The sequence below is a fragment of the Eptesicus fuscus genome, chromosome 6, assembly GCF_027574615.1.
Source record: "Eptesicus fuscus isolate TK198812 chromosome 6, DD_ASM_mEF_20220401, whole genome shotgun sequence".
NCBI lineage: Eukaryota > Metazoa > Chordata > Mammalia > Chiroptera > Vespertilionidae > Eptesicus > Eptesicus fuscus.
Window position 1 is genome coordinate 34,128,899 of NC_072478.1, and position 72,089 is coordinate 34,200,987.

The window sequence follows — 72,089 nt, forward strand, 5'->3', positions numbered from 1 at the left end:
CTAAGAACTGCACCTTTTTGGAAGGGCAGGGACAGAAGCAGAAACACGTGTTGAATAATCGGATGAGATTTGAGGCAATTTGTCTTTGCTGTGAGACTTTAGCCAACTCGCTGTGTACTACATGGTGAGGATTTCAAAAGTTAATAAAATGACAGTAGACCAGGACTCAAATCCTTGCATATTCACCTCTAATTCCCTATTTTAGACTGAAAAACGCCAGTTTAAAGGGGAGGGAAGCACCCATGAAAGAAAAATTAAAGTAACTTTCTGGCATAATTTAGGTGACTGGAGTAGTTTGGTTGTATTGTATTTAATGGGGAGGCTGGGCAGTGGTGACCAAAGCCCCAATGCCTTGTATTTCATAGATCTAAATTGAAGTCCAGTTCGTGCTACAAATTAATTGTGTTTTAGCAAGTCACTTGAACTTCCTCACAAGATAGGATCACCTCCTCCTCTGTGTATTGTATGTATTTATACCTAGGGCCTCTCATAGGTCTTTGGATGCTTTTCTTTTCTTGTTCAAGGTCACAGCGCCTTAGCGCGGCGCTCTCTGGGAGACTGCAGCGTCCGGACCTTACACTAGGCGTCTTCTCTGGGGTCACAATCACCGATTCCATCCCACACTTGCAATCTCTTCACGGCGAATGGGTGGAAATCGCCACAATTAATGACAGCCCGGCGCTCTGAAAAGCCCTTGGATGGGCTTACTACTCAAGTTGAGGGAGGGAGGTCAGGGACCTCTTCTCGTCGTCCCATCTTCCCCGGCCTTTTCAGATACGGAATATCTGAAGGGTGTGAGGGGTACAGCGGTGGCCATGCGGGCAAAGAAGAGCCATCTCCTAGTAGGAACACAAATCTTTGACTTGCGCTATGTTTCCGGAGACATTCTCTACGGACCCAGGCGGTGACCGACTTCCGGATCTGACTTCCTGTCTTCCGAGTTTCGAGCTCCGTCGCTTCCGCCCAGAGTTGCTCTAGGTCCGGCTGGGAGCAGCTACTTCCGCCAGGAGTCCCTAGCGGCTGGCACTTGGAAACTGGCCCTCAACAGCTTCCGCCTTCTCCTCTCGGCCCGCTCACCCAGGCCAGGTCCCCAGGTTGGGCGGCGGCTGCTGGGCCTGTCACGGGGACGTTCTCTCTGGCCTAGTCCTTGGTCCGCGGAGGACCGGGAGGTGCGGCAGAAACACCCCGGCAGCCAGCGACAGCGGCCGCAGGCCTCGCCGAGCCCACCCTGGCCTGGGGCGGGGCCCGGCCTTCCCGCCCCGGACCCCGCCCCTCCGGCCAGCCCTGCACCGGGTCATTCTCATCAGCCCTGCGGTGTTACCGCCTTCCACCTCCGGGACGTGGCAGTCCCCTGGCTCCGGCCGCTGGGGACCATGGAGTTTGCGGAGCTGATTAAGACCCCACGGGTGGACAATGTGGTGCTCCACCGACCATTCTATCCAGCCGTTGAGGGGACCTTGTGCCTAACTGGCCACCACCTGATCCTGTCCTCCCGGCAGGACAACACGGAGGAGTTGTGGCTCCTCCATTCAAACATCGATGCCATCGACAAGCGGTGAGTGCTCATCCCCCCGCCCCCCCCCCCCCCCCCATTCCGCTGGGAACCTGGGGTCCGTAGGTGTACCCCTGAGGATTGCGTGCCAACCAGCCAGCACAATAAGCCCTGTCTGGCCTAGATTGAGGATTTGAGTTTTAGAAAGCAGAAAACCATCCACATGAGATCCCTGGTTTCTCTCAAATCTGGATGGAATCCCCAGGGTTATCACATGGTTGTTATCCTGATATTATTTTTGGTAGATAACACTATTTCCGTGACTTTTCTTTTTAAATTTCTTCTCCTTGCACCATCATATTCTTTGAATAATAATTGTGCATCACAGTTCATGAAGTTGTGATTCAATGTGACTTAGGGAAAGTCATTATTTGCCACTTTTGAGGAAAACTCAACCCAGTATGTAGTGTCTAAATTCCACAAAACCTTACCCCACCCCCAAAAATGTTCAGTTGATTATGTACATTTCTCCTTATTTCTTACCTTTTGTGTCATCCATTTAATGTTTCCCACAATGGGAGATTATAATGTCTTTTATTTCTCTTTACTCAGTTCTGCTTTTGGAAAGACCAGAGTTGGCATTTAAGCAAAGGTATTAATTAACCTCTGTTTTTGTACTTTTGTCTTTCCAAAGTGGTGTCTCAGAGTCAAAAAGGTTACACTTCCATCTGCAATCAAATTTTCCATTTCCCCAATGGCTGTGTACTTACTCTAGTCAGGAGAAGATATATTGATTATCCAACTTAATACTAACACTGTATTATACTGACACTGAAGAAAATAGAGGGAGTGCCTTGCTCCTCCCAAGTTTCTTAAACATTTATTGAATGTCATATTGCAGATATTTTGTGAGGTATTAAGGACACTAACGTGAATAAAATATAGTTCTTTCAGGAGTTTATAGGCTATCATCCAATTGTTACCCATCTATCAGTATTCATTTTAACTGCCATCTCTTTCATAGATTGTTCTGTTAGTCCCACAACTAACTTTGAAATCCTATAGCTCTTTAATGATAGCTCTCTCATAAATTTTTGTTAAAATTTGTATTTGGATAGTTACATATATTAGTCCCTTAAAGCCAGGACTCACATTTTTCTTTCTGACTTACCTCTTTTAATGGTTGCTTTTCACTCTTTCATTTCATATTTACCTAGCATTTACTACATGCTGGGTCTGGTAGGGCTTAAGGTAGTATATAAGACATGGGCCTTTTAATCTGTTAGGCGATAAATGACAAGCTGTACACACATTTGTCTTTTTTCCTGGGGAGCAGCATGATGTAATAGAAAGAGCATGAGCTAGGTGGTCAGGTCAGAGGTTGTTTGTTGCTTTCAAGAAATATTCACTTCGATGTGTCTTCTATGTACTGAGCACTGTGAGGGCCTGCAGATGCAGTGGTGACTAAGACAGGTGAGGAGCTTATGTACTGTGGAAGAGATGGACATTCAGATAAATCAACAAATCAATATGTATAAAAACCTAAGCTACCGTTACAACCAGTTGACCAAATGACCAGTTGACAGGTCGTTATGATGCAGACGCTCAATGCAGGAGCTGCCCCCTGGTGGTCAGTGCGCTCCCACAGCCAACCTCCTGAGGCTGGCCAGCCTACCTCCCATGGTCCCTCCCCCTGGCTGGCCAGCCCCAATGAACCCCGATCGCCGGCCAGGCTGAGGGACCCCACCATGCATGAATTTGTGCACTGGGCTTCTAGTAAATATATAACAATGTCAGGCAATAAGTGCCAGGAAGGAAGATGGAGGGTAAAGAATGCCAGGAAGACAAATGGCATTTGAATGAATGGAGGAAGCTAGCAATGTGAATATTAGAGGAAAGAGCATTTCAAGCCAGGGAACAGTGGATACAAAGACCTGAGACAGGAACATGCTGGCATGAACTAGGAAAAACAAAGAGGCCAGTGTGACTGGAGGGTAGTGAGCAAGATGTAGAGGCTACTGGGACAGCAGAAACTATGGTTAGAGGGATAAGCAGGGCCTTACATACCATTGTGATGATTTTCATGGGAAGCCCTTGAAGAGTTGAAAGCAAGGAAGTAGCAGTTGATAGACTTTTTAGAAGATGATTCTGGCCTCCGGTGGAAAATGGACTCTAGAGAAGCAGGAGTGGAAGCAGCAGACCCAGTTAGGAGAATGTTGAGTAGTTCAGGTAAAAGGTGATGGTGACTGCCTTGCTGACATGGCTCAGTGGTTGAGCATCAACCTATGAATCAGGAGATCACGGTTCGATTCCCTCTCAGGGCATATGCCTGGGTTTCGGGCTCAATCCCCAGTGTGGGCTGTGCAGAAGGCAGCCGATCAATGATTCTCATCATTGATGTTTCTCTCCCTCTCTCTTCCTCTCTGAAATCAAGAAAAAAATTATGTAAAAATATATATTTTTTAAAGTTGATGGTGACTTAGAGTGGAAGTAGTGGAGAAGCAGACAGATTTGGGATGTATTTCCTAGGCTGAGCTGCCATGCCATGCTGATAATTGTAAATGGGGTGTGAGAGGGAGAGTAGTATTAAGGATGACTCTTTCAGTTTGTCTCTTGTTAGATAGGTGCCCTTGGACAAGCTACTTAACCTCTGTGAATCTCAGTTCTATCACATAAGAGAAAGACAACCCCTCTCATATCTAGTAGAAACTTATATTGAATAATGCTTTAAAGCTTATAAAATACTTTCCTGTACACTGCATACATGATTTTATTTGATCCTTTCAGAAGACAAGGCTGTACACAAGTTTTTCAATTGTACCTTTTTTCTTTTTTATGGACCTTAGATATAGACACTTGAGTTACTCCTACTCAGTTGATGACTCATCATTTCCATGATTGATTCATTATAAGGTTTTCTCAGTGTTTTGTTTTATTCTTCTTTAGTGCTAATTTTCACTAGAATTTCCCATGTCATCCTCAGTCCCTTTAGGTAACTATGTTAAGTGTTGTTGTTTGTCCTTGGATATATATATATCTCTATAAAGTATATAGCACTCTTGTGTGTGGGTGTGTGCACACATGCATGTGTGAGTTTAATTTACTGAAGTAAGATCATGTTGTAGATCTTCTATTTCTCAACATTTTAACTCAGTACTCTTTTTCAAGATCTCTTTATATTGCTGCGTATATCCATTTCACTGCTTCTGACTGAAGTATAGAATTCCAAAGAGTCTACAACATTTATCTAGCCCGTTAGGTAACCTCCAGTTCCCTGTTATCACAAACAACTCTGATAAACATACTCAGGTCCCATTATAGTCATGTGTCTGAGATTGTGCCTAGGATGGGAGGGAGCCAGAAAGTAGATGCATAATTCATTTCACAAAGTAATGCTAGACAGCTCTCCAAAATAACTATTCTACTTTGTTCTCTTACATTCTTAACCAATATTAGGTATTATTGTCTCCTAATTTTTGCCAGTCTAATGATTGTGAAGTATATCTCTTTGTTTTAATTTGTATTTCTCTAATTGCTGGTGAGTTTAAGTATTTCTTTATACATTTGTTAGCAATTCATTTAAAAAATGTTTTCCTTTATGTAAAGAGCTGGGTTTGTTGCCTTATGTTGATTTGTGCCAGTTCCTTGTATACTCTCTAGATATTAATTCTTCACTTTTTGATTTTGCAAATGTCTTCTAGTCTCTCACCTATTTGTTAACTTTCCTGTGGTGTCCTTTGTTGAACAGAAGTCCTTAATTTTAATGAAAATTTTGTCAATTCTTACTTTATGGTTTGTGTTTTTTAAGTCTTACTTAAGAACTACTTCCTTATCCCGTGTATATATAATATATACAGCTCTCACTGTGTCCCATAAGTTTTGTAATGTTGTGTTTTCATTTTCATTTGTCTCTAAGTATTTTCTAATTTCCCTTGTGACTTCTTCTTTGATCCATTGGTTGCTTAAAAGTGTGTTGTTTAATTTTCACAATATGGTGAATTTCTCAGCCTTCCATTTGTTATTGATTTCTAACTGTATCCTATTGTGGTCACAAAAGACACCAGGCAAACATTGTTTTATTATGCTTCACAGTTGGATTACAATTTACTGTACTGGTATTGCAGTACTTGCTTTATTATGGTTGTTTGGAACTGAACCCTCAGTATCTCCGAGATGTGCTTGTACCTTGTATGATGTCTGTCTTTTTTAACCTATTAAGACTTGATTAGAAGCCTAACATGTACTACATATCCTGAAAAATGTTCCATGTACACTTGAGAATAATATGTGTACTATTGTTGTTGGGTAGTAGTGTTGTTTAAATCCTCTATTTCCTTACTTATCTTCTGTGTGGTTGTTCTATACATTATTGTGAGTAGGATATTAGAGTTTCCAACTATTATTGTAGAACTCTCTTCTCCCTTCAACTCTGTCAGTTTTTGCTTTATATATTTTGATTGTCGTTAGGTGTATAATTGTTATATCTTCTTGCTGTGTTGAGCCTTTTATTAATATACTAGAGGCCCGATGCATGAAATTCGTGCAAGGGGCTCGGCCTTCACAGTCGCAGCAGCTTGCCTCGGCCCTTGCAGCCCCAGCTTCGTCCAGAAGGTCATCCGGAAGGACGTCTGGAAGGTCATTCGGCTGTCTGGTCTAATTAGCATATTACGCTTTTATTATTATAGATAATGTCCTTTGTTGTCTCTTTGAACCATTTTTTTAAAATATTTTTTTATTAATTTCAGGGAGGAAGGGAGAGGGAGAGAGAGAGATAGAAACATCAATGATGAGAGAGAATCATTGATCAGCTGCCTCCTGCACACCCCCTACTGGGGACTGAGCTGCAACCCTGGCATGTGCCCTGACCGGGAATTGAACCGTGACCTCCTGGTTCATAGGTGGATGCTCAACCACTGAACCACAGTGGCCGGGCTGAACCATTTTTCATTTAAAGTTTATTTTGTCTGATATTAGTATAGGTTGCTGTCTTTTGGTTACTATTTACATGTAATATCTTTTTCTATCCTTTCACTTTCAACCTGTTTGTCTTTGTATCTCAACTGAGTCTCTTGTAAGACAGCATATAGCTGGATCATGTGTGTTTAACCATTCTACAATCTCTGTATTTTAATTGTAGAGTTTAACCCATTTACATTTAAAGTACCTATAGCAAGTCCTTGAATAACATAATTGTGTTCAGTGTTGTTTTGTTATAACATTGATGAGATGCCATAGGAACTTAACTCTTGTTTATATCAATTAAGCTATGGTAAAATTGGTTTTGTTACACATTGTTTCACTTAAAGTCACAGAACCTATTGATGACATTGAGAACTTATTGTATTGATAAGGAGAGACTTTTGTTAATATGTTATTTGTTTTCTATATGCTTTATAGCTTTTTTGCCCCTCATTGCCTGAATTACTGTCTTGTATATAGTTGATTTTTTGTGGTGAAATGTTTAAATTCCTTTCTCATTTACCTTTGAGTATATTCTGTAGCTGTTGTCTTTGTGACTACACTGGGGATTACATTTAACATCCTAATGTTATAACATTCTAATATGAAATTATACCAGCTTAACTTCTGTAACATGCAAAACTCTACCCCTTTACAGCTCTGTCCTCACCCCCTTTTCATTGCTAATGTTACAGAATTACATCTTTATGTGTTGTGTGCCCCAAAACATAAACTAATAATTCATGTAATGCATTAGTCTCTTAAATTATGTAGAAAAGAAAAGTGCAGTTACAAACCACTGTTACAGTAATACTAGCTTTTAAAAAAAATGTATTTTTATTGACTTAAGAGAGAGGAAGGGAGAGTGAGAGAGAGATAGAAACATCAACGATGAGAGAGAATCACTGATTGGCTGCCTTCTGCATGCCCCCTACTGGGGATCAAGCCTGCAACCCAGGTATATCCTGACTGGGAATTGAACCTTGAACTCCTGGTTCCTGGGTTGATGCTCGATCACTGAGCCACACTGGCCAGGCCCCAAATAATCATTGTTAAATGATTTGGCCTAGTATAAATTACTTTATGTTTGAAATTTTTTTCAATATAGATTTTAAATAACTTGTGGCTCACATGTTTATGATGCAGGCTTGACTTTTCCTTAGATTAATTAGAGAGAAGGAAGTTGAATAGTTGAATATAGATGATGATTATAACTACATTCTCTTTTCACAGAAATAATCATATGCTTAAAGGTTAGAAACCTGTATGTTCTTAACCATAATTTATAATTTTTTACAGATTTGTGGGGCCACTGGGTACCATAATCATAAAGTGTAAAGATTTTCGAATAATTCAGTTGGATATTCCTGGAATGGAGGAATGTTTGAATATAGCCAGTTCCATTGAGGTAAGTATTTTGGAAGCAAAATGTGTTGAAACTAAATAGTTATCAAAAAAGCCTTCTGCCCTGACCGGTGTGGCTCAGTGGATAGAGCGTCGGCCTGCGGACTGAAGGGTCCCGGGTTCGATTCCCGGTCAAGGGCATGTACCTTGGTTGCGGGCACATCCCCAGTAGGGGGCGTGCAAGAGGCAGCTGATGGATGTTTCTCTCTCATCCATGTTTCTAACTCTCTATCCCTCTCTCTATCCCTCTCTCTTCCTCTCTGCAAAAAATCAATAAAATAAAATAAAAAAAAAATAAAAAAAAATAAAAATAAAAAAAGCCTTCTATTCTGACTCATTGTAGCTCTTATGTTTCTTCATTAAATATTTGGTCTTGTTCTATAACTCAAATATTGAAGACTGATAGGAAAAGCGTCACCCTGATTCATTGTTATAGGAATGTAATAGGATTTTAGGGTTACTTTTTCTTCCAGGTTCATCCATATTTAGCATATGACAATTTCCTTACCTTTTAAGGCTGAATAATATTCCATTGTATGTATATGTATATGTATATGTATATGTATATGTATATGTATATGGTGAGACTTTAAAAAAAGTTATTTCTTTTATAAAGGAAGTAATTATCACTAGTGATCATTATCTCTTGTTTGTTTTTAGTAAATCTGAATTTCCATATATCAGATTTGCTTAAGATAGGATGTGTTTGTTTTCTGTTTGTTTAAATAATATTGAATATCTATTCAGATTATAAATAATAGAAATTTTACTGGATAATTTGATATTTAAATTGAAGAGCTCACACTATACCCTTCCTCATTCTAACCAACTATATTGGTATACACTTAAATTTTAAATTGCCTTATTTTAAATCACTGCTACTAAGTTGTAGCAATTAACTTTATGTTTATAATATTTTCTTGATAACAATAGAGACATGCTGATTTTTGTTCTGTCTTTAAGTGACTAATCTGAGCTTTGTGTCCGAAACAAATGTTATTGCTTTAACATGTTAAGCGCCAAGTCAGTCAACGGTGACTGACACTATACTTTCCATTTGGACCTCATCAGTCCCCGGCCACCAGCATATCGGTGAAATCGGTTATTGTGGGCTAAACGGAAGGGAAGACAAAACTGGCTTGGTGCTTAACGTGTTAACTATTACAAGGGGGAAGAAAGGCTTTAAAATCTGTAACTAGGATTTCGTTTTTTTAAACGTGAAGAGAAGAATAAAGGAACAACTGTTGTGGTACTGCAAAACTTGGTATGCAACATTTTTCTGAGTTTGCTAAATTTTACTTAAGGAAATGAGAAGATGAGCCAAACTGTCTTACATATCTGTCATTTGGAAGTAACACAGTAATGTTGATTTGGCTGGATTCACTAACATGAGTAAGAAATGCCAATGACTTCTAGGCTGTTAAATTGAAATACAGTCCTGTTAGTTGGGCAGGAGAATGCTGCTGACCCACTGCAGTTAAGCATGTGGTTTTTGGGTGTGGTTTTGTTTTGTTTTGTTTTGTTTGTTGTTGTTTTTTCAGTTGTAGGGTTGGGTTTTCATTGACCTGTCTACAATTTTCTTATCTCTTTTCTAACTTGTAAGATAACTGATTGGTGGTTGTTACTGAAGTTGCCCATGGTGAAGCATAGTGAAGAAATAGGGCAAGGCTTATTATTCCTCTTTCTGATTGCATTTATTTAGCTAAGTAATGCTAACCAGTTTTTTAGTTAGCTGTAGATGTTACCGAATGCTCTATAGAAAATGACTGATTATATGGAAGTCATTATGACTGAAAAGAAGCCATAAATTATGAGCCATTCTCATAATTTGATATCAGAATGTGAATCCTCTTCTTTTTTTTTTTTTTTTTAACAGTTTAGTAAATACACATAGTGAACTTGGCCTTTAGCCTTTTACTGTCTTCCAATTCCCTCCCCCAAATACATTTTGACATAATTTGGGAGTAATAAGTGAAATTCTTATATAGCATAGTTGAGCTATTCTTTGTAATCAAGAGTCCATATACTCAAATATATTCTGTTGCCACAAATAGAATCCTATTGGAAGGATAACTGGCAAATGCTCAGTTTTCTAAATTATAGCAGGAAGTCTGATGAAGCTGTTTTCTGTTTACTTTCAACTGCCTTTGGGGGTTGAAATGTTTTTAGTTCTTTCACCATTAATATGTTTAAAGGAAAAGCCCTATCTCTAGTGACATAAAATATAATCACAAGTGCTTATTGCCTGCCAGAGTGGTGCTGACTTACTTGCATTTAAAATAATGGTTGTACCAGCCAGAATGGAAAACAATATGGAGGCTCCTCAAAGAATTAAAAATAGAACTATCTTCTGATCCAGCAGTTCCACTCCTGGGTATGTACCAAACAAAATCATTATCTTGGAGAGATACCTGTACTCCCGTGTTCATAGCAGCATCATTCATAATAGCCAAGGTCTGGAAACAACCTAAGTGTTGATGGATGAATGGATAAAGAAAAGAGAGAGAGAGAGAGAGAGAGAGAGAGAGAGAGAGAGAGAGAGAGAGAGAGAATAATGAGAGAGAAATTATTCAGCTTAAAAAAAGAAAGTAATCCTGCCATTTGCGACAGCATGGATGAAACTGGAGGGTATTATGCTGAGTGAAATAAGCCAGACAGAGAAAGACAAGTACTGGATTGTATCCCTTATATATGGGATCTTAAAAAGTAAAGCCAAAATCATAGAAATAGAGAATAGAAAGTGGTTTCAGCTATAAGATGAATAAAGCTTGTGGATCTAATGTATAACATGGTGACTATTTTTCAAAACACTATATTGTTTGAATGAAATTTGCTAAAAGAGTCAAACTTAAATGTTCTCAAAAACAACAGCAAAAGATGATGTGAGGTGATAGTGTGTCAACTCAATGGGAGGAGGAATCCCTTCACAATGTGTATGTATCATATAGTACACTTTAAATATTTTACAGTTTTATTTATCAATTGTATTTCAGTAAAGCTGAAATTTTTTCTAAATGTTGCAAAGAATATCTTAAAAATAAATAAATGAATAAATAAAATAATGTTTGAACTGACTAATAATAGCCCTGGCCTACATCAGATATGGATACTGGCTTTTCTGCTTCTGTTTGGTGTGACTGGCAGCCAAAGACATGTAGAAGTAGATAATAGATTAGTGAGCCATGCTTCTCCATATTTTCTGTTTTATGAGCTTTCGAGGAAGTCTTCATGATTTATGGACAGAAAAAAGAATAACTTTGGATGGGGATGTTTTTGTTAAACCGCTGAATGACTATTTTTTTAATAAGTCGTGTACCCATCCTTTTGTGTCTGGTCTTTCTATGACCTAGAAGGAGGTAGCTTCATTCTGAGAGTTTTGGGGTATTAGCATGATGTTGGGCCCTCTGTCCTCCAGGTGTATGTGTCTCCATAATTACTGCAGTTTGAATTATGTTTATTGATTTTGGTGCTTTTTTGTTCAGCCATAGAAATGCTTTCCATAATTACCCTCTCGAAGGATGAAACTGCCACTCAGTGGAGGATATTCTGTCGGTTCATTGCTCCTATCTAGTCAGGTTTTCTGGTGTTGCCACCCAGAATTCAAGTGCTGCAGATGATTATAGGCTCATTGCAGGACCTCAGAGTTATTGTCCTGGCTTGAAAATGGGTCAGTGTAGCATAAAGATATGCTGATACCTGACCAAATGGCATATCACTCTAGGTAGGGAGTGAACATTGATGAAGCATATGTGGAGTATATAATATGTGGACCATGTAATAGCTAAAATTATTTTAGAGTTTATTTTGTGCCAGGAACTGCTCTAGGCCCACACATTCTCTCTCTCTGAATGCCTGTAACAGCCTTATGAGGTAGGTACTGTTATTTCCCCAATTTTACAGCTGAGGAAAGTGAGGCATGGAGCAGTTACATAACTTAATTACTGTTGCACTGGAGTTTGGAATTTGAATCCAGCATTCTGACTCCAGTCTGACTCTTTGACTGCTAAGCTCTATCACCCTATTTTACAGTTACTAACCAATGCTGATTTTATTTTATTTTATTTTTTTAAGATATTTTTATTTCAGAGAGGAAGGGAGAGGGAGAGAGATAGAAACATCAATGATGAGAGAGAATCATTGATCGGCTGCTTCCTCCACATCCCCCACTGGGGATGGAGCCCACGACCTGACTGGAAATCGAACCATGACCTCCTGGTTCATAGATCCACGCTCAACCACTGAGCCATGCCAGCTGAGCACAGATGCTGATTTTAAATTATTTTAAAATGTTTATACAGTTGATAACTAGATTTTGAGCCAAGCTTTACTGACTACCAAAACCTGTTTGTTCTCTGATCCCCCAAAAATATTTAAACTGTTTTATTAGGCTTTATTAAATGATGTCAAAGAGTTATTTCATTTTTCTCCTAGAACAGGTATGCACATTTTAAAATTCTGTTCATTCAGCAAATGCTAATTGAGTGTATGTTATGTGCCAGATATCTTGTTAGATTCCAGAAGCACAGAAATTAGCTTCAATAAGCTATAATTGTATCTAGTGACAAATATAGTGTTAGATAAATATGCCCATCATTAGTAGATCATATTTGTTTAATACCAATTTGGCAGTCAGAAAGTGTTTCAAATTGTGGTATGTTCCTTTTTCCTTTCTTTATTTCTTTTTTACCCCCTAGGCATTATCTACCCTGGACTCCATCACTCTGATGTACCCTTTCTTTTACCGGCCCATGTTTGAAGTGATAGAAGATGGCTGGCATTCTTTCCTTCCTGAGCAAGAGTTTGAGCTCTACTCTTCAGCTGTGAGTAACTTTTGAGAGAACTATGGGTAATAGTTGAGAAATAACCCAACACCTTACTTTGCTTCCTTTTGATGAGTGATAAGGTACATTTGACTTACTCATGCCTTTTCTCATAACACTGAACTCAGCATCCTACCTTGTCCTAGTTTCTCCTTTTTAATTTCTTTAAAAATATGTTTTTATTGATTTTTTTTTTTTTTTAGAGAGAGGAAGGGAGAGAGAAAGAGAAACATCTGTGAGAGAGAAGCATCAATCGGCTGACTCCTGCATGCCCCCTACTGGGGATCGAGCCTACAATCTGGGCATGTGTCCTGACCAGGAATAGAACTTTTTGGTGCATGGGACAACACTCAACCAACTGAGCAACACCAGCCAGGGCTTTCTCCTTTTTTATTTTTTAAATATATTTATATTGATTTCAGATAGGAAGGGAGAAGAAGAGAGAGATAGAAACATCAATGATATGAGAGAATCATCGATTGGCTGCCTCCTGCATGCCCCACACTGGGGATCGAGCCCACAGCCCAAGCATGTGCCCTTGACCAGAATTGAAGCTGGGACCCTTCAGTCCACAGGCTGATGCTCTATCCATTGAGCCAAACCAGCAAGGGCTCTTCTTTTTTAAATAATAGAAAGGAACAAGGGATTTGAAGTAAGTAGTAACTCTAGTCTCACCTGTTCTGGTTCAGCATTATAAGAAGTATTACAGTCTTTCTGTTGCTATACTTTAAGAGTACCATTGACTTGTTAATGGTACCCAGAAAAGGATGAATGAGATAATGTGTTGGCCCTGATAGTCATGGATATACTTAATATATTTAACATGGAGAATAAAAGACAAAGGGAGAAACAACTGTCTATCACACATTTGATGAGATGTCATGTAAGATAGGGAACTTGTACTAAAATCATGGTAAAAACCAATAGAGGAAGTTATAGAGCAACAAATGTTGCTAAATATGAGGAAGAACTTTCTAGGAACTGGGGATACATAGCATTGCAGAAAGCTGACTAAAGAATGGAGCTCGTTTTCTCTGGAAGTATCTAAGTATTGATAGATATCCTTCTATTCAATTTCTCAGATGGCTTCTTCATTGTATGAAAGTTGATCTCTAAGGTCCTTTAAATTTTTTCAGATTATTTTGTGACACTGAGATACCAGCTCTGAAATATTATGTATTTTTCAGACCAGTGACTGGAGGTTAAGCTATGTTAATAAGGAATTTGCGGTCTGCCCCTCTTACCCACCAATTGTCATAGTGCCGAAATCCATTGATGATGAAGCTCTTCGGAAGGTGGCTACATTTCGACATGGAGGACGCTTCCCAGTACTCAGCTATTATCATAAAAAAAATGAAATGGTAAGTGTACAGTACTGCTGCTTAGTCTACTGAAAGACTTGGTTTGAGGATTTTTTTTCTTAGAAATGGTTCCCTTCTCCGTGTACCTGTCTACTGAAGTGGTTAGTCACTCCTGCTAGGACTTCCTTCATTTAAAATTCAAGGAATCGGGAGTAGAGTGTTTTCTGTGATCAGTATATGACTTTGAATTCTTTCTGTGATGCTGCTCAACCTTAGAAAAGCCCAGTTAGGTTTTTTTGTGTCTTTTGTTTTTTTTATTGATTAAGGTATTACATATGTGTCCTTATCCCCCCATTGCCCCCTCCACTCCCCCCAATCATGCCCTCCCCCTCACCTCCTGTTGTCTGCATCCATTGGTTATGCTTATATGCATGCATACAAGTCCTTTGGTTGATCTTTCCCCCTTATCCCTACCTTCCCTCTGAGGTTTGACCATCTGATCGATGCTTCTCTGTCTCTGGGTCTGTTTTTGTTCATCAGTTTATGTTGTTCATTATAATCCACAAATGAGTGAGCTCATGTGATATTTATCTTTCTCTGACTGACTTACTTCGCTTAGTATAATGCTCTCCAGCTCCATCCATGATGTTGCAAATGGTAGGAGTTCCTTCCTTTTTAAGGCAGCATAGTATTCCATTGTGTAGATGTACCACAGTTTTTTAATCTACTCATCTGCTGATGGGCACTTAGGCTGTTTCCAAATCTTAGCTATGGTAAATTGTGCTGCTATGAACATAGGGGTGCATATATCCTTTCTGACTGGTGTTTCTAGTTTCTTGGGATATATTCCTAGAAGTGGGATCACTGGGTCAAATGGAAGTTCCATTTTTAGTTTTTTGAGGAAACTCCATACTGTTCTCCACAGTGGCTGCACCAGTCTGCATTCCCACCAGCAGTGCACGAGGGTTCCTTTTATTCCGCATTCTCGCCAGCACTTGTCGTTTGTTGATTTGTTGATGATAGCCATTCTGACAGGTGTGAGATGGTACCGCATTGTCGTTTTGATTTGCATCTCGGATAATTAGTGACTTTGAGCATGTTTTCATATGTCTTGGCCTTCCTTCTGTCTTCTTTCAAAAAGTATCTATTTAGGTCCGTTGCGCATTTTTTGATTGGTTGTTTATCTTCCTTTAATTCAGTTGTATGAGTTCCCTTTAAATGTTGGATATTAAACCCTTATCGGAGATAACATTGGCAAATATGTTCTCCCATGCTGTGGGCTTTCTTGTTGTTTTGTTGAGGGTTTCTTTTGCTGTGCAGAAGCTTTTTATTTTGATGTAGTCCCATTTGTTTATTTTCTCTTTAGTTTCCATTGCCCTAGGAACTGTATAGGTGAAGATATTGCTTCGGCATATATCTGAGATTTTGCTGCCTGTGTATTCCTCTTAATATTTTTATAGTTTTCCGTCTTACGTTTAAGTCCTTTATCCATTTTGAGTTTATTTTTGTGTATGGTGTAAGTTGGTGGTCTAGTTACATTTTTTTTGCATGTATCTGACCAAATTTCCCAGCACCATTGATTGAAGAGACTGTCTTGACTCCATTGTATATTCTTGCCTCCTTTGTCAAATATTAATTGAGCATAGTGGTTTGGGTTGATTTCTGGGTTCTCTATTCTATTCCATTGGTCCTATTCCATTGGTCTATATGTCTGTTCTTGTGCCAGTACCAAGCAGTTTTGAGAACAGTGGTTTTATAATACAGCTTGATATCTGGTATTGAGATCCCTCTTACTTTGTTCTTTCTCAGGATTGCTGAAGCTATTCAGGGTCTTTTTTTATTCCAGATGAATTTTTGGAGAATTCGTTCTAGGTCTGTGAAATATGCTGTTGGTATTTTGATGGGGAGTGCATTGAATCTATAGATTGCTTTGGGTAGTATAGACATTTTAATGATGTCGATTCTACTAATCCATGAACACGGTATGTTCTTCCATCTGTTTATGTCTTCCTTTATCTCTTTTTTCAATGTCCTATAGTTTTTAGAGTAGAGGTCTTTTACCTCCTTAGTTAAGTTTAAAGATCAGAGCAGAAATAAATGACATAGAGACCAAAAAAAAAAAAAAATACAAAATATCAATGAAACCAAGAGCTGGTTCTTTGAAAGGATAAACAAGATTGATGAGCCTGTAGCCAGGCTCACCAAGAAACAAAGAGAGAGGACCCAAATAAACAAAATCAGAAATGAAAGAGGTGAAGTAACAACTGACCCCACAGATATACAAAGATTGTAAAAAAATACTACGAACAACTCTACTCCAACAAACTGGACAATCTCTACGAAATGGGCACATTCCTAGAAAAATACAAGCTTCCAAAACTCAATCAGGAAGAATCAAAAAATCTGAATAGGCCAATAAATACTGATGAAATTGAAACAGTCATCAAAAAGCTTCCAGCAAACAAAAACCCTAGACCAGATGGCTTCACAGGGGAGTTTTACCAAACATTCAAAGAACTAAAACCAGTCCTTCTCAGACTATTCCAAAAAATTCAAGAGGAAGGCAGATTCCAAGCTCTTTCTATGAGGCCAGCATTATCCTAACCCCAAAACCAGATAAAGACACCACAAAGAAAAAGAATTACAGGCCAATAACCCTGATGAACATAGATGCTAAAATCCTCAACAAAATTCTAGCAAACCGGATGCAGCATTACATTAGAAAGATCATACACCATGACCAAGTGGGATTTATTCCAGGGATGCAAGGCTGGTACAATATCCGCAAATCAATAAATGTGATATATCACATAAACAAATTGAGAGACAAAAATCACATAATCATATCAATTGATGCAGAAAAGGCATTTGACAAAATCCAACACTCTTTTCTGATAATAACTCTCAGCAGAGTGGGAATAGAAGGATCATATCTCAACATAATAAAAGCCTTATATGACAAACATACAGCCAACATCATACTCAATCGGCAAAAACTAAAACCATTTCCCTTACGAACAGGAACAAGACAGGGATGCCTGCTTTCACCACTCCTGTTCAACATAGTACTGGCAGTGCTAGCCACAGTGATCAGACAAGAAGAATAAATAAATGGCATCCAAATTGGAAAAGAAGAAGTAAAATTGTCATTATTCGAAGATGACATGATACTGTACATAGAAAATCCTAAAGACTCCATCAAAAAATTATTAGACTTAATAAATGAATTTGGCAATGTAGCAGGATACAAAATTAATGCCAAGAAATCTATGGTATTTTCATACACCAATAGTGAACTTACAGAAAAAGAGATTAAAACAACAATCCCATTTACCATTGCACACAAAAAATTAAGATACCTAGGAATAAACTTAACCCAGCTAAGTTTATCCTCAGGACTCAATACAAAGGGAACTAATAATGTCCATGTGCTATTTAAATTAATGTTCTCAGGCAGAAAAATAAATTTCTCTGATCCGAATAATGGTAAGATACTGGTAAATTGAGCAGAAGTTTTTATTTTCAAAAGGGAGAAGAGTGGCACATGTCATTAGTCACAATAAGTAAACATGGGCATCTGGAATTGAATAGGCAAGTGCTTGTGGTGTATTTGTTTCTTAGATATTTTCTAAATCTGTTTCTGTCCTCTACTTTCTCTCAGTCAATGAACAGCTTCATTTTGAGACCAATAGTAAATTAGTGGATAAATTATTACCACCTGTTTTCCTTTTCCCTGGTATTAAGTCAAACATGGATATTTAGAATAAAAAGATTTCTAAAAATCTGCTATTTTTGCATCAGGCTGTCTATTCTGCTTGCTTAATAGTATATCTGTTTTTACTAGGGTTCATTACAAAGTATTTTAATAATTGATGGTAAATACATTGAGTGTCCATTTACATAGTGAGTGCCATCTGAGAGTTAGCTATTGTCATCCAGTGGATGACCTTTCTTGATCATGTTAAATTTCAGGGTAGTTAAGATAACAATCTATACAAGGGGTGAAGTTGAAATAACTCTTAGCCATTCACCAGGTAGAGATCAGTGTAATAGTTAATGATTTCTTGAGAAAAGTTTCAAAAGCAAACCTTCAAAATACATAGTTCGTAGTATTTGGAGACAAGTGGTTAAGTCCTGGAATACTGAAAAGGATGGAAGAGGGCCACTGGAGGATAAATAATACCAGGCAGCTTTCAAGATATTGAAAATGATTCCCAAAACAAGAATAATAAGTAAAAATTTTTATTTTGCAATTGGTGCCTTTTTCTTTATAATTCTTGCCAACCCTAAGTTTAGGTAGTTGAAGCAAAAGTTTACTGGTGCATAGGTCATTATTATCTTCATTACAGGGCTAGATCAACTGGATAATTACTCACTGACTAAATGAATTATAATACCTCATCTTAAAAAGGAACTAAAATTTATTATGTGAAAGTATTTTGAGATAATGGGAGGAAAAATCATTTGAAAGTGCAAGGCTTATTTTTGTTTTACAGTTATTAACTTTGTCAATAAATAGAAATGTATCTTTGTTTTAGGATCAGATCCATCTCCAGTTGTTTTTGAAATACTCTTAATCTAGCTAATTTACTTCTGTTTTCAAAAACTTTAAATGCAGCTACTATTAAGTTTTTTGTGTTTGAGAGAGAAAAGGGGAGAGAGAAAGAGAGAGAAATAACATTGACTTCTTGTCTGCTTATTAATGCATTCATTGGTTGATTCTTGTATGTGCCCTGACTGGGGATGGAACCTGTGACCTTGTAGTGGGATGATGCTCTAACCAACTTAGCTACCCAGCTAGGGCTTAAGTTTTAAATTTTATTGTGATTCTAGGTAATTATGCGAAGTGGTCAGCCACTGACTGGCACAAATGGGAGACGGTGCAAAGAAGATGAGAAGCTGATAAATGCTACCCTCAGAGCAGGAAAGCGTGGCTACATCATTGATACTCGATCTCTAAATGTAGCTCAGCAAGCTCGAGCCAAAGGAGGCGGCTTTGAGCAAGAAGCTCATTATCCCCAGTGGAGGCGGATTCATAAGTCTATTGAGAGGTAAAAGATTCTGGAGACAATGATGGGCTCTATTTGAAGCTAATTAGAGTGGGTGAACCCTTAGCTGTTCAAAAATTACAAGTTTTCAAATGAATCTAAACATTAACCTAGAGTCCAAAATTGACTGGCTAGCCTGTCGTTGTGTTTGGTAAGATAAACAGAACACTTACCTTGGATGCTCACAGGTGAGTTTTAGTCAAATAGCACTGTTTCTGCAAGCCAGCTCTGAAATTTCATCCCCCACAAGGTCTGCTCCTCTTTTTATAGATCAGTGGTCACCAAACTTATCCAGATAGGCTATGGATAACTATTTTCCTAGTCAAAAGACTTTACACATTTAATTTCCCCCACACCCACCTATTTTCACACCCTGTTTCCTCCACCTCTCTTGTTTATGCTTGCAATTAGTGGTTTATAGGTACTTCTGGGTAGGTAGGTGGGAGTCGGAGCTGGCTTTGGGCACCCCTGCTGATAGTTCCGGGTAGACCCATTGGAGTAGGATTGCACATGTCAGTGGTGCTGTCTCTGACCTGGCTCTCTCCCCAATCAGATAATTCAACTCTTCAACTTGTGTTTAATCTACTCAGATGAGGATCAGTTACCTTGACAGGCACTTTAAGCATCTTTGCAATCATGTTGAAATATTAACTTTTCATTATTTAATCCTTAGGTTATTGTATAGCAAGGTAAATATTTTTATAGTATTTTGAGCTACTTTTGCTGTTGGATTAATTGAAGGCTGAGTTTTTGGTTTGGTTTCTTCCCTCATTGTTTTTGTTTTGTTTTGTTTTTCTTTTCCTTATATTTGAAAGGTATCACATTCTTCAGGAGAGCTTAGTCAAACTTGTGGAAGCTTGTAATGACCAAACTCATAACATGGACCGATGGCTCAGTAAATTGGAGTCTTCCAACTGGCTGACTCACATCAAAGAGATTCTGACAACTGCCTGTCTAGTGGCTCAGTGTATCGACAGGTAAAGTACATTTCAGTGCTCCAGAATGGGACATGCACTGCTAACTAGACTTTGCTTTTATCCAGATATATGTTTATATATTAGCATATGCCTCGGAGATATTGTGGGTTTGGTTCCAGACCACTGCAATAAAGCAAATACTATCTCAATAAAGCAAGTCACACAAATTTTTGATTTCCCAATGCATTTAAAAGTTACATTTATCTCTACTGTAGTCTTTTAAATGTGTAATAGTATTCTTTCCAAAAAAAAAAAAGTGTCTACCTTAATTAAAAAATACTTTATTCTAAAAAAACTAACCATCATCCGAGCCTTCAGTGAGTTGTAATCTTTATGCTGGTAGAGGTCTTACCTTCAATTTGTAAAAAATGCAATATCTGCAAAGTGCAATAAAGTGAAGTTTAATAAAGTTTGGGCCTATTCTATATCTTATGTTCAGATCATTTTATAAATTACTATATAAGATAGTCAATGGCATTCAGTTATCGATGAAGTATGTGCATAGAGTTTGTCATGTAATTGATAATTAATGTTTGTTGAATGAATTGTGAACCATGTACATATATTGTCTTTGATGACACAAGTTTTTTAAGTACCAAAGACCTAACTTTTTTCGATACAGTCCTTAAATTATTAATCTACCAATTTTCCTTTTCTGAAACTGTGAGAAAGGAAAGTTTTTCTATGTCTTCTCAGAGGGCCAAACTAGTCTTCTTACTTTTGAAATAACAATGAAAGGAAGCATATGATTTTGTTACACAGTAAAATAATCCTTTCTAATCTCAGGTATCTTATTACAAACTACTCGATGTGTGCAGTTATATCAGGATCTCAAGTTGAGAAAACCTGATGGTAGTGATGTGAAGTATATGAAGTGATTTTAGTTTATTCACTCAGTTGAAGGTTGCTAATCCTTGAGGCTTGAGGCAGAAGACTTGAACAGAGGCAGAAGGATGGTATAAGTTGTGGCAGAAGCTTAGCATGCCCTTTTTAAGAAGGGGATTCCCACTGAAACACTAGGTAGGTATAAGTATTGCCACCACATAGTTGGATGGCACTTTTCTTTGAGAATCTAATTTGTTTTATTGATGCTTCCAAATTAGGGAATGATGTATGTAATTTTTTATGGTTAGTGAGAAATTGATCATAGAATGGATTGCTTAAAATCACGTGTTAAGTTAGTGACAGAACCAAGAATGGGCTTGAAATCAGGATTCCCAGGCGGTCACTGTTCTTTTTAAAATATATATATTTTATTGATGTTTTTACAGAGAGGAAGGGAGAGGGATAGACAGTTAGAAACATCGATGAGAGAGAGACATGGATCAGCTGCCTCCTGCACACCCCCTACTGGGGATGTGCCCACAACCAAGGTACATGCCCTTGACTGAAATCGAACCTGGGACCCTTCAGTCCGAAGGCCGATGCTCTTTCCACTGAGCCAAACCAGTCAGGGCTGTTCTTTTATTTTAGACGAAGCTCATTTATCTAATAAAATATGGGAAATGAAAAATACAGAATGATGAAGTGCATATATTAAGGGTTTTGTTTCTTTTTAGCCTAAGTTTAAAAGATTTCCCCTTACATGATAAATACAGAGGCTCCTGTTTTCTTATGAAACGTGAATTATAATAGACACTTATCACCATTTGTCCAAGTTTTCAGCCATAATAGTGAGATGATGCAGGTCTAGGTGCAAAACAGTATTTGTTATCTCCACCTTCGTTTAGTTTGAGCTGCTGCCTTAAACAAACAGGAACCTCCACACTCCTAGGAAAGTTGAAGATTTTGGTTATTTTGCAATGTTTCGTTTCCCTTTTCTGGTATATATTAGCTTGTTACTTGTACCACCATAAAAATCTGCCCTTATATTTAATTACTAAAAATGTAAAAATTGACCTTAAGTTAAATAAATTAAATTCAGAATATACCACAGATAACAAAATATATATTCAGTATATATCAGAAGCCTTAAAATATTTGCTCATACCTTTTTCAGGCTACTCATTAGATTTCATACTACAAATGAGGTTGTTAGCCTAGCCATAAGTGAACATCAGGGAGTCTTATTTTCAAATTAAGAACTCAATTCAGCAAAAGGCAAAAAGCTAAGTGCATCATCTGCAGTGTAACAAAAATTGGCAATAACCTTAATATCCAACCATAGGATTAAATAAATTGTAGTTGATCACGTAATAGAATATTTAATAACCATTAATAAATACAATACTTCTAAAGATGGCATAGATACATGGGAAAATGTTTATAATAAAAGTGGAAATAATAACAAGTTACTTTTCCTTGCAGCTATACAAAGTATATATGTACATGGGAAGACAATTAACAGTAATAACCAAACATGAAACTTTTATGAGAAAGTGGTGAATTTCTTTTCTTTTTTGCCCAAAATTTTCTTCACTGTCATTTCAATATAAGACATGGAAGAAGGAGAGGAGAGATGTAGTTAATTTAGTTTTTGATGTTTCATCCCACTCTCTTTAGAATATTGAGGTCCCAGACACTTCCTAAGTTTCTTGGTATCATCACCACTTCCTTTCTCGATGGACAGTTTTATTTTTTTAATTTTTTTTTAAAATATATTTTATTGACTTTTTACAGAGAGGAAGGGAGAAGGATAGAGAGTTAGAAACATCGATCAGCTGCCTCCTGCACACCCCCCACTGGGGATGTGCCCGCAACCAAGGTACATGCCCTTGACCGGAATCGAACCTGGGACCCTTCAGTCCGCAGGCCGACGCTCTATCCACTGAGCCAAACCCGTCAGGGCTATTTTTTTAATTTTTTTAATGTTTCTTCCTGTTTCATGTTTCTCAAAGTACAGTTCAAGACTTGTTTCCATTACAATTGATGAAGGTGTCAGCTAGCTGTTAGTGAAAAGATAGAATCAAGGTCAGAGAGATACAGAAAAATAATTTTAAGTATGTTTCTAGGTTCGATGAGAAAAGCCTTTAATCAACTATTAAAGCAGAAAAGGTAAGTGCCTACTGTGTGTGTGAAAGACTGCTTTTGTTTTTGTAAAGGTAGAAATATTTTAGCTAAAAACATTCTGTAAAAATTTGTTATAGCTTGAAGGGATTCTTGCCATGTGAAATTTGAGACTCATACTAGAGTTTTACTTTTTTCCCCAGGGAACTCTCTTCAATATGCCTTATTTAGACTCTAACCCTATGGGACAGTGCGGAATACATAAGACTTTGTACTCAGTAAATGTTTATTATTAGCAGACTTGATTGACCATGTTGCGAGTATCCCATTTGTACTCTGAATTTTCCTACCAGGGAAGGAGCATCCATATTGATTCATGGAACAGAAGGAACTGATTCCACACTTCAGGTGACCTCCCTGGCCCAGATCATCTTGGAACCAAGAAGCAGGACCATCCGTGGTTTTGAGGCCTTGATAGAAAGAGAGTGGCTGCAGGTGAGAAAAGCTATTTTGTGTGCAGAGGAACAGCTAATAATTGATTTCGTGATCCTGGTTTGTGGGTGCAGATATAATGTATGACATTTTGATGTTTAGGTCCATTTTCTTTGTGTCTGTTTCCTGAACTAGACCAAAATAAAGTGACTTCTTTGAGGTCAGAGACCTTGCCCAGTTCATCTGTTTATCCTTAGTACAAAACACTGCTATCACATAAGGCTGTGGATGAAAACTGAAATAAAGGCCTCATAAGCTAGGCAGAAATCCTCCAAGGCAGAGGTTAATTTGTGACTGTACATACACTGTGTAACTTAGTAAACAATTGTAACTAAAAATAAATGTTTAAATATATCTTGGAAATGGAAGTATCTCTGGAGAAAATAATTTCTGGCCCTTCTAGTTACAATCTGGATTTATTATGTGTTAATGCTTTGGATAGATAGAAGGTGTTAACTGCCTTTTGTTTAGTACCTGAAAAGCTTATGTTCTTTGACTATGCTCCAAATTACACAGACAAAAAATTTATAAGTTTAACACTGGGGGGTGAGGGCATGTATGGGAGTGGGGTGGGGTAGGGGGGGCCAATGGTAAGATATGTACACATATAATACCTTAATAAAAAAATTAAAAAAAATATATAAGTTTATTCATTATTTTATTTGGCATTCCAAGGACAGTTTGGGTTCTTATGGTTAAGAATTTGGAAATTGTTTTAAACCAAGAAATCATAATCTAAATAGTAGTCACCAAAATTACATTATGTTTCCTTTAATAGGAGTTTCATTGCACCTGTGTGAAATAATATTAATAGAATGTGGAATCTCACTAGGGTCCGACTATCTTTTCCCTCTTTCCCTTATCATTTCCCCCCTTTTCTCGTAGGCTGGTCACCCGTTCCAACAGCGCTGTGCACAGTCGGCCTATTGTAATAGTAAGCAGAAGTGGGAGTCGCCTGTATTTCTTCTCTTCTTGGATTGTGTGTGGCAGATACTTCGTCAATTCCCTTGTTCTTTTGAATTTAATGAGAATTTCCTCATCATGCTCTTTGAGCATGCTTATGCCTCGCAATTTGGAACATTTCTGGGCAACAATGAAAGTGAAAGGTGGGTACATTGCTCACATGGGGGCCATTTCATTTTATGTTGTTTTGACCACTCCCTAAAAGATTTGTTTCTGCATTAATCTATATATAAAAAAGCCAGTGACCAGAACGCCATAATGACCAGAACAACCAATCGCTATGACGCCCACTGTGGCCAGTGAACCAGCCCAATCTGGGGGCGGGGCCAGCCGGCCAACCTCCTGCAGCCCCTCCCCCTGGCTGGCCCCACCCCAGATCAGCACCACCCCCCCCCCCCCAATCAGGGCCAGGGCCAGCTGGCCAACCACCCATGGCCCCTCCCCCAGGCTGCTGGCCCCCGATCGGCCCCCTCCACCCCATTTGTAGCCAGGCCTGTTGGCCCACTGCCCACAGCCCCTCCTTATGGCCGGCCCAGCCCCCAATTGGCCCCCCCACCCCAATCGGGGGTGGGGCCTGCTGGCCAATTGCCTGCGGTGCCTACCCCCAGCCGGCCCGGCCCTGATCAGGGTGGGCTGGTTGGCCAACCTCCCACTGTCTCCTCCTCCTGACAGGCCCGGCCCTGATCTGCTAACTGGGGCTAGGCCAGCCAGACCCCACCTGTGCACGAATTTGTGCACTGGGCCTCTAGTGTTATTTATAAGATGGTAGAGATTACATTTAGTATAAATTATGTGAAGTGTATACAGTATATTCTTATTGTGAGCCTATCCTATGACTTTGTTTCGTTAGATTAAAATCAGCCCATATACTGATTAAAAAGCTTTGAATATATTGGGTAACTATTTTAAATTATAATTTATTTACATAGAATTATAGTATTTTACATCTGCAAGAAGCCTTACCATATAACTGTTCCCTTCATCCGGTTTTATAGATTTAGAAGGGTAATGTGCAGATTAGTTAAATGACTCATCTGTCCAGGGACACCCAGCCAGCTGGTCAACAAAAGTCAGGCTAGAGTACAGGTCTTCCTACTCCTGCTGTAGCCTTTCTCTGTTAAAGCAGTGGATATAACTTTAACTCGGCATTTAAATAATATGTTTGACTATGGATTCTTTTTTGGTGTTGTACCTATTAATATCTCTCAGACCTACATTCAATATAGGGGTCACAAATAGATTTTATCTCACATTCTGATTCTCATTTAATAGAGGAGGATTCTTAAGCTGTGTGGGGTGGGCTCGGCCTGAAAAAGTTCAGTGATTGGCTAGTCGTAGGTTTGGGGGCAGGGGGCTGGTAGGAGCAGTGGTGCAATGATTCCTTATCCTCATCATGCCTGGTTCCTGGGAACGTGTCTTAGCAATTAAATGCTAGTACTACATGGGGTCTGTGATTATGTGGATTATTTTTTATTACTAGCATAATTGCTAAAATGTGCCCATTTATTTTTCATCCCTAATAATTTATTCCACAATATAGAGCATTACAGAATTTCAGGATTATTGTGAAGACTGCTCATTGTAAATGAATAGAGATTAAATCTATATTTATATCAAGATACATATTTATTTTTAATCTATTTAGATGTTTTGAGTTAAAATACAAAACCAGCTACAATGTTGTGTGTTACATGACCAGATTCTAGTTTTCCTTCTTCTGGTTTTATTGTTATTGAGAATTACAGTGTTGAATTTTCTGAAAGATATTTTTATTTTACAACATTTTATTCCGCTACTAAAAATCTTGCATTCCACCTTCTAACATACAGAAAAGAAGTTGTCCTATTAGGAGGAGCATTTGATAGTTATTATAAATTAACTGCTCTAATGGCAATTTTTTTTCTTTATCAGATGTAAGTTGAAACTACAGCAGAAAACGATGTCTCTGTGGTCTTGGGTCAATCAGCCCAGTGAACTGAGTAAATTCACCAATCCTCTCTTTGAAGCCAACAACCTTGTCATCTGGCCTTCGGTTGCTCCACAGAGTCTTCAGCTCTGGGAGGGTAAGCCATGCATCCTTTGCAAACTTTTTATCATTAGTCAAGGATGAGCTTTTAGCTGCCTATGAGGACATGCTATTGTTGATATTTGAAGATGGTAAGGTGGACCTCACTCTCAGACCTGTGTGTATTTTTTTCTCAATATTTTTTGAAGAACCTTCATACTGTATTCCATAACGGGTGTACCTTTTTAAAATCCCTCCAACAGTGCACAAGCGTTTCCATTTTTTCACATCCTTGCCAGGAGTTGTTACTTTCTTGTTGGGTTCCACACCCCACACCCTCACCCCCCGGTAGAATCCATCCTAATGGAAATGAGGGAAAGTACATTACTTTTTGTATAAGAAAAGTTGGTAGATAGTTGGGGCAGGAATAAATTGTAAGCTCCTAGGAGATGGTTTCTGTTTCCTTTATTAAGCAGTCATTAGGGTAGGCTCTTCCGTTAAATGTTACTGAAGGGGGAATGAGCTGGCCATTCTAGTTAGGCTTTATACTGTACACAGATGCCATCCACCAATGTATTGCTCATGTGGAACAATAATCCGTGCTTAATTTTCAAATCTATTCTAAAGGAGGTGTTTCACCTGCATTCATTTTTCAGACTCCTGAAACTTATCTTTTTAAATACCAAAGCCTGTTTTTTTTTTTAAAAAAAATAGCCCAAATTAAAGAAAGACTGAAATATACCATTTAACTTACTTTAAATCATTTTTTAAAGGTATATCTTTATTTATCTTTGTAGTAAAACAGCATCAGGCATATACACAAGGATGGCAGCTATTTGGTAAATTGAACTGAATTTCCATAAATGTCAATTATTCTACCGTGTTCTGATATGCTCTCAAGGACAATTCATGTGTGTGCAGCAGTTTGCCCTCTATATGTGTCAAAGGATCTCAGATTGCTTGGCTCTCTCGGCTGGAGATCAAGTCTGTTTCTGTCACTTCTCTGGACGTCCGCTCTCACATCTTGGTTCTTAGCACATCTGTCAATAGCTGCCTTCTTCTTCCTCAGTCTGTGCTTCTAATCTTATCTGTCAAGGTGTCCCCTCAACAGAATTGTGGGGGAATGGCCTCAGAATGTCTCGGGGTTCTCTAAGCCTGAGCATTAGTGCTTAGGGAATTTGAGGCTGCTCAGAACTTCTCTTTGCTTACTCTCTTTAATGCTGTAGGTAGTCACAGGTGCAGGATAAGTGATCTCTCTAATGGGAGATTTCAGCTGTACTTCTTGTTTAAGACTTCTGGGACAATTTACCTAAAGCCACTGTCATGCTTAATAACTGAAATGAGAGACTAGCTTACTTGGGAGAAAAGCCAAATTTGGGAGTTGGATGACCTAAACTACTTTTTACCAAATCTTATTGAGAATTTAGGAATTAAGTGATAGGAGGAAATCTTTGCTGTTATGTGAATGAATTCCTATCACTCTATTAAGAACAGAGTTCCCATATGTGTTTAGTGTCTACTCAGCTTAGAACTGGAAGAAATTCTGTGTTACATAAAATCTTCTCATGGTAGGTATATGGCGTGTATAATGAGACTGCTCTTCGGCCTTAAAATCTCTCTCTTCTGTTTATATTTACATTATAGTTAACCATTAAGTAATTCCTGTATTGAAGAACAGGATTTTAAAAATAGGCTCATATATATGGAAAAATCAACACAGGTCAGTCAATCTTTAAGCTAAGTTTCTACCTTTCTGATACAGAGTAGCATTTGGACATATATAGAAAGACTTTTGCCTGGCCAGTATGGCTCAGTGGTTGAGCATCAACCCATGAACCAGGAGATCACAGTTCAGTTTCTGATCAGGGCACATGCCCAGGTTGTGGGCTCGATCCCCAGTAGGGGGCATGCAGGAGGCAGGCAATCAGTGATTCTCTCTCATCATTGATGTTTGTATCTCTCTCCCTCTCCCTTCCTGAAATCAATAAAAACATTTTTTTATAAAAAGAAAGATGCTTTAGGGCCCATGGCAGTTTGGAGTTTGGTTTATGGAGTGTATTTTTAATGAACCATAAAACATTTGTAAACCTGCCAGCCACTGACATGTTGCCAACTTGGAAAGTTTTTGTTCCTCCTTACTTGGATATCTTTAAGCCATTAATTTGAGGTGATATAGTTAACATGGGTCTATGTAGAAGAGAGAAAATGTCTCCTTTTAGTCCACAATAAAATGATAATTTTTATTTGGGGAAAAAAGCAATTGCCTGCATAATTGAAAGACTGCCTATTTAGTAACAGAGGGAGGGAGGGAGAGAGAGAGAGAGATATGAAGCGTAGGCTTTTAAATAAGTTTCTGTGGTTCTGCTTTTACTGTAACTTACATTTCCAGCAAAAGTGATTTCACACATGTAGAAGGTCTCACAGGTCTGAATAAAGTTCTATAATTGTGGGGGGAACGATTTCTGTTATGAAACTGGAAAGTTTATGCCATTGTAAATTATCAGCTTGTTTTCCTGAATATATTAGAGAAAAGTACTTTGATCTATTTCATAATTTTGTGTGTGGGGGAGGGTGAAGAATTGAGCATGTACATAGAAATAGTGATTTCTTGAATACTCTATTCAGTTGTGTTCTTTTAGTAGCTTGAGATTCCTGTGTATTTTAGAATATAATAAAACATAGATGTGAACTGTGAAAAAATTAATACATGGAATTATATATTATCCACACCTTTAGTGTTAATCATTGTATGTATCTTTCTCCCTTCTGTTTTCCTTTCCTGGACTCAATAGGTATTTTCCTGCGTTGGAACAGATCCTCCAAGTATTTGGATGAAGCATATGAAGAAATGGTTAACATCATTGAATATAATAAGGAATTACAAGCAAAAGTAAATCTCCTTAGGAGGCAGTTGGCAGAACTGGAGACTAAGGATGGGATGCAGGAGAGTCCCTGAAAGATGTCCCCACACCTGTGTAAGAACCTTCCCACACCCGTGTCCCACCTCTCTCTCCTTTTGATCTTCAGCTCACTTTTACATAGTAGCCTTGAACTTAGGCTTTAGATGTGAGAACCCTCTAATCTAATGGATTTCTCAATACTTTATGAATGCAGTTTACTATAATTACACGTTTTATGTGGCCTCTTAGGCCTCTTTACTTTGGGAGCAGGAAGGAGGTGCTAGTTATTTTATGTGAACCAGGTGACCTATGTACTACCATTAGTGTTATGCACCATTTCATCATAAGCTCTCTGTGTCCACTTTCCAAACAGTGCTTCAGACCAGTCAAGGTTATGACTAATCTCTTTAGGGGATATGTTAGTTTAAAAGAAAGATCAGATACTTAAACACTTTGAAAATATAAATATTTTTCAAAACTGAAATGGTGGATAAACCAAGAATGTTATGTTTAACATGCCATTTCCAATACCTTTGCCATTCTCTTTAAAATAGTTTTGGACTAACAAAGATGAATTCAGTCTCACTCTGGTTTGTCAGGAGAGGAAATTCTGAATATTTATTCAAGGTAAATTATTTTTACAAGGGCAACAGGTATAGTCAGTCCTCTGCTATTTACCTTATGAAGTAAATTTAACAGTAGACAGTAAAAGTATGTGCAATATAGAAATAAAGTAGGAATTTGTTACTGATATGGTATTGTTACTGTTGAATTGGTTTTTCAGGTTTTTATCATACATATTAAATATGTATCAGATGCTGGATGTAACATTGAACCATCATTTTATAATAGATGTTAATTTGTTATAATTAAGCTACAAATATGGTTTCTTTAAACCAGAGATACACTGCCCTTGTCTGACATTCTCATTGCACTGGTTTATGTATATATGTGTATGTTTTATTGTGTTTTGTTTTATTTTTAAGTATTCTAAGTGTTTACGAATACTAAAATTACAACTTTCATGGTGGTTTGAGCCTTTTGAAAATTTATCTGGGCTCTGCTGATTTGTCCATTATGTGTTAGGCACATGTAATTTAAGTAGAGGTGAAAGTTTATGAACACGATGCAGCTATGTTTTAAACTTCAGATTGAAATGTTTCAATGTTATAGGAAAAGTGATGACTATTTATGCTGAGCTAGTTCATGCCTGAAACTCTAAAAGTTTGCAATTCAGTGCATTCTGTTTCTCTTTTGTGGAATTGCTCATTTTAACAAATATTGTCAATTCCAGTTATTCTTTAAAACGAGTGTTGAAAAATAATCATTAATACCATTTCTACCCCATCTATAATAACCATTTCAGTGTAAAACATACCAAATCTGAACCCTGCTTCAGAGCTATGTATTGAGCTAAAAATACAATTTTTAAAAATTGATTCTATCAGAATCTCTAGCCACATTCAGAAGCTTTAGAAAGTGGCAAATTCTTTGTATCTCCAGTTGCCCAAGTTTTATATTTTTTTCTGTCTCCTCAAACTTGCAGCAAAAGGCTGGACAACAATTCATAGTCAGAACTCTCTTTTGGTAAATGTGCCTGCCTTCTCCTATCAGCTCCGTTTTGTTCTCGACTTATTTTCTTGGCTATAGTTGTGTATCTCGGGCATTAAAGCCCTCACCAAAAGGCTAAGGCAAGGAACAAAGGAGGTGTACTATCCTGTTATATATACCTCTGTGTTGTGTGAAATGTCTATGTTTTTTAAAAGAGGAAAACACCCTAGCTTTTTTATGGCCCCTCAAAATTGCTTGCTGCTTTATTCAGGCAGCTGACTTTTTTGTTTTCTCCTAATTTTGTCTCAAGACTAAATAGGAAGAAGGTGCCCCTTTCTTCTCTGTTAATGGGAAACCTAGACATTTCTTTTTTTTAGTAATTTTTTAAAAGTGGGCCCCCACTAGTGATATTGATTAGCCATAGGGCTTCTATGGGTTTTAACTTTTAGATGGAGTTTTTATTAGGTTTGGTTATGGAGAAATTGTATGCCATTAATTTATACCCACCTTCCTGATGCACATTTTATGTGTGAGCCAGAGTACAATAGCATAGTGGTTTAATTTCTTTTTATTTCTTTTATTGAAATAGCAGTCTTAAGCTGTTTGGAAAAGTTTGCATTTTAGTATTAATTTATAATTAGAGACTAGAGGCCCAGTGCACAGATTAGTGCACAGGTGGAGTCCCTTGGCTGGACTATGGGGATCGGGCCAAAACTGGCTCTTCAACATCCCCCAAAGGGTCCTGGATTGCGAGAGGGCGGTTCTCAGGTGACACAACCCGGAATCAGGCTCCCTCCTCTCTGGTTTCAGGTGTGTCACCCAAGAACCACAGCTGCCAAGTCACCGCAGCTCGGCAGCTTCTGTGTTGAGCATCTGCCCTCTGGTGGTCATTGTGGTCATAGCTACCGGTTGGACGGTCGAACGTTCGGACAGTCACTTAGGCTTTTATATATGTAAGTTGTCCAAATCACAGTTCTGATTATAGCTTGTAAAAACAAACTTTGGTGTAAAAGAGTGCACTTTCAAAGGAGTCATCTAATTATGTGAATATTAAGGTTTTCCCAAACTGAAGAATTCTGTCAAAAACAAGTGCATTAAAAATATAGCAAAGAGCATTGTTAGTAATACTATTAAGTTACCCATCCATTGGATAAGAAGAATACCATATAATGGATATACTCTTGAGAAGATACTTGTTAAACATTAAGTTTGGACAATTGTCTTTGACAAATGTGGCTTTAAAATCTTTAATGAAGAGAATGATGGCAGAAATAGTGAGCAAGCAAATTGGCCCATAGGAGTCAATAAAAATCAAATGAGATAAGTGAATTCTTATATATTAGGCATCTTCCGTATTCATTTGCTGGTTTACATTTTGGGATGCAAAAATTACTCTCCACAAAGATCTTAAAAATACAAAGGATTGCTATCATTCCTGTCAGCATACAAAGATCTTTATATTTAAATTAATGATTTTTTTTTCTTTAAATCAGAAAAACATGGTTGATAATATAAAAATGCTGAAACTTTCCCTGGTTAGACTTTTTGGCAATTAATTGTTTGGTCAGAATTTTTCATTTTGATTTTATTTAATGGTAAGAAAACAAGCAGAAATTAAAATCTAAGAGGTTTAAACAACTTATAAATGTGTTTAATTTCTAAAAAGAATTAAGTCTTTGAAGCAAGATTTTAAGGTGATTTTTAGGAAAATTTTGGAAGACAGTAAACAGTTATTTCAGATCCCATTGGGGAATTTAAAAAACTTTTCTTTGAACTCTGAAAGCTGATTTAAGAGATGATGTGTCATTGCTTTTCATTTTCAAGGATGAAATTTGGTGAGATATAGCCTTTGATTCAGTTAGTACTTATATGAAATTTAAAAATCAGTATCATGGAAAAGATTTGACCAGTGATTGCCTCCTGAAGTAAAAACTAGGGACATTTTGCTATATTTTAAAAATCTGCTTAAAGATATGTCTTGTAGTTAATCTGGTTTCAGGATTAGCTATTTTAATTGTCAGTATTAGCTAGGTTATTAGGTTATCAGGTTCACTTATTATAAGATCTTAACCTGAGTCAAAAGTTTTGGTAATTTATCCATATCCAGATTTAATAAATGAAAAGTGTATGAGGGTGTTATGAGCACTCTTTATCAGAAAGTTATTTCTTGGACCAAAAATAAGCAGTTTTTTAATAGTTGATTCTCTGTTCTGGCAGCTATGAAATTTACGAGAATGAAATTGTTCAGTACATCTGATCCGGGTTTATGTTATACCTCAAGGCAATATAGATGAGTTCTTTATTATTCCTTAGCATGTCAGGTCTTCCCTCCCTCCCAGAGCTGATATCCTAAGTTATTACCAGATAGTGTTTTTATGTTAATTCACCATTGTAACAAAACAAAAAAATTGAAAGACTGATTTCACCATTATTATTTACTCTCAGATGGTATGAAATGCTAATTTTCTGACAATATCAGTTTTCTAAATTTTGTTTTACTGAATAAAACTACTTTTACCTTCACTCAGTCTTTATAATAGAGTGTCCACAGCATCTTCTTCCTTTAAACAAACAGCCCAGAAGAGACCCTCTGAAACTCTATGATTAGGTTGTAGAAAATCTGTACTTCTTATCTAAATTCCCTCTACAAAACCCAAGGTCTTATTTTTAAATGACACTGTGGAACTCTAGCTTGTGCTTAACTTAGTGAAACATTGTGGGGCTCACTGTAGACACTACTTTGTCCTGAAAAATAATTCCTGATGAGAACTTACTGACTTTTAGAGTCATCCTGGTTGATCATCTGTGAGTATACAGATAAACCACATTTGTCTGTCTGTCTGCCCAAAACATTTGTTTCACTTTTACAATGCACATATCTTTGGAGAGGTGGATGATTCTTCACAAACTCAACGTTCTATTGTTTAGAATCCTTATAGCTCTGTCACCATCTACACTAAAAATGTTGTATTTGCACAACTTAGTTATTAAAAAAGAATATGTATTTCTTCAATAGCGGGTATTTGAATGTACTCTTGATATATTTGAATGTGACTCTTCGAATTAACTGCACTATTATTCATGTCTCATACAATAAAATTGCACTGTATGGCAAATGTGTCTATAACGTATGCTTTGCTAAACCTCGGAGTGCTGAAATGTACAGGTTTCTGTATTATGAACCTGTCTATATAGTCATTGGGAAAAATATTGAACTTTCATAAGTCTGTGTAACACTTTAATATTATTTATAATGTTCCCTAGGTGGTAAGTTCACTATGTCCTACAACTGGAATCAATTATCTTGAGTTGGCTGGTTTGTCAAGCTTGGGTTTACTGAACCCAGAAACAGTCTTGTTGAACGTGGTACTGTTATCTTAGTGTGTGATTTCTGTGTGTGGTGTTCTGCCTCAGAGGACTGTTGCACAGATGCTACTGTTTAAATTTCTATAGACAATGGGAATAAAATTTGAATACAATCAAAAACTGGTAAATTAAGTCTATAGACTGACTTTAATTTTTTTCAAATATTTTGAAGGTTGTGGTAGTTTTCAATTAAAATTGCTATTTAAAAAAATTCAGACCCACCAAAAAAGTTGCAAAGCAGTACAGTGGTCTCCCATATACTGTTCATCTAATTTGAATAACTGTTAACATTTTTTCACCTTTGGGTTAATGTGTGTATTAGTATATGTGTGTGTGTGTTATTTTGCTGAAACATTTGAGGGCAAGCTGCAGACTTGATGACTTTTCCACCTAAGAACTTCACAGGTATTAGGAGTATGTATTTACATACTGTTTACTTGGTATGTATTTTTATGAATAAATAATTGAGGGAAAAGGAAAGCTACTCAGAGTAGATTGTCAACTATAAAATGTAGAATGACGAAATTAGAAAGTCACTATTTGGCAATCATCACAGTAATAATTGACTTAGGCAGTCACCATCAGTGGATGTTAAAACTAGTTGGATAAAGCTTGTGAGGAAAAGCATCTAGTCTCAAAGTATTTGTCCATAAAATACTTATTAATTACAAAGGGGAAAGAATAACTTTACAATGAAGGAATCTTGTAGATACCACCTTGTCCAAGCACAATTAGCACCACTAGTAATGGGACAAATCAATATGTGCCTTCTGATATGATTCACTGAGAACACAACATCACTTTTGTGGCATATTTGCAAAGACAAAAATAAATAAATAAAAGCACAATCTGAATCTAATTATGAAGACATATCAGGCAAACTTAAATTGAGGGACATTCTATAAAATACCTGGTCTGTATTCTTTAAAGAACTTATAAAGCTTATAGAAGGAAAACCTTTTTATAAATTTGAAATTATTTCAAACATTTTTTAAAAGCAAAAAGTGAACAGAAAACTGGTGGCATCATACAAAACTATTTAAAATGAGAAACTTCAGCTGATAAAAATTATCCCCTAATAAGTAAATGAAACATTAAAAAAAAAAAAAAGCAAACTGTAACACATTCCAAAAGGAATATTTGCCTTTCAACAAAATTGCAGCCAGCCTGTGGACCAAAGGATCCAGGTTCGAATCCAGTCAAGGGCAGGTACCTTGGTTGCAGGCTCCTCCCCGGCCCAAGCCCTGGTCAGGGTGTGTGCAGGAGGCAACCAATCGATGTGTTTCTCCACATCAATATTTCTCTCCCTCTCTTTTCCACTCCCTCTAAAAAAAAAATCAATGGAAAAATATCCTCAGGTGAGGATTAAAAACAAAAAAACACAACGTCCAGACATGATATGAAAAAAACACCTCAAATGAGAAATTACAAAACTCAGAACAGAAACAGGCTCAAAACACAATAAAATAGGAAGGTACTTGGGAAATGCACTCAGAAAAGAATTTGAAGAGTACAGAAAAAGCAAAGTCATCTTAAAGATGAATTATAAGGTACTCAAGGAAAGCTAAATTCAACTGAAAAATTAATAAAAACATGAAAGGCCAAGAGTGAAAATAATAAGCACAAAGGTCAGAGAGAAAGCGGTCAACATAGAGGACACACAAATAGGAGCCCATCTCTCTATATAAAACCCTAATATGCAAATAGGGCGAACGGCGGAACAACCAGTTGCTATGACGTGTGCTGACCACCAGCAGACGGGAGCGGAACATGGTAGGCGTCAGCAGCAGGTGGTAGAGTGCAGAACGTGACAGGCGTTGGCTGTGGCGGGATGGTGAAGCAGGTGAGCAGGGGCGCCAGTCGCTGTCATTGGGGTGAGCCTCTGGTGGTTACTGAAAATTCTTTGCTCCCCGAGCACCGTGGTCCCACCCGGCGGTCGCACTTGCTGCCTGCGCCAGTGCCAGCCCCGCTCACACCTGCTGCCGGCACCTGGCGCCCGGCCCTGACGGCCCCTCAGGGCTTCTCCACCTCCCTCTGTTTCTGAGGGGCGATCGGAGCTGGCAGCTGCCTCTCGCACCTGCTGCTGGAACCAGCCCCGCTCGCACCAGCAGCCGGTGCCAAACCCACTGCCAGTGCCCGGTGCAGGTTCCAATCACTCCGCCATCAACAGGTGCGAGTGGTGGCTGCCAGCCCCGGCTCCGATCGCCCCTGAGGGCTTCTTCACCTCCCCCAGCTGTCAGCAGGTGCAAGTGGGGCCGGTGCCATCAGTGTGTGGGAGCAGGGCTGCCGGCAGATGGGACCAGGGGCCCGGCTAGGGCACAGAGGATGGGCCGAGACCTGCTCCTGTGCCCACCACAGCCTCGCGGCCCACAGTTCCTTTCAAGGTTCATGAATCCGTGCACTGGGCCCCTAGTGTATGAATAATTGGAATCCCTGAAGAAGAAAAGCAAAATATGAAACAGCTAACAGTTAAACATATCATCTGAGAAAAGTTTCCAGAAATAAAATGTCTGAGTGGACTTGGATACAGATTAGTCAATTCCAAGACATATCTTGGACTTTAAATATGAAGAAAAAAATCCCAAAGCATCCTCTAGGCAAAAAGAGTCACTTAAAGTGAGGTTGTGCCTGGCCAGAGTGGCTCAATTGTCTAGCGTCATCCAGTGCACCAAAAGGTTGCCAGTTGGATTCCTGGTCAGGGCACATACCTGGGTTGCAGGTCGGATCCCTGTTTGGGATGCATGGGGGAAGGCCACCAGTCTCTCTCTCTCTCTCTCTCTCTCTCTCTCTCTCTCTCGCTCTCGCTCTCGCTCTCTCTCTCTCTCTTTTTTTTCTCTCTCTCCCGGGCCCCTCTTCCTCTCTAAGCATGTCCTCGGGTGAGGATAAAATAAAAAAGTGAGGTTGCTATTAGAATTCTCAACAACAAGATATAAAAGAAAGAGAACAGTATTTTTGAGAAATACAAAGAAAAATTGTTAGCCAAGGATTTTATATTCAGCCAATCTGTACTTTAAGAATCAAAGCTGTTGAAAAGGTTTTAAGCATACAAGAACTGGGTAATGCTACAGTCAAGAGTGCTTCCTGAGACATCTGTGAAAGGATGAGTTTCATCCAATTAGGAGATGACTGGAAAAACTATAGCTCAGGGCCTAAAATATATTGTAACTGCAGATCCAAGACTAAGACAAAGTAGAGACAAGGGTGGAAGAACATTATGTAAAAATTATGTATTTTGACAAAGTAGAAACAATGCATTTTTTTAATAAGACAAAAGAGGGAGAAAATAGAATAAGCTATTGACTGTCATTTAATAAAATTCAAAGATATCATTTAAATAAAACAAATTGTAGAACATTGACTTAAGACAAAGGTGCCTATAGTGACCTTCAAAAACAGTATTATAAAGTTATCTCCAGAAAAAATTCAAATCATTTTATACCCAAGAAAATAACTCCAAAGGAATAGCATAAAGAAGTATAGTAAATATAATATAACACACATGGTAAATGTAACAAAACAATGTGATAATTAAAACCAAACATCAGAAATATAAATGTTAATGGGCTTGATTCATTTATTTAAAGAAAAGATCTTCAAATTGGCTTATAAAGCAAAACCCAACTCTATGCTGTATATGAAAATTTTTAAAAAGTCACTCAGAAAAGTTAAAAAAATAAAAAGAATGATGTACCAGTACCAGTCAGGGTTCAATATATTACAAAGCTACAGTAATCAAAACAGTGTGGTACTCACATAAACACAGACATAAAACCAATGGAACAGATTAGAGAGCCCAGAAATAAACCCCCATGTATGTGGTAACAGCCTGGGGTGGGGAGTGAAGGGGTAGAAGGGGTTAATGGAGGGGGAAAGGGGACACATGTAATATTTTCAACAATAAAGATTTAATTAAATAATAAATTACAAAAAAACAACACAAAACTATCTCTGGTTGCACCTGTCTTTATATGTCAATGTATGTCTACCTGCAGAGGATATTATTAGAATTGGTTTGTAAAGAGCTCTCTTTAATTGGCTTAAAGAATTTAAGTGATTATATTAAAATTTTTTCAAATAATAGGAACTAACCCAAATGCTTTCAGGATGACATCAGCTAAGAAAATACTTTATATTAAAGCTGGTTTGAGTTTTGGTTGATTAAATAGGTGTGGATTTAGAATTATAAGCATTAAGTATAACACTTTTATTCTACCTGGGTTTTTTAGTCAAAGAAGATCATGTTATCTCTGTTGCAAAATTTGTGAACAAGAAAAATAACTTGATGTGATAAAATGTTCATAAATAACCTAAATATAATTATTGAAAACAAGTAAATTAAATAGATGTAAATAGAATAACAGTGGGTTTTTTAGGTAAAACTTATTAGCAATAATTATGTGATATGTGTACTTAAATATAGCTCCCAAAAAATAAAATATAATTTTAAAAAAAACACAAAATAAATAGTTTCCCAAAAAATTTTGGTAACTTAAAACCTTAAGAGTTTTGCCATGTTAAGTAGTGAGTCAAGTTAAATTTGTTGAATATATAGATAATTGAATATATACAAATAAGATAAAATATGGTTAATGTAAGAAACAGTCAAACCTGTAAAGAATTTTTGTGAGTTTATTTGGGCCAAACTGGCAACAATTGCCGGCAGCAGTATCTCGACAGATTGAGATAATGCTCTGGAAAATGGGAGTTTTTCACCTTGTTTTATACATATAATCAAAGAGGAGACTGTAAGTGGGTTACCTGAAATCCATTGGTGATAGATTAGGGAGGTGGGAGAAAGCAAAGTGGGGAGGGAACCTCAAGCTTCTTTTACAAGGGTGGGTACGGGATAGTTAGCAGTCGACAATTAACAGGATAACAATTACAATGCAGGAATTTGTGGTCTGCCCTGATGCAAAGGTGGTGCCCTGAGGGGTCTGGAAAAAGGGAAGTTATCCTGACATTCCAAAGGTAGGTTATCATAGATGCAAAACAATAGACTCAGGTAAGGTCAAAGTTGATCTTTGTCTTGGAAGATACCCACCTAGGACATGACTACCCACAACAGACTGCTTTTTAATTTTAAAAATTTTAATTTCAGACTATCCTTGTGGTTACTTTAGGTCTCTGAATTTGCAAGGCTGCCACACAGGCCTTCCCTGAGTTTGTCAAGTTAGCATGTGGCCCCTTTTCATCCACAATACTGAGACATTAATTGTTAATTTCAGAGAAGGAGAGAGAGAGAGAAATAGCAGTGATGACAGAGAACCATTGATTGGTTGCTTCCTGCACAACCGACCCCCACTGGGATTGAGCCCCAAATAGGCCATGTGCTCTGACTTGGAATCGAACCTGTGACCTCCTGATTCATAAGTCGATGTTCAACCTCTGAGCCACACCGGCCATATGTTTTGTTAGAGAGTGGGAATTTTTGAGAATGCTTCCTCCTAGTCTACTTGGCCATAAATCCCAGCTGCAACTAACAAAATAGCCTTACAGGATAAATTATTGTCAGTTTTCTTGAGAACAGGATGCCAGTAAACCTTACAAGATAGATCACTGTCAACTTTCCTGATAATGAGATGCAGTTACTTACTCCACCAGGCGCCAGGACCCTGTAAATTACATGCTGACATTACTTAAGAAAAACTGCTTTGTTTTAAATTGTTTGCTCTGCAAAAGCAGGATGTAGTGAATGGGTTTAAATACGGTCGGACACAAAGAGTTGGGGCTGCTCTCTGGGCTCGCTGCGTGGAGAGAGAGCAGTCAGCCGGCCGGTTATTAAAGGCTCCCTAAATTTTAATTTGGTCTGGACTCCAGTGGTCGTTTACTCGCATTCACTCCACAACAGTTTTGAGCTTTGAATGAGAAGGCTAAAAAGGGCTAATTCCAATTTAACCCTGATATTTGGAGGCTAGTGATCTGAATCCATGCCAGCAAGCTCAGTGTACATTCTTGATAACCTATAATTAAGTCACTGCCTCCTTTCCAGATACTGGTCTTGCAGAACCTGTTACTGTGAGCAGTGCACTCCCCCGGAGGGAGGGTTATTAACAATGGTGCCAGGCCAGACCATCAGATATGTCCTGGAGACCCCCAACACCTGGGGGCCTTCTTGCAAGGCCTGTGAAAAGGACCGGAAGCATAATCCATATTTGTGGGACAAAGACCACAGGGAGATATAAAGGAAAGCCCCATGCATGTTCCTTCACTCAGATTTGGAAGGCTGTTCCCTGAGTCCGCCGGTGTATTAAACAGTGTCCCTCCTCTTCTTTGAAGAATCCTTGGTTTTCTTTGGTCTTCTGCAACAGTTGAGGAAGCATATATTTCTAAAAATTATGAAATAAATTTTCCAGTAAAAAAATCAACAAAAAACACCTATGTTTCTAGAAGTTAGGAAAGTATTCATACATTTTTTACTCTAAAGAATGGTAATTGCTTACTCTTTAGTTGTCATTAGAAATTTAGGTTTCTAAGGGTTAAGAATTCTAATTAATGCCCAATTCAAATGTCTCTCTCACATGAAAGTTTCTCTCTCAATCTCTCCCCCTCCCTTTCACTCTCTTTAAAAATCAATGGAAAAATATCCTTGGCTGAGAATTAACAAAACAAAACAAACAAAAAAGGTACAAGGTATGGAAATGTATTTTTGAGGGAATTAAAAGAAAATAGTTTCTCATAAAACAGTTGCTGAGCAGGGCTAATGAGGACAGGACATTGTAGACATCACTAGTTCACAGTGTCACTAGAAGTCATAGCTGACTCAGTAGCACACACTTTCTTTAACCTACGACACACTGTTCTTGCACCCACGACACTGTTCTTTAACACACACTGTTCTTTTACTTACGACACACTTCCTTCCTTCCTTCTGTTATTTATTTATATTAATACTAGAGGCTGAGTGCACAACATTCGTACACTTGTGGGTGGGGATCCCTCAGCCCGGCCTATGCCCTTTTGCAGTCTGGGACCCCTCCAGGGATATCTTCCTGCCAGCCATGAGCCAGGCTTCTGGCTGAGCCGCGGCATTCCCCCTGTGGGAGCATACTGACCTGTGTTGAGCATCTGCCCCCTGGTGGTCAGTGCACGTCATAGCAACCCAGTCATTTTGCCATTTGGTCGATTTGCATATTAGGGTTTTATTATATAAGATGGCCTGGAGGATACTTATTTTATTTATTATTTGGGTGTGTAATCTGAGAGCCTGTGGGAACCCTAATCAGATACACTAGATGATCAAGGTCAATTTGCCATATGCATGTGTGCAGGCAGGGACGTAACCTATTTATGTTAATGTAGCATGAGCATCAGGAATTGGCACAATGTCTCTTTTGTTTGAGCATGTATATAAGTTGCCACTGACCAGCCAGGTGGATGGGGTCACTTTGAAGAACTACTTTAATGGTTCCTATAGTAGCAATGGCTACTTGGTCTACAATAAAGTCTCTCCCATAAATGTCTATGACTTCTCGTGTCTTCTCCATCTAATACCTGGTGTCCGAAGACCTGTGCTCCCACAGTTGGTGTAGTCGAACAGGATCAAGGACCAGTGCTCCCACAGAGCCAAAATCTCAATCCTGACAATGCAGGGAAAGTCTGAATATTATCACTAACCAGACACCCACTTTGCTGACTTAAGCCAAAAGGATATGAGGAAGGGACACACTGGTTGGCAAGGCTGGAGAACCAGCCTGGAAAGGGGCAGGAACCCAAGGCAGTGGCCAAGGGCAGGACTGACTCTGGAGGGCCTCTGCTGGTAGGGACAGCACATGCTGTCTTTAGGTTCTCTGTCATTCCAATCAGGATTCAAGTCTGGAGGAAGTATCTGCCCTTGGCTGGGCGAGGCAGAAGGCTAATGGTATTCATGCCAGAGTATATCCATGGGGAAGAGAAGAAATAGATGCTAGGTAGCTAGAAACCACCCACCTTTCAGTCCCCTGGAAATCAACCCTCCTCCTTGCCCTGTCCTCAGGAATCAATGTTGAAGCCCAGTTTCTCCCTTTCCCCCACCCCAATCAACCAGACCAGGAGCAATATCAGTGGGTTGTTCCACTTGCAAAATCCCTGCCTGCAACCTCACTCGGAGTAAGTTCAGTGTCATCTCCGACCCCACCACAAAGTTTGAAGAAAACAAAAAGTACTCTCTATGATATGATGTGTATTAGAAAGGGCAGGGACCCAGTACCTGGGTCAGCATTCTGGTCCCCTTGGCCTTGACCAAATATCTTCATGGCTCTGGCTGGGGTGCCTGTTCCACTGTGAAGTGGGTCTAAGTGGCCTTAATAATCTCTCTATGAGGTTACATGATGTCAAAACAAGCAAAAGGAAAATCGTTTGGGCAAAAAATGAAAAAGGTTCGCAAGTCAAATTTATAGAAAAGATTCCTTTATTAACTTTTGGTCGAGAATATGTTTGTATATTTTCAGAAAACAACTCGGAGACCATGTGGATTCCTGCAACAGAGAGGAATTGACAGGAGTGCTCCAGCCATGAAGAAAGAAGAGAAACAGTCCAGAGATGGAAGACGCTGATGATGCCTTGCCATACTAGCAGTCAGCAGGTGTGCATCACTGCAGGTTGCTCAGGACCAAACCAGAGAGGGTCGGACCCTGCATTACCACCATTTGTCCACCATCCAGAACTGAAATATCATTGCTGACATGTACACATAAGGAACTGTTTGACATAGAAATTGGGACTCAAAAGAACTGTTGGCTCAGAAGGAAACTCACTATAGACTGATTCATTTGCCTCTCAGCATAACCATTATTGCTTGTCTCATTTTTGGTTCTTATAAGTGTATTTCTAGTATCACATGAGCTCACTCATCTAGGGGAAATGATAACATAGACTGATGAACAAGAACACATCGATCAGACTGTCAGACCTCAGAGGGAAGGTAGGGGAGGGTGGGGATAAGGGAGATCAACCAAAGGACTTGTGTGCTTGCATATGAGCCTAACCAGTGATCACGGACAACAGGGGGGTCGGGGCATGTGTGGGAAGGGGTTTGGGATGGGAATGGGGGGGGATGAGGACAAATATGTGATACCTTAATCAATAAAGTAATTTAAAAAAACCAATCTGTATGAGGCTACAAGTCTGTAATTAAGATTTCAAAAAAATATATATCCTATACTTCTACTCCCTCCCGTCCCACCCCCTCAATGAGATTCTGATTGATTAGTTCTGAGTGCAGCCTGGGCATTGTGCGGTTCAAAGACTCCCTGGTGACACTAAAATGAAGCGAGGTCTGAGAACCAGTGCCTTAGCTCAGGCTTCTCAAACTTCAGAGCTATCCGCATCACCGGTAGGTCTTGTTCAAACACGGCGCTGGGCCTTGCCCCCGGGAGATTCTGACTCCGTCTGGGGTGGGGCCTCATATTGGCATTTCTAACAAGCTCCCAGGTGATGCAGGTCCCTGGCTTTGGAGGTCAATTTGACAGCTGTTTCTCCTACGTGGGAAACTAAGGTGAAGTGACTCGCTCAAGGTCTCTCCATGCCCTGTCTCCTCACTCCCGTCTCAGGCTTTCCCCTCAATTTTTCCAGCTTTCTCTTCTGCGTCGCATTCTTTCCCGTCCACTGCGGAGCCACCAAAGCCATCCTGAGCGGGTTGGGGTAGGTGTGTGTGTGTGGGGGGGGGAGGGAGGGGCCGCAGAGGGGCCGGTTTTCGTTTAGGGGAAGCTGCCCCACCCTGACGGTGCCCACCGGAGATGGGCAGGCTGGCAGCACCGCTGCGGGAGTCGCTGCGCGCGGTCCCCGAATTCTCCACCAGGTGGGTCCCAGACAGAAGTCGGCGTGAGGCGTGCGCGCGCGGCCAGGAGTCCGTGGGGACCCGCAGGGAGAGGGTTGCTGTCTCCACCCGCGCGCTCCCCCTTCCCCAAGCCCCACCCACAGGTGACCTGGCGCCGACAAAGGGTGACACCAATCCGCGGGTGGGGGGAGGAGGGGGGCCGGGTTTGGGCGCCGCGAGGATAAAGGTGCCGCGCGCCTGGCTCCGGCTAGGGTTTCTGCTCGCTGCGCTTCGGCTCCTCGCCACGTGCTGGCTCCGCGGCGCCGCAAGTCTGGGCTACTTCGTCCGAAGGTCAGTGGGGAGGCGGCCGGTGGTCCCCCTGGTGGCCATCCTGGGGAGCGAAGGCCGACGTCGCGAGGGTCCCCTAGCCCGGCTGTCCGGATCGGTGTAACTATGCGCTCCCGGGGGTGAGCGCGGGTCCCCAGTCGTCGCCGCGGAGCTGGGAGGGAGGTCAGCGCTCGGGTTGGGGGGAGCGCCCGGGCTCTGCAGGGGTCTGAAGGGCGCGACACCCTGTCCCTTCCACTTTGGGGAAGGGCGCCCCTTGTCCCCGTCCCCCCCCGATCCCCTCTTCAGGGATTAGGGGCGGGGGCGCGGCTGTTCTCTTATAAAATCGGTTTATCGGTCATCTCCCCGGAGGGTGGGATCCCACCTTTCCACCGGGAACCTGAACCTGGCTGAAACCGGCCCGAGACCGGCGTGGGGCTCTAGTCTCCGAGGCTTCTGGGGTGCCTCTCCCGGGCAGGTGTGCCAGACCTCCTTCGGAGACTCTCAGTTCCCCCTTAGCGCTCGGGATTCTTTCGGATCACCCTTTGGGAAGAGCTGCTAAATTCTTTCCACAGTCTAATTGGGTGGTCCTATCATTGCCCCTTTTCCAAGGATGGAGAAACTTGAGGTTTGGCATGGTAGTGGACACAGGTTCACACAAGCAAGGGAGTGCGCGCCTGACCTTGAGCCCTCCAGGCAGATCCCCCCCGGAAGCCGGGAGGAAGATGCCCCCTGCGCAACCTACAGAGTGTTTCCTCTTTGTCCTCCTAAGTACCTGATCACATATCTTCTGTGGAGGAGAAGGGAGGGCGTGGCGGAAGGAGGGTTTGAAACTCAATGAAACTGGTTTCCTCCCCTCCTCTCTTGGTAATTAGTGTCTTGCGGATTTAGGGCGGGCCACTTCATCCTGTGAAATGGAGTAAGGATCCCAGCTTCAGGGTTCCTGTGAAAGTTAGGTGAGAGTTCAGGAAGGCAGGTGCTTTTCAACTCCCAGCAGTTACGAGGTGCCTGATTTTGCCTTGGGTTTTCACTATTAAGAAAACACGTGTTATTTAATGAACCGGAAGAGTGAAAGCTGAGACTGCCTTGCAAATGTGTTTGATAAGCATGATTGGTCCTTAAAACAGAATAAGATGTGGGAGAACCCAGGGGATGTGAAGGTGAGCCTGGTCAGCAGTGTCCTTTATTTTTATTGATTTCAGACAGGAAAGGAGAGGGATAGAGAGAGAGATAGAAACATCCCTCATGAGAGAGAATAAAATCCATCAGCTTCCTCCTGCAGTCCCCCTACTGGGGATTGAGCCTGAAACCTGGGCATGTGTCCTGACCAGGAACAAACCTTGACCTCCTGGTTCATAGGTCCATGCTCAACCACTGAGCCACGCCAGCAGGCATCAGTGTCCTTTATTTATTTTTTTAAAATATGTTTTATTGATTTTTTTACAGAGAGGAAGGGAGAGGGAGAGTCAGAAACATCGATGAGAGATAAACATCTATCAGCTGCCTCCTGCACACCCCCTGCTGGGGATGTGCCTGCAATCAAGGTACATGCCCTTGACTGGAATCGAACCTGGGACCTTTCACTTCACAGGCCAATGCTCTATCCACTAAGCCAAACCGGTTAGGGCAGCAGTGTCGTTTAGAAGTGGGAGAGGGCGCTGGTGCCCGGAAGTTGTCATCATCCAATGGCTGTCCTTTTGTGAAATCCGTTTCATTGACTGCGGAGCAGGAACCTCACTTTCGGGGACAAGGAATGGAGTTTGGAGCGGCTGACCATTCCTGGAGACCCCTGAGACTGGGAGAAAAGATAAAGTTAGCTGTTGCCAGTGTGACTCAGGTTGCAGGTTCGATTCCTGGTCAGGGCATATACCTAGGTTGTGGGTTCGATCCCTGGTCGGGGCCTGTACAGGAGGCAACCGATTGAAGTTCATCTCTCCTGTCGATGTTTCTCTTTCTCTCTCTAAATTAATCAATTCACATATCCTCAGGTGAAGTAAAAAAAAAAAAAAAGCAGAAGAGTATTTTTGCCTTACAAATGGAAAAATTTGTAGTTATGGCTGGATTGGCCATTTTGTATCAGAGCCAAACCAATCATCAAAGAATAGCTTTTTAGTGCATGCGTGGCAGCAAACACAAGTAAAGGCCAAAGTAGTCAGTGCAGAATAACTTTTTAATTTCATGGTTTATTCTGGAATAAACTGAGTTGAGTTGGCACTTCTGGTGCAGAAGCAGTGCTGGTTAAAACTACTGGTGCCTTAGCACAAATCAAGGCTGTGGCATCCAACTATACCAGTAGACATGGCGTTCTCTATGTGCTTTCAATTAAAAAAAAAATTGCCAGTTTCCCTTAAGAATGCCCTTTGGGAAACATTAAAAGTGATGAATTGCATTAAATCTTGACCCTTGAGGACATATCTTTTTAGTATGCCATGTGGTGAAATGGATGCACTTGTTCCATATGGCCTACAATGGCTGTCTTTTTTATTTTTATTTTTTATTTATTTATTTATTTTAATATATTTTATTGATTTTTTTACAGAGAGGAAGGGAGAGGGATAGAGAGTTAGAAACATCGATGAGAGAGAAACATCGATCAGCTGCCTCCTGCACACCCCCCACTGGGGATGTGCCCGCAACCAAGGTACATGCCCTTGACCGGAATCGAACCTGACAATGGCTGTCTTGAGGTAAAGCATTTATGATTGGGTTGTGAACTGAACTGGCCACTTCAAAACAATTGTTAGATGACGCCACCCAACCTCCACCCGGAAGTGCTCGGAGGAGCTCCCGGGGACCGGCCTCTGGATCCTGGGCTTGGAGCATTGGGTGCTGCTGCTCCACACTGAGTCGCTGCCGCTGCCGAGACCATGGTGTTCTCCTTCAGCAGCAGCAGGTCATTGTCTTGGAATACAGCGTAAAGCAAAAGTCCATGTTGCCCCAATGCTCAAGTGCAGTCACATCTCCTGTTACTTCCAGCATTTGCTGACTGCAAAGGAAGGGCGCACCTGAACTCTGCTCTGCAGCCTCCGGTACTTGTTACTGCTTTTAGCATTCTCCAGGCTTTTAACCTAGTTTAATTGTGCATGGGGGGGGGGGGGGGGTCTATTAAAACTATATACTTATGTCATCTTCCTCTCTTTCTCTTCAAGTAATGTAACACCAACACCATGTGCTATCGTTGGGAGCTTTTAGATGGGAGCACTTTACAGGGGTAGAGGGCAGTATGAAATTCATTGTGATTGGGAGGGGCTGTGGTGGGGAGGGCCTCGGTCCTTTGGCTGAACGATAAATGCTGCTCATGGAATGACCTTTCTCTGGTGTTATTTACAACTTATTTCCACGAGGCGATGACAGAAGCCCTACCTCTTTAGTAAAATTGACTTGTCTCAGAGTGGGAGGTGGGAGGCCAGGGTAGAAACAGGTTTGGACAGAGGGTTTAGGATGGCCCATGAGAACTTGGACGTTCCTCTTTCTCCGTGATGAACTGGAGCTATAACATGGAGCCTTCATAAAAATGGGATAGTGTGAGGACAGAACTAGTGATGGGTGTAAACTTAGCTTTAATCTGGATTGATTAAGTTTAATAGTGTTAAGTGGCACAACCTTGTAAAAGTGATGCTTTTTGTATTTATCTCTTATGGGCCTCTGGCTGGACTTTGGCTTTGGTGGGGATCAAGGCCAGTTTGTTTATAAATTGAATTAATTCTGATGCTTGAGCCCTGCCTGTCCGTTTGAGCCATAGAGGTCAGTATGCTGTCTATTTGGCATCCCACTAACAATTAAGAGTAGGCTACAGGGGAGATTGTCAATATTTTGTGTGGCAAGAAAAGCCACATTTTGTCTTTGCACTGTGGATGCTGAAATCTTCCTGTGTAACATAGCTACATCTAGATAAATGTGAGTGTTCTCTCTTATTAAAATTATTTTCAATGTCTATAAAAATGCATTCTTCTATAGAATATTTATGACCCACATTGACCCTTGTCTGTAAGATACATATTTTAAATAATATTTGGAAAAAAGCAAATAGTTTTTTTTAAATTCCATGTTGTAATTATAATTTTTAAAAGAATTAAGCATTTCACAGCCAGCCAAGTAATTTGTTTATTTACCCTGAAGTAATACTTATTTTGAGTTGTAGCCCCAGAGTTCAGGTTTCTCCATTGTAGACTCAGTAACTTATTATGTAACAGGACTACTCATTCAAACCACCTGCTTTCCAGTGTGATTCTGAATAGAAGATATATTTTTATTGAAGTGTGTAAGAGAACCCCTGCAGAAAGAAACAAAAGAACAAAGCCTGCAGGCCAGGAGGCATACAAATCCACGTTTTAACCACACCCAGAACCGTATGTGCAGCAATCTTACTCTTGTTCTAGCTCAGCAGCAGTGACCTCCAACAGATCTATCTGTAATAGCACCTTGGGATTGTGGCTAAAACCAGAAGACTTCACTGTTTCTATTTATCTCAAGTTGGGGTATGGGTTGAACTGGAAAATTCCCTGAGGCATAAGTTGGCCAAATTTTGAGACAGAGTATGGGAGACTATTCCAGAAATTAATTGTGTGTGTGTTTGTCCAATGATATTCAGCCTGGAGTTCTATGATTGAAAAATTAATAATAAAGAATATTTTTAAACATTTTTATTGATTTGAGAGAGAGAGAGAGAGAGAGAAATGTCGGTTTATTGTTCCAGTTATTTATGCACTCATTGGTTGATTCTTGTATGTGCCCTGACTGGGGATTGAACCTGCAACCTTGTCTATTGGGATGATGTTCTAACCAACTGAGCGACTTGGCCAAGGCTGGACACTTTTTTTTCTCCAATAGAGAACCATATTTTGCTTCAAAGAATGACAGACAAACTATGGTTATTCATATCTGGAGAACTGGAATACATTTTCTAAAACAACAACAACATGTGAGTCTGTGACTTCAAGGAAAAAACTAATAGTATTTGTTGCCAATTAACTTGTATCTACCACCGTGAGCCTGAGACCTTCTCAGTACTTAGGGATAGCCAGTAGGACTTTGATACTATATAGTGAAGTATGTTAACATTTGGAAGCTCTGCATAAATCCCTGAACCAATATTTTCCAAAAGACCAATGCAGGAAATTACAAAACCATGCAGGGGTAACAAATCAATTCAAAGCATTAAATAGACCAGTGAGTTTTAATATAATGGGGTCTGAAAATTTCATCGATATGGCTTCAGTTCTTCATGGCAACTAATCTTTAAGAAACTACCATGTGTTGAGTTTTGGATATTAAAAACTAGTATCTGGAATGGTCTGAAAAGGCTTTTTAAATAACAAACACTTTTCCCACTATTTTGCTGTGTGATTATGTATTTTCTTCATATATTTCAATCAAAACAACAAACAGATCAAGTCCAAAGACAGATCTTAATATGTTATTTGGAATTAAATTAATTAAGATGTTAAACATTTCTCACCCAGCTGGAGTGGCTCAGTGGTTGAGTGTCGACCTATGAACCAGGAGGTCACGGTTCGATTCCTGGTCAGGGCACATGCTCAGGTTGCAGGCTTGATCCCCAGTGTGGGCTGTGTAGCAGGCAGCCAATTGATGATTCTCTCTCATCATTGATGTTTCTATCTCTCCCTCTCCTTTCCTCTCTGAAATCAATAAAACTATATTAAAAAAACACATTTCTCAGTTTTGCTTTCTTATACAGCAAAATATTCTTATATATAAGCCACATAAACAAAAGCTCTTTATAGCCCAAGATTTTTAAGAGTATAAAGGAGTCCTAAGACCAGGAAACTTGAGAACTGCTGCCTTATACATATTAACTTGAACTTGGCAGTAGCAATATAATCTGGACTTAGAAAAGCTATATGCTGTAGGTGGTTAGAAATGCTTTGTTTTGCTTCTGTTTTTAAAGTCCATGCATTGTTAAAGCAACCCCATAAGAGGGACAGTAGTGCCACTTGGTGGTTAATAATTGGGTCCAGGAGGGGTGGTGGCTGCCATGGGTAAATTCGATAGTGCAATAAAGCACTCCACACCTGTGAGCATCAAATGTTAGCTATTAACAGTAGCAAAATAGGATGAATTAACTCAATTATGAATTGTCCACATTATTAAACTAAAAAGCTTTATATTCAATTAGAAATTTGTACCTCCTTCATGCTTTCAAACCCTTACAGAAGGGAAAGAAGAGATGAATAGAGTTGTACCTATTTCGTATCTTCAGGGTTTGCCTTTCCCTGACTGCAGTCTCCTCAACCTTTAAAAACAAACAAAAAACAAACCTTTTAAATTGTCGCCATTTATTTTGTTTTTGGAATTGAGAACTCTCTTTGAGTTTCAACTGTTCTGGTAGATCTAATTTCTTGGCTTCCTCGTGATCCCCTTGAACTTGCTAAAATAGGTGACTTTGAGAATCAAAGTTCTTACCTGGGCTCAGGTGTCAAGACTGGCTGCAAAACGATCTCCCAAAGGTCTCCTGAGGGATGCTTGAAGAGAAGCTTGGGCCTTTTCTGTAACAGGGCACACCCTGGATGCCTCCCTTCCAATCCTGACCCTGAGCATGGAGCCAGAGATGTGTCAGTGAGGGTTCTCTCCTGCTTGTTTGGGAAAGCTAGCTGGGACCAAGGGCCTTGGGAACTTTGTAGGACTCTATCTGATACTGGGGAACTGGCGGGCCAAGCCACTGATCTGACAGAAGTCCCCGCGCTTCCACCCACCTTATTTCTTTCTTTGTCCTAAAGAACTAAACCTTTTATGGCTCATAAAAGGGTGTTAAAGCATATGTTTTCAGAAGATTGGTTCTCCCCCCCCCCCCCCCCTATAATTTGGACTTTAAGGATTACAAGAAAGCTGCTACCTCTGGCATTTTAATTTAGAATTACTGTTATCTACTCAAGACACTGAGTTGAGTGTGGCAGTAGGCTAAATTCAGATCCTAAACTGGAAATGTCTTCAACTGTGGTTACCTTTTCTCCTTTCATGGTGTATAATAAACAATGGTTGAAATCTGGGTTGTCTCTTTTGAGGGGTAGGGCACCAGAATCGGCTCTGAAGGTTCATCTGCAGGTTCTGCTGGAAGCCTTACAACTGAGGGAAGTAGAGGCCACGGGGCTGTGTGCAAAGTGCAATAGGCCTGACACTAGAGGGTGGGAAGTTTGCAAGTTGTGGGGCTCTGATTTACTCTTGTGACATGCTTACCTGGTTGCTGGGGATGGGATGGGGAAAACGGAAGCCCTGCGTGCATTGTCCAGTCTTAATCCATGTGTGATTGGACCATCTTTTTTTTTTCTTTTTTAATATATATATATTTATTGATTTTAGAAAGGAAGGGAGAGGGAAAGAGATAGAAACATCAATGATGAGAGAGAATCATTGACCCCCTTCTTCCTACATGCTCCCTACTGGGGATTGGGCCTGAAACCCAGGCATGTGCCCTGACCGGGAATTGAACTGTGACCTCCTGGTTCATAGGTCAATGCTCAACCACTGAGCCACTCCAGCAGGGCTAATTGGACCATCTTGACCTCTTGAGGCTAGAACTGATTACATGGTCAGTCAGTGCAAAAGTTGAAGAAGAGGAGGAGCCAGACTGAAATAAAATATGCATGGTCTGGGAAGAAAGTAGAAAATGATTTTTCTAAATGGTTTTTTTCTAAAGTGATGGCATTGAAATGGAAATTAGTCACAGCTTACTGAATATTGCTGGGAGCCATTTTACCCTAACCATCTGGCTTTTCTAGTCTGGTTCATTCAAGATAACATCGGAGTGTTACAGAGCACTATGTTATTGTTATTTTTTAAAGTATATTTTTATTGATTTCAGAGAGGAAGGGAGAAGAAGAGAGAGCTAGAAGCATGAATGATGAGAGAATCATTGATTGGCTGCCTCCTGCATGTCCCAGCTTGTGCCTCGACCAAGAATCAAACCTTGACCTCCTGGTTCATAGGTCGACGCTCCACCACTGAGCCGTGCTGTTTAGGCGGCCCTGTGTTATTTCACCTGGGACCTATTTGTCTCTGTGATGGTGCACAGACAGGTTGATAACAGTTGTAAGTGTTAAAGCCTTCTCTAGGATCCCTTGACTTAGTGTTTCTGGTGTGTATGACCCTGTATATAGTAAGGTCCGCGGTGACATGAGAGCCCAGTTGATGCCAGCATTGTACACTTCCAATTCTAAATCTCCGTCCAGCTTTTGTTTGCCTGCACTTTGCATGAGGAGTGGTTTATCCCCTTTTCACAGGGCTCTGCTCCCAGTGGGCTCTTGACTGGCACACTCAGCAGTCTCTTTAGTTCAATTCATGAATCCAAAACACGGCTTTGCTAGTGAGCTGACAATCTTTTTAAAAAAATTCTTTGTTTTTGAAAGTGTTATATATGCCTCCTTTCCCCCCCGCATCGACCTCTCCCTGCCCGCTCCCTAGTGAGCTGACAATCTTAATGTTAATTCTGGTTAAGGAGTTTGTATTATGAGGGTTTGGGACATATAGGTTCCATAATGAACTCTGCTCCTTTTTTCTTGCAGGGTATTTGAGAAAATGCCGGTCCTTAGGATGCTGCAGAGAGTTGTGGGCCAGATGCTGCAGAGCCCCGCCTGTGGCTATAGAGCAACTGCCCTCTCCGGCCGGGTCCTGGGCACCTCCCCTTGGCAAATTCCAGCAGATGCCAACTTCCACTCTGCTTCTCTATCTGAAACAGACCGGCCACGGGTCCTAATTACAGGTTGAGTTTGTGGCTTGATTATTTTATCTTCTGTGCAGCTTCTGCGTGGTTGTGTATTTGTTTTTGGAATGTTTGACGTGCTATCAGCTAACATTTATTAATCACAGACTACCTCTTCCGCTTTTGACTTCCTCCAGACTATTGCAAATCTCTAATCTTTATTTCATCACTGTTGCCAGCTCTTGTTTTCCCTGCCATAATTTTTGTTGTTAATCCTCACCCAAGGATGTTCTTACCCATTGATTTTCAAAGAGAATGGAAGGGAAGAAGGGATAGGGGAGAAGAGAGAGAGGGAGAGAGAGAGAGAAACATCCATGTGAGAGAGGCACATCGATTGGTTGCCTCTTGCACATGCCCTAACTGGGGCCAGGGATTGAACCTGCAACCCAGGTATGTGCCCTTGACCTGGAATCAAACCCTTCAGTGCATGGGCTGACACTCTAACCATTGAGCTTCACCAGTCAGGGCTCCCTGCTATAATTTTTAATTATCTGAGGGAGGAACTAGGTAGCTGGGGGCCCAAAAGCTGTTGTGGATCTCAGTTCTACTGCCTTATTAGGTGTCTTGGGAGCAAAGGCTCATGGTAGTGTGCAGGATGACAGCATGGATTCTGAAATCAGGAGCATCTTTTCTTGTCGAAATTCCTCAATCTAAACTCGGTGTCATTCATCCCAAGCGGTTACTACATGTTTGTGTGTTGGAGACAGAGAGGGTGAGTTAGGGCCTTCCTGGAGGAGCTCACTCCCATCATCTCATGTTACCATCCATCTCATTGTCACCAGACTTGCTCCCTGATCCTCCTTATCCCTTGTACACCCAGTGCCTGATTTTGTACTTGCCTCACTGCAGACTTCACTCCCACATACTTCCAGCCCATCCAAGCCCAGCTCTGATTTAATTTACATGTTTTATTTCCTTCTTGCCAGGTTTTCTTCCCTTGGCTTTTAGTCATGACTCTTCTCCTGCTGTGAATGGGTTTCAAGTGTTGTGGGTTCCCCTCTGCACTTTCCTCTTTGATTCTCTCAGCTTGTTGTCTGCTGTTTTACTCCCTCCTACGTTCACTAATGAAGCATCTTCCAGGGCCCATGTGAGCATCAGTGGGCCTGGTTTCAGTCCCATGTTAACCTGTGCTTACAAGAAATCCCACTTTCTGTATCTTCCTGCCTCATTCATTTCTCCCAAATGAAATTTATGGTATGTTCCTTCAAATGTGCTCCCAGCCCCACCAACTCTCCCATTTCTATCAGTGACATTTTTAATGCCATTTTATTGATTTTAATACCTTTTTGTTGATTCAGTTATCTGCCCCTTTTTTCAGATAACTTCTTGGTTTGTCCCCCTCTTTCTCCTTTCACATCCCACTCCAGTTATGATGGAGGATGGGGTCCTGGGAAATCCCACCAGAGGCTGAGACAAACTATATATTTGTCTGAGTCGTTAGGCACTTGTAGTAGACAAGCTTCAGAGCGACCGAATAACGAAGGCAAAGCTGGGAACAAACTTCTGGCCCCAGGAGCTAGGAGGTTGTCTGGCTTTCTTGTGATTTTTCTCTTCTTACACCCGTTCTTCCCTCCAGCGACTTTGTGCTGGAGAGAGGTTTGTCTCTGGAACTAATCTTAGCTGTATCAATTTCTGTCTTCACTTGGAGGAGGTAATTCAATTCTATCAGGCCAACCTGGGACTTTATCTAATTAGATAAGATTATAACTATAGCCTTATTCCATTATTCCATTCTGGGAATAATTGCTTTGGTTAGATTTGGATTAAAGTTTTACTTTTCCCCCCCTTTTCTCTAGGGGGTCTTGGCCAGCTTGGAGTGGGGCTTGCTAGCTTGTTAAGGTAAGAGCCCTAAAAGCTGAAATTTGAAATCTGAGTTCTTCAGTATAGGACATTTGTCTTTGGTAGCATTTAACCATTTAATCTTTCCCCTCCCTTCCTATTTTTAAGATGCCATATCTAAAGTGGCTGTTTAGAATATATTTCCTTTGGCCTCTTAATATCATAGACCCTGTGGCAGGTCTTTGGCTCGACATCTCCCACACTGGTCCTTTGCACCCTCTCTTTTCTCACTTAGACAGAGTAAGACACCTAACTCCAAATGAATCACTTGATTTTTAGATGTTTAGGGGCAGAGGGAAGTATGACAAGGAATAGTGTGGGATTTAGAGGGAGTGGGATGAAAAAATAAGAGCAAGAAGAGAAGAATGGGGAGGGTTGAGGTAAAAACTTATGGGTACAGGGAAGAAATTGATGGCAAATATAGGGATGCTAAGTAGGAAGAGAAGATGGGGCTGTGAAAAGGGAGAGGGAGGCCTGAGTGTGGTCAGAACTGAGGGTGTGTGTGTTTGGGAAGAAGAGGGAGAAAAGGCATGGGGAAAAAAAGGGGGATTCAGAGGCTGACCGCAAGTTACAGTTCTTATTTGAAAGACTGTTTCCATAGAACCAATTATATCCTAGCTGTACCAACTCATGTGTATTGATTTTCCCTTTAGGAAACAATTTGGGAAGGACAATGTGATTTTGTCTGACATAAGAAAACCCTCCGACCAGGTGTTCCATAGTGGTGAGAGATCATTGCTTTTGTTTTTATCTTTACTTTCCAAAGTGCACTTAGAGAAGCAGCTCATGGAATCTGTGTGCCACAGCTCTTAACCAGGCATGTGCATTAAAGAAGGAGAAGTATTGAGGCACAGATGTGTCCTTGGTAGTTCTGTAAAATGTCTATAGTCATGCTGCTGCTCATTCAAGTGTGACAAGAATATGAGAGTGCTGAATGTAAAGTAAAGTTTTTGAATAACATCTTTGGCTATCATGTGGAATAGTATCTTTGGAATAAAAACATTGATTACTGTCTTTTTAATATATATGTTTATTGATTTTAGAGAGGAAGGGAGAGGGAGAAAGAGAAATATCAATGATGAGAGAGAATCATTGATCAGCTGCCTCCTGCACGCCCTCTACTGGGGATGGAGTGCGCAACCCGGGCATGTGCCCTGACGGGGAATCTAAATGCAACCTCCTGGTTCATAGGTCGATGTTCAACCACTGAGCCACACCGGCTGGGCAATTCCTGTCTTTATGAGTTTTTAGTTAACTTATTGGCTCAGAGAGCTAGCAAACAAAACTCAAATCTTATAATAAGGAACTTTAAAAATTTGGAGAAATTAATCCTCATATTTCAACATAGACTTGCTCTTAAACTACTGTGTACACACACACACACAAATCTCAAACTCCTCTAACTCCACTAAATCAGAAATGTTTTTATAATGTCTTCTAGTTCTTTCTGGTTCAATACCATCCTTTTGCTGTTTATGGTGGGGAAGAACGGTAATTTGCTATAATGGGAAAATTGGCATTGAATAAAATCAGCTTTACCTCCAAATTAACCGGGTACTATAAATTCATGATTTGTGGTTCTTCTATACTAGTGGTTTTCAACCTTTTACATCTCATTGTACACATTAACTAATTACTAAAATTCTGTGACACTCCAAAATATATATTTTTGCCTATCTGACAAAAAGAATAGGTATAATTTTGGTTCATTCATACCAGATGGCTATTGTTGTGTTGGCTGTTGCACTTTTTAAAAAATATATTTTTATTGATTTCAGAGAGAGGAAGGGAGAGGGGAGAGAGAGAGATAGAAACATCAATAATGAGAGAATCACTGATTGGCTGCCTCCTGCACGGCCCCAACTGGGGATCAAGCTGGTAACCCTGGCATGTGCCCTTGACTGGAATTAAACCTGGGACCCTTCAGTCTGCAGGCTGATGCTCTATCCATTGAGCCAAACTGAATAGGGCCATTTTTTTATTTGACAATCTAAGGGAAAAGAGATCAGTGCCCCAGACTAAATAGTCAGGTATTGCATGTTTTAAAATTTCTTGTGGCATATTGGTTGAAAATCACTGTTCTGTACCACGGTATTTTGTTTTGGTTTTTAAACCCATTTCTCTCTTCCTTTAAAAATATGTAACTTTTAAGCAGAGTGAAATCCCTCTGCATGTAGGGTTGATGTTAACAATGCTGACTGGAGCCAATTGCCTGGTTGTGACCATATTTCTCCGACTTACTCTGTTTGATTCTGGCAAGTTCTTAACCTCTCTGTGCCTCCGTTTCCTCATCAGTAAAATGTATCTACCTCAAAGGCCGTGTGAGAGCTACATATGCAGAAAGCCCTTAGAGCAGTGCCTGCAAGTCTAAGTCCTTAGAAGCATCAGCTGTTGTCAGCTGTGAGGCGGTTGTAGTTGATGATTCTTCCATAAGTAAAATGCCCAATAGGGCCAAAGTGGTTCAGTTACCAAGTTGGTATTAATGGAATTCACAAGTCAAGGGGTGGTGAGGACCATTTAGCTTTTCTTTTCTTTTTTTTAAATATATTTTATTGATTTTTTACAGAGAGGAAGAGAGAGGGATAGAGAGTTAGAAACATTGATGAGAGAGAAACATCAATCAGCTGCCTCTTGCACACCCCCTACTGGGGATGTGCCCGCAACCAAGGTACATGCCCTTGACCGGAATCGAACCCGGGACCCTTGAGTTCGCAGGCCAACACTCTATCCACTGAGCCAAACCGGTTTCGGCGGACCATTTAGCTTTTCAAACCCCAAACTTCTCACTTCTGTGGCTTCACCATGTTCCTTGTAGGCCCATTTATTTATTCCGACATTCTGGATTACAAGAATCTTCGAGAGATAGTGGTAAATCACCGCATCACCTGGTTGATTCACTATAGCGCTTTGCTCAGTGCGGTCGGAGAAGCAAACGTATCCTTGGCAAAAGCAGTAAATATCACTGGTAAGTCTGTGGATCTTGCCCAGTATGACCTGTTTGTCGATTTTCCCAGTTCTTCAGCAAGGGGTTGTTCAGTTGTGATACTGTCTGTTGGTTTCAGGATTGCATAATGTTCTGGACGTTGCCTTGGAACACAATTTGCGATTGTTTGTGCCCAGCACGATCGGAGCTTTCGGACCTACTTCTCCCCGGAACCCAACCCCTGATCTCTGCATTCAGAGACCCAGGACGATCTACGGGGTCTCCAAGGTCCACGCCGAGCTCATGGGAGAAGTACGCATGGCTTGGCAAGATGACTCAGTGTTTTCTTTTTTGTTCTTTTGCTTCAGACACCTGCTGGTTTATCCTTGGAGGGACTTCCCCTCCCCCCATTCTTGCCCCCAGAAATGCTCATAAACTGATTATGTTTGCAAAACGTCATGTACAGATAGCTCCAGAACTCCTCAGCCCTCAGCCATATGGTACCACTCAACACTTCCTAGAGGCCGCTCAAATGGCATTTGCTGCCCTTTTATTTGTTCCGTTCTTCTCCCATTATTGGTAGTTAATGTTGGTAAGTTTAAATAATTTTTTAATCCTCACCTGAGGATATGTTTTTTATTTTATTTTATTTATTCATTTTTAGAGAGAGAGAGAGAGAGAGAGACAGGTAGAGAGAAACAATGATTGGTTGCCTCCTGCAGGGGCCCAACTGGGGATTTTTAAAAAAATACTTTTTTATTGATTTCAGAGAGGAAGGGAGAAAGAGAGAAAGATAGAAACATCAATGATGAGAGAGAATCATTGATTGGCTGCCTCATGCACAAACCTCAGTGATTGAGCCTGCAACCTGGGCATGTGCCCTGGCCAGGAATCGAATCGTGACCTCCTGGTTCATAGGTTGATGCTCAGCCACTGAGCCATGCTGGCTGGGCCTAACTGGGTATGGAAACCACAACCTAGGTATGTGCCCTGATCAGCAATCAAACCCACAACCTTTGGATATATGGGATGATGCTCCAATCAACTGAGCAAACTGCCAGGGCTGGTTTTATTCTTTTGTACTCTTTGTCTTTATAACTCTCTAGCAAATTTTAGTTGGTGTCTGATTTTTCAGCTGATGTCACAGTCGTCGCTCTCCAGTCACCCACTGTCCTCCCCTGTATTCTTTCCAGTGCTGCCGTGCAGGGAACTGTTTATGGAGAATTGTGCAGGGCAATGAGCAGGGACTCCCCCTCTCTGCCCCCGCCCCACACCCAGAGAAAGGGTGGAAATCCCTACTGTGGGCTGAGTTACTATTTACAATGTTGATGTAACCCCAGAATGATGATTTTTTGAAGATAAAAGTTGAAGTTACTTATTAAAGAAAAATGAGAGTCTGTTAGAAATTCTAGAGTCTTCCTTCAGGAGAATTTTAATATAACTGCATGGGATGATATTTCAGAAAAAGGCTGTTATTTCTTTGTATTGCTCTATCTGATTTAAAAGGTTCTTTTTAAACTAAGTTTTCTTTCTTTTGTAGTATTATTATTACCGGTATGGGTTAGATTTCCGATGCCTGAGATATCCCGGCATCATTTCGGCTGACTCCCAACCTGGAGGAGGAACAACCGGTAAGTGTTGCTTCCTATTCTTTCTTATTAAGAAGAAAAAAAGGTGGGTTTTTTTAAAAAATTAATATTTAGAGAGAGAGAGAAAGGAAGAGAGTGAGAGAGGAACATCAGTGTGGGAGAGAAACATAGATCGGCTGCCTCCTGCATGCCTACTACTGGAGACTGAGCCTGCAACCCAGGCATGTGCCCTGATGGGGAATCAGAGAGCTTTTGGTGCATGCGATGACACTCATCCAACTGAGCCACACAGGCCAGAGCTTCTATTTCTTTTGTTTGTAAGATAGGGCATAGTGTGATGGATCTGCTGTCTCTTTAGATGTATGCTGACTGGAGTTTCTGCATCCTCTCCAGGAAGTGCATCTGAGAAGCTCATGGAATACTATTGACTTACACTTGCTAAGGGCAGCTTATGCCGGTGTTGGAAACCCAGCTCAGGATGGGCCACTGGGTGCACAGTGCTGGAATCAAACGGTTAATATTCAAGAACAAATTTGTTACCCACAGTGTAGGAAGACATATTTAAAAAGAACATAAGCATCACCATTATTATTATTAATTTGGATTCAAGCACGCATTATATTTCCTAACTCCTACATTAGAAATCTTTCGCATATGAAGGGTCCTGAGATACACTATAAAAGATACTTGAAAAATCTGAGGGATTTTAAAAGAGGCTTTGGTTTTGGTTACCTTTAAATAGCTTTTGCCTAGTCCTGGCTGGATAGCTCAGTTGGTTGGAGGTTCAATCTCCAGTCAGAGCACATTCCAATGAATGCATGGCTAGGTGGAACAACAAGTCAATATTAACATTATTAATTAATTAAAACACTTTGGCCTTAGTGTGGTGCTTCTCCAAGTATGGGAACCCCTGTGTATCCCTGAGACCCTTTCAAAGGGCCCAAGAGGTCAAAACTATTGTCATATCAATAGTAAGCTGTTATTTGCCCTTTTCACTCTCCTTTCCAAGCGCACTGTGGCGTTTTCCAGAGGCTGCGTGATGTGCGATAGCACAGCAGACTGAATGCAGAAGCAGATAGGGGACAGTGGTCTTCTCTTAACCAGACAATAAAGAGATTTTTCAAAGCATAAAACATGCCATTCTTCTCACTAAATTTTCTTTTGTTTGGAAAATACGTCCTTTTTCATATAAAATATCATACATATGAATTTATAATGGTCTGTTATTGTCATTTTAAAATGTAATATTTAAACATTTTTCTCAGTTAATTCCTGATACAGTAAATCTATACTAATAAAAGGGTAATATGCTAATTAGACCAGGAGACCTTCTGGATGTCCTTTGGACAAAGCCATAGTGGCGGGGCCAAGGCAGAGGCAGTTAAGGGCAATCAGGCTGGCATGGGCAGGCTGTTGGGGGTGATAAGGCCGTTGAGGGGGCAGTTGAGGGCAAGCAGGCCAGCAGGGGGGGCAGTTGGGGGCGAGCAGGCCAGCAGGCAGAGTGGTTAGGGGTGACCAGGCAGGCAGGCAGTTGAGTGGTTAGGAGCCAGTGATCCCAGATTGCAAGAAGGATGTCCGACTTCCGGTTTAGTGATCGGGCCTAAACTGTCAGTTGGACATCCCCCAAGGGGACCTAGATTGGAGAGGGTGCAGGCCGGGCTAAGGGATACCCCCCCCCCCACCCACATGCACAAATTTTGTGTACAGGGCAACTAGTATTAATATAATTCACATGAAAAATACCTCATTGGAGGTCCTCAGTGGTTTTTTTAAAGAGCATAGAGAGGGCCCTGCAGGCATGGCTCAGTGGCTGAGCGTCAACCTATGAACCAGGAGGTCATGGTTCAATTCCCAGTCAAGGCACATGCCTGGGTTGTGGGCTCGATCCCTAGTGTTGGGTGTGCAGGAAGCAGCTGACCAGTGATTCTCTCTCATCATTGATGTTTCTATTCCTCTCTCCCTCTCCCTTCCTCTCTGAAATCAATAAAAATACATTTTTTTAAAAAAAGGGCATAGAGGGGTTCGGAGACTAAGATGTTTGGAAACCACTGCCTTAATCCAAGAGGCTCACTCATGATTTTGTTCTAAGAAGACCCACTGACAGGATTTTCTTTCAGACTATGCAGTCCAGATTTTCCACGATGCTGTAAAGAATGGCAAGTTTGAATGCTACCTGAAACCCAGCACGAGGCTCCCAATGATGTACATTGATGACTGCCTCAGGGCCACTCTGGAAGTCATGGAGGCCCCGGCAGAGTCCCTCTCTATTCGGACTTACAACATCAATGCCATGAGCTTCTGCCCCGAAGAGCTGGCCCAGGAGGTTCTTAAGCACATGCCGGAATTCCAGATCACGTACAACGTGGATTCTGTTCGACAGGCCATAGGTTGGTACATCATTGCAAACCCCTCAAACCAAGGTTAAGCTTCACTCTGCACTGAGTCCCTTGAGGACATAATCCTCGGAGGATAAGTAGAGCATGAAGCCTTCCCGAGGGTCCCGGCACCTTCTGGAGAAGGAGCTGTTGAGCCAAAGCCCACAGAGGCTGCCATTTTGGGAGATGATATCTAAAGTGGGTGGAATAGTTTCATTCCAAATAAACAGCTTGTCAGCATTTCACCATTTTACAGTTTCAACATAAAACAAGCAGACATAGCAGGAAAGGAGCCCTCGGTTTTCAAATGCCATGACCGTGCCACTCTGTGGCCCTGAGCACCTTTGCCTATAAGATTCCTACCTTATGAGTTTGCGTGAGATTTTAATAGTGTGTGGCAATTCACAGTGCCTGACAGTAGACGTGTCATACAGACTTCTAATCTAAGAGAGCGACTGTGTATGCGCATAACAGCTGCTCTGGTCTGCTCAAAGGGGAATTTCAAAGAGGGAATTTCTCTTATGGTATCTTGTATGAGAGACCATTATATAAAGTGTCCTAGACCTTTTTGCAATTCTAGAGCCTGAAAAACTCAAGCTACTCTTCTGTACCTTTTCCTAGCGGATAGTTGGCCGATGAACTTCGATGACAGCAATGCTCGTAAGGACTGGGGATGGAAACATGATTTTGACCTTCCAGAGCTGGTGACGACAATGTTGAGCTTCCACGGTCCCCGTAGTAGAGTTGCCCAAGCTAACTGAAGGACTCAGAAGGAAGAGCTCGTGTATCCTGGACAGCTCTCCAGGGAAGACCGTAATGACCCCAAAGTCATAGACACCAAAGACCTAGAGCATCTAGAGTCGAGGCCTAATTAAACTAAATTTTAGCAGTTCATATTGAATTGCTGGATGGAGAATTGAGTTGGCTTTCGCATTTTCAAAATGCTGTTCTGGTGGTAGAACTTCTAAATCTTTGCTGTGTGCCTAACTTGTCCAAACACCCATATTACAGAATGAAGACTTAAGTCATAATAATTTCCATGTCCTTAAATAAGATGAAATGACTATTTCTGGGAAGGTGGAAGTTATATGACACTTTGTGTTTAATTAAATTCAATTTAAATATCACTTCTAAGTCTCTATTCTCTTGACTGGAGACCAAAGATGTTATTTTAAAGACTATATATATCAAAGATGATCTCCTATTTAAAAGTACTCTTTATATCCTATCAGAATATAAAACATCTTTGATATGTTTATTAATCCCATGTTTGTAGTATTCAAAAGATTTTACTCCTTCAAAAATTATCACTTCTCATCTATTTTTCTGTAAGAAGGTATATCTGTAGGAAATTAAGGATAGCAAAGACGATGTAACAAGTGAAGGGTAGTGCCTCTCTTATTTTGATTGCCTTCCTGTTAGTGAGCTAAGTGGTAATTAGCAGGAGTATAATTCCCTTACCTGGCAATGTTTATCTCCCCGAGGAGCTTATCTAAATATTCAGGTTTCTGGGCTCACCTCTTCAAGTTGACTCAAATGGGGATGGGCATCTAAGTGCCGCCAGTTGTCCTATTGCAGCTCAGGCCCACTAGTTTATACCAATTCCAAACACTATTTTATGAGAACTTTTTTGTTACAGCCTTTGTTTTATGCACTCTTAGATTGAGGCTTCAGAAGAGCTACTCTGAAGCCGTTCTATATAATAAAACCCTAATGTGCAAAGCAACCAAACGGCAGAACAACCTTGCAGAACGACTGGTCATTATGACGTGCACTGTCCTCCCCCTCACCCCCGCAGAGGGAGGTGACCAGCAGCTGTGATCAGGGGGCGGGGCCGGTCAGCAGGCGGCGCCAGGCCGCCAGCCAGGGCAGGTGCCAGCCAGGGCCCCCCCACCCCTGATCACCCCGCCCACCGGTTGCCCCACAGATGGCCCTGATCGCCGGCCAGGCCTAGGGACCCTACCCTACATATTGGGAACAGTCTCTTAGATTTAAAAGTTAAAACCTGGCAAGGCTACTCTAACACTGAAAAAACAGGATGATGCAGTGATGACATGCATGGACTCTGGCTTGCACATTTTGTGGTCAGCCCTGATTCTGACACTTATAACTGTGTGACAAAGCCAATTACTTAAGTTCTCTCTGCTTCAGTTTTTCCACCCACAAGATGGGGAAAATGGTACTATGCACATAATGCTTTTATGAATATTTGTGTAGGTAATTGGGTTTTGAAGCTCACTTATTTCTTATTCACAGTTTCAAAACAATTCCTAAGCTCTCTTCATTCTTAGTTATCTTAAAGGGACAGAAATTAATTTTTTCCGTCCGTGAGAACGGAAGAAGCAACTTACTTGATTGACCCTTTCCCCTAAACCAGTGGTTCTCAACCTTTCTAATGCTGCGACCCTTTATACAGTTCCTCATGTTGTGGTGACCCCCAACCATAAAGTTATTTTTGTTGCTACTTCATAACTGTAATTTTGCTACTGTTAATGAATCATAATGTAAATATCTGTGTTTTCTGATGGTCTTAGGCAACCCTGCTAGCGGTTCTCAACCTGTGGGTCGCGACCCACAGGTTGAGAACCGCTGATGTAGAGCCTGGAGGTGTGCCCTGACCGGGAATCAAACCATGACCTCCTGGTTCATAGATTGATGCACAACCACTGAGCCACACCAGCTGGGCTGGAGGATTTGTTCTAGAATGGCTATAGGTTTTACAAATCTATAAATGTACCTCCAGAAGAATCTCAAAGAGTAATAAAAGAACAATGAATGCTCTGAATTATATGTATGATTCTTACTCACTGACATCTTTGCATTCTAATTAAGACTAAAATTAGAGTCGTCCTTGCTATCTAAACATGTTTTGTCTGGTGCACATCTTGGGACCCTAGAAGATGACTCCATATCTATAATAATAAAAGCATAATATGCTAATTAGACCAGACGGCCGAACAGCTGAACGACTGTCGGGATGACCTTCAGGATGAAGCCGGGGCTGCAAGGGCCGAGCCCCTTGAATGAATTTCGTGCATCGGGCCTCTAGTTTTACTATAAAAAGCTTTCCTTCTGTTGGGAGACAGGGTTTTTATGGTTAATTTAGAAATGACCTAAAGAAGAGGAAAGTGTGGGGTAACCACAAAAATATTTTTTTAAATTTAAATAAGAAAAGGAAGAATACAAAGGTTGACTTTGCTTGATGTTTTTCATTTGAAGATTTTCACACACCATCAATGTGGTTATTAGTTCTGCTACCATGTTTTCTGTGTGGCGTTGCCATGGTGTGCCTTTGTGTCATTCCACAAACAGCACAGCCTAACGGCTGCCAGGAAGGTATACTGTTTAAAATCGATAAACAGGTCTTGGGCAATGAATATTATTGCACTGCTTTGGACACTTACTGTAGAGGGGGGTGAATGCTTACAGCATTTTTTAAATTCGCTTAGGTCAGATTGACAATTTGTTACTATGTTTTATGATAAGGGCTTGAGTGTTTTCTTTTTAAAGATTTTTAAATTGATTTTTAGAGAGAGAGGAAGAGAGAAGGAGAGAGAAACATCGATTGGCTGCCTCCTGCACTCCCCTTCCTGAAGATCAAGCCCACAGCCTGGGCATGTGCCCTGACTGGGAATCGACCAGCAACCTTTTGGTGCACAGGATGACGCCCAGACAATTGAGCCACATTGATCAGTGCAAGGGCATAAGTGTTTTAAAAAAAACATAATGTTTTTCACTTGAAAAAAATTACCAGGGCATATTTTATATCTTATTGAAGGACTTATTTAGACTTTACTAGACATAAATTTTTATTATTTTAGTATACATAAGAAGAGAAGTAGCCCAGCTGGTGTGGCTCAGCAGTTGAGCATAGACCCATGAATTGAGATCACTGGTTCGATTCCTGGTCAGGGCACATGTCTGGGTTGCAGGTTCGATCTCCAGTAAGGGGTGTGCAGGTTGCAGTTGATTGATGTTTCTATCTTTCTATCCTCCTCCCTTACTCTCTCCCTAAAGTAAATTAAAAAAAGAGAGAGAAGTAGTCTAATGCTCGTTTGGTATAATACCTAAAACTTCAGATCTGACTTTTCTGAACCCTGTTTTTACTCAGTTGTCTCTTTTTATTCCATCAGTGTTATTCTTAGTGTCAATAACTGTGTTGGTGATAGAGCATTTCTTAAAGGAAATCATAAAAACTAAAAATAGTTGGTGCTATAAACCAGCTTTACAATGAGATCGAGTTCATCTACTTTTGACACCTGCTTCAGGAATGTGGCTAAATATATTGGATTCACCCCAAACTTACAACTCTGATCGTAGGGAATAAAAAGCTGACAGCCATCCTGCAGGTGTAGGTACTGGTGTCTCGATGGCACCTGGGTAGGCGATGCCAACATTATGATCACCATCTGGTCAGCGGTGATTATAAGATACTGCCTGATATCAAAGATGTTCAAGTGTGGAAGATACGTGATCTTAGCATAGGTAGTTAGATATGGTTGCATTTGTACCCACTGGAGTCCAAGGAGAGCATCTCCCCTGCCCAGGCTGCCATTTGAAAGCTGAAGACATGAAGCGGTTCGCTCTGCCATAGTTGGCCACTCATTTAGTTGGCTCACGACCTGCCTTTTACATTGCTGGATGGGCTAACAGGTAAGGTGGGCACTAGAAAAGTTGCTAAGGATGGCAGCAAAATGCCAGGATGTGTAAACCCACGGAGGAGGAGAGAAGATCAGATTTAAGCTGACTTGAGAGAGCTTTGGTGAAAGAACAGATTATCCACGGGGAGTTAAATCACATTAGTGTCCCTAATATGATTCATCCCCTTTGTTCTATAAAATTTTAGGTGAAATTTTAATTTTCCACTAATGAAATTGCAGTATTTGGAGTGTCAGTGCTACCACTAAGGCTGGGACTGGCTCATAGGGCATGGGTAGAGTGGGAGGTTGCAGTGTGAGCCTTCAAGCCCTGTGTCTTGAATATACCAGCATCTTCCAAATTAGGAAAGTAAGAGACTGGAATAAGAAAAGAAAGAACTTTCATTATTTGTAGAATAATTTGTTCACAGTATAATGGTCATATATATTAAAGTATTGTCACTAATACTTTAATGTATATCCAAGATACCATAAATATTCCAAAAAGAAAAACGTATACTGCGTAGTTTATTTCACATTAGCTGGTAACCATAGAAGTTGAGGTTCCTACTTTTAAAAAAGATTTTAATTAAAAATCTTCAGATGTTAACTAGACTTATTGTGGTGATCATTTCACAACATACCAATATTGAACCATTACATTGTACACCTGGAACTAATATAATGAATATTATATGTCACTTATACCTCAATTAAAAAAACTTATGCTCATGGTAAAATTCAAGCAACATTAATGGGCAAATACAGTGCAAAGTATGTCTCTCAGTTGCCATCTCTAGAGGCAATGATGGTTGGTTGCATATTCAGCTATTATATATATATATATATATATATATATATATATATATATATATATTACAATGCCTTTTCACTTAGTAACTTAGAAGACTTTTCAATTTGGATCTACCTCATTTATTTTAAAAGTTGCATCACTTTTCATCGTATGAATGTACGAAAATATATTTAGCTGATTTCCTAATGATGGATATTTAGATTCTTTCCAGTCTTTCACTGTTACAAATAATGCTGCAAAGAACATCACTGCAAATATAGTAAACTTTTATTGGCTGAAAGAGCCAAAGTCACTTTCTCAGGTTTATTTGTTTTTTAATTTAGAATTCAGTTTCTTTTTTAAAAAATTTTTATTGATTTTAGAGAGGAAGAGAGAGAGAGAGATTGAAACATCAATGATGAAAAAGAATCATTGATTGGTTGCCTCCTGCACACCCTCTACTAGGGATCGAGCCTGCAACCAGGCATGTGCCCTTGACTGAAATCAAACCCAGGACCTTTCAGTCCACAGGCCAACACTCTATCCACTGAGCCAAACTGGCTAGGGCCCTTTCTCAGATTTTTGAAGGACAGATTTTTTTATATGCAACTAACTAAGCTCTTAAAAGGGAAAATACTCCTTTTTACTACCATAATGGATATAAAGAACTCAAAATAGTACTATTATATTTACCCAAATTTTTTATGAAAAGAGATACATAGAATAAATATCTATGTGTTCATACATTAGAGCATATTTCCTCCCTTCCCTGGTGAGACATTAAGATTCCAATAGAAGATGAGTCAATATTTCCATTCATTCTTTTCCTTTAAGTAAACTAGTATCTAAATACCTTCATTTAAAGAATACTTTCTGTAAAAATATTCAGCACATTCATATTAAAGTAAAATTGTTTGGTTGTCTTGCTGAGGAATATATAATGGCTGAATGTTGGATTTTTATTCAGTGAAATAAGTAGAACACATACATTGCAACAGTTTGAAAATTCCTAGTTTTCTCCTTAAAACATAGAGTTGTTTGGGGAAAAATTTTTGCCATATGCTTTGAAACTACTTTTGCAATGTTTACTACATTCTGGAAATGAACTGCTATGTTGACATTTATTCAGTCTTGAAACAGATGGGATTCTGTTTGAAAGGGAGAAATGAACAATTTTTAAAGAATATTTTTGTTTTAATAAAAGATTTACAATCAGTTCCTGTTAATATTGAGTTTTGATCATATGGTAGTTCATATAATTGTACGGAAACTATTTTTAAGACGTCTGTTCAGTAAAGACAATTTACAATTCCCTGAAAAGACTTATTTGCACTAACAGGCAATGTTCATTATTTTATACTCACTTCAGTAAATGCTTCTATTTTGCTATCATTTCACAACAAATATCAGGGAACCTAAAATTACTTCATAATTTAAAAAAGTGTATCACTTTCACCTCTCTTATACTCAAGATAAATGTCAAAACATTGGTTTTGGTATTTCTCCCCTGTTCACTTAAAAGATGCATGCAGCTAGGCTTGTGTGGCTCAGTGGTTGAGCATCGACCTATGAACCAAGAGGTCATGGTTCGATTCCCAGTCAGGGTACATGTCCGGGTTGCGGGCTCTATCCCTGGTAGGGGGAGTGCAGGAAGAAGTTGATCAATGACTCTCATCATTGATGGTTCTGTCTCTCCATTCTTTGAAATCAATATATATATATTTGTGTGTATATATATATATATATATATATACATATAATATTTTATATATATTTATATATATATTTTTAAAGATATATGCATATTTGTAATCTTGTTTCCTTCACTCTATTAATTTTTGTGTCTGATGTTGTTATTGACTCTAGTGAGGGTAAATGCCTATTTTACTAGATCCCAATATTCTTAAACACTTTTTACTAAAGTAGTACATAATTGGTATACAAATTTATGTGTGCAGATGGACTCATTTTGACAGATATGTACATCTGTGTAACCACCACCTAGCATCAAGATATAGAATGTGTCAGCTCCCATGACCCTCTTTGTCACTACCCATCCAATCCTATAGGTAACCAGCACCCTCACTTCTAACACTATAGATGAGTTTGTTCATTTTCCTGCTGTATAGTAATCCAGTGAATGACAAAACCAACATGGAAAAATACCCATTTTAATTTTGGCGGACATTTGGGTTGCTTCCAGTTTGGTGCTGTTATGAATCGGGGTGCCATGAGCCTTCTTTTACACATCTTTTGGTGAATATAAGTTTGCATTTTTGTTGATTAAAGACCCAGGGCCTATAGCATATGCTGGTTGTAGTGTTCATTCTTACCTAACACTTATCAAGGTGGTTGGAGCACCTCCTTACAGTCTGACAAGGATGGAGGTCTAGGCCCCCAACTTGACATTTGCTGGTGTGGGTATTCCCCGTTTCTTCTGTAGCGCTTGGTTGCAGTAGAGTGGTTATTTCCTCAAAACTTTCTGTCTTGTTAGGTTGCCTCTTCCCTGATTATTTAGCTAGAAAGGGCAGAGTTTGAGTTTGGGGTGGGGGCTTTTTTCTTTCCTGTGCCCATTAGCAATTCCAGATTGCCAGCTTTTCCAGCACCCACTCTGACTGCGATGCATGAAGCAAAAAGAAAACCCAGAGGGCTCATCACCATTTTACTTCAGGTCTTGAGATGCCTCCTCGTCTTCACCTTTTAGTGTCTTCTCATATTTTTTTTATATGTAATATCCAGGGTTTTTAGTATTTAGAGGGAGAGTTAGGGAAACATAAGTCCATTCCATCTTCCTGGAAGTCTTGGACTGCTTTTCAGAAAATGAAAAAGTCATCCCCTTCCACCATCCCTCCCATATCACATGTGTTAATGTGTAATGTAAAAGAAAAATAATAAAATAATATGGGATGGCAAGACTCAACTACAGCAGTGTCTAGAAAAAAAAACACACATTTTATACATAAAGACATGAATAGGTTAAAAGAAAAAGGGAGATACATAAAAAGAAAACACCGAAATCTCTTAAAACTAGAAAAGTTTAGCGAGGTTGCAAGATATAAGATCAATATACAAGAATCAATTGCTTTTCTATACACTGGCAATGAGCATGCCAAAATGAAATGTATACTAAAATAGTATCTTAATAGATGCAAGAAGAGCATTTGCCTAAACCTAACATTCATTCTTCATAAAACTTTTCAATAGTTAGAAATAAATAGGAACTTCCTCAACCTGATAAAGGACATCTATTATTTATTTATTCCACACTGTTCTGGAGGTTCTGGCCTATGCAATACAAGTACAAAAAAGAATAAGATACCCAGATTAGCAGACAGCATAAACAGCTATTTAAAAAATAGAATGCACAAAATAGCTATTTGAACTAGTAAGTGAATGCACAAAATAGCTATTTACAGAATGCACAAAATAGCTATTTGAACTAGTAAGTGATTTTAGGAAGGTTGCAGGATATGAGATTAATCAAGCTGCCTTCTCAATCACTCTGCTCCTAGTTTCACCTTCCTCTAGTAAAAGCTTTGTGCTGGTAAACATATTAAGTCTGTGCCACAGCCCCATCAGAATTCTTCAGTTAACTTCTTACCGCCTGCAGCATGAAATCTAATATCTTTTGCATCTGGGACTCTCCATGTTTTGCTCCTGTCTACTAATCAGCCTCATTTCTTCCCACTAGATCCCTTGCATTCAGCTCAAATAATGCTGACCAATTGGTGGTTCCCAAACATTTCCTGTTCTTTTGCCTCAGAATCTTTATATTGACTTTTTCCTGAAGCATCTTTTCCTGCATTGCCATTCCTACTTCTCTGAGTTTCAGCTTACTCTTCTAGGTCAATGCTTCATTGATTTTTCAAGAAATTAGTGAATTTATTTACTAATTAATTTATTGATGACTGGAGGTACATGTAGTTCACTAGAGGCCTGGTGCACGAATTCGTGCACCAGTGGGGTTCCTCGGCCTGGCCTGCGGGATTGGGCCAAAACTGGCTCTCTGACATCCTCCCCAGGGGTTCTGGATTGCGAAAGGGCACAGGCCAGGCTGAGGGACCCCAGCAGCAAGCTAACCTACCGGTCGGAGCATCTGTACCTTGAAGGTCAGTGCATGTCATAGCAACTGGTTGACTGGTCGACTGTTTGCCCCCTGGTGGTCAGTGCATGTCATAGCAAGTGGATGAGCAGCCTTAGCATATCATTAGCATAATATGCTTTGATTGGTTGAACGGCCAACCGGACAACCGGACACTTAGCATATTAAGGCTTTTATTATATAGGACTAGAGGCCCGTTGCACGAAGAGATTCGTACAACAGGCCTTCCTTCTCTTGGCTTCCAGCACTGGTTTTCCTCCGGCACCTGGGACCCAGGCCTTCGCTCCAGCCGGAGTCTGCCTTCTTTGTCTTTGCTGCAGGCTCCAGCCAGAGTCTGCCGCCTTCATCTTCGCTGCAGACTCAGGACAGAGTTTTCCATCTTTGTCTTCACTGCAGACTCCAGCTGGAGTCTGCCGCCTTCGTCTTCGCTGCAGACTCCAGCTGGAGTCTGCCGTCTTTGTCTTCGCTGCAGACTCCGGAGTCTGCAGTCTTTGTCTTTGCTGCACCGGAGTGCCGCTCCTGTAGATCCCTTCGCTCCCCGCCCTCCCTCTCATAGCAGGCGTCCTGCCCTCCCCGGCCACTCTGCGCCTGGAGCAGCTGGGCGGTCGCCGGCTTTCTCCTTCTAATTTGCATATTCCCTTCTGATTGGCTGGTGGGCGTAGCAGAGTGATGGTTAATTTGCATATTTCTCTTTTATTAGTGTAGATTGCTTATTTATATGCTATGGAGAGGCACTATCTTAGAGTCATATTAATGACTGTCTTCATTTTTGCCAATTTAAGAAGTTATGTGTGGCCATGCGTTTTGCTGTTCTGCTAAAAGACTTGGGTGAGA

At 40.2% G+C, this 72,089-nt stretch overlaps 2 protein-coding genes across 3 annotated transcripts; both read left to right on the forward strand.

The window, feature by feature from the left end:
* The first annotated feature begins 1,029 nt into the window (after nt 1-1,029).
* MTMR9 (myotubularin related protein 9) lies at nt 1,030-33,974 on the forward strand. Of its 2 annotated transcripts, XM_054717624.1 has the most exons (11): nt 1,030-1,555; nt 7,751-7,859; nt 12,550-12,675; nt 13,863-14,036; nt 18,810-19,027; nt 19,840-20,001; nt 23,301-23,442; nt 24,325-24,545; nt 26,314-26,465; nt 29,200-29,382; nt 31,669-33,974. In XM_054717624.1, the coding sequence occupies exons 1-10, from the start codon at nt 1,374-1,376 to the stop codon at nt 29,361-29,363; spliced, it is 1,650 nt and encodes a 549-aa protein (XP_054573599.1). In that variant the 5' UTR covers nt 1,030-1,373; the 3' UTR covers nt 29,364-29,382; nt 31,669-33,974. The 2 variants fall into 2 exon arrangements, with proteins under 2 accessions (XP_054573599.1, XP_008148984.1); XM_008150762.3 differs by having other exon boundaries at nt 29,200-33,974.
* A 10,292-nt stretch (nt 33,975-44,266) lies between these two features.
* LOC103294462 (L-threonine 3-dehydrogenase, mitochondrial) lies at nt 44,267-62,617 on the forward strand. The gene is made up of 9 exons (XM_008150851.3): nt 44,267-44,308; nt 52,801-52,997; nt 54,794-54,836; nt 55,490-55,560; nt 57,652-57,801; nt 57,899-58,071; nt 59,300-59,390; nt 61,466-61,735; nt 62,345-62,617. The coding sequence occupies exons 2-9, from the start codon at nt 52,814-52,816 to the stop codon at nt 62,482-62,484; spliced, it is 1,122 nt and encodes a 373-aa protein (XP_008149073.2). The 5' UTR covers nt 44,267-44,308; nt 52,801-52,813; the 3' UTR covers nt 62,485-62,617.
* The last annotated feature ends 9,472 nt before the right edge of the window (nt 62,618-72,089 follow it).

Excerpts from the sequence above, each read along its gene's own strand:
- LOC103294462 (XM_008150851.3), top strand. The coding sequence starts at position 52,814 with ATGCCGGTCCTTAGGATGCTGCAGAGAGTTGTGGGCCAGATGCTGCAG. Across the intron at positions 54,837-55,489 it reads GGGCTTGCTAGCTTGTTAAG|GAAACAATTTGGGAAGGACA; the intron begins GTAAGAGCCCTA and ends TTTTCCCTTTAG. Across the intron at positions 59,391-61,465 it reads ACCTGGAGGAGGAACAACCG|ACTATGCAGTCCAGATTTTC; the intron begins GTAAGTGTTGCT and ends ATTTTCTTTCAG.
- MTMR9 (XM_008150762.3), top strand. The coding sequence starts at position 1,374 with ATGGAGTTTGCGGAGCTGATTAAGACCCCACGGGTGGACAATGTGGTG. Across the intron at positions 24,546-26,313 it reads GGCAACAATGAAAGTGAAAG|ATGTAAGTTGAAACTACAGC; the intron begins GTGGGTACATTG and ends TTTCTTTATCAG. Across the intron at positions 26,466-29,199 it reads GAGTCTTCAGCTCTGGGAGG|GTATTTTCCTGCGTTGGAAC; the intron begins GTAAGCCATGCA and ends TGGACTCAATAG.